Raw genomic sequence first — 72089 nt, 5'->3', positions numbered from 1 at the left:
ACCAAATACCCTTGATTTTTTCCCTACTTCTTTGATTTCTCATACTCAGACCTTTCTACAGTCTCCTTTTCAATGTGTTCTTCTTTTACTTATCTTCTAAAGTTGATGTTCATGGAGAATCTGTTCCAAACCTGGATGTTCTCATGCCATGGTACACATGCCCCTCAGGTGATCCACTACCTCCATGTTTCAATGCTGATGACTTCACCTGGCCAGTTCTAGTGCATCCTTTAGGTCTTGGCTTAAATGGAACCTACTCCCGGAAGTCTTACTGAACCATGGTCTCCAGATTAGTTCAGATACCCTATTCAATGTGTTTTCCCTCTTAGAGGCCATATCACACATGATGGTAAAGGCTAATTTCATTAGTTCCCTTCCCTGCCAGCCAGTCAGATCCTGAAGAGACTATACCTGTCTTTCTTGCTATTGTCTTCTACCAGCATATATTAGACAGGTTTTAAATATTTTCTAGTAAGTGAATTGCAGGCCTGTAACAATTTTTTAATCAAAAATGAAACAACTTTTCTAATACTTTAAGGTACAAGTTCAACATGGAGGCAAATCACTGGTCCCTGGGTGTGGATCTATCTTACCCAGACCTGGTCATCGATGTCGGAGAAGTGACTCTTGGAGAAGAAAACAGAAACAGGTTGCAGAAAACTCAGAGAAACCAAGAGAAGGCAAGAGTTACACAGGCTGCGTGTGCTTTATTAAACTCAGGAGGAGGAGTGATTCGGATGGAAATAGCCAACGAGGATGAGCGTCCCACAGAGATGGGACAGGATTTAGAAGAATCCTTGAGAAATCTTATTCAGTATCAATATTTGCAGGCTTTCTTTGAGACTAAGCAACAAGGAAGGCGTTTTTACATTTTTGTTAAATCTTGGAGCGCTGACCCTTTCCCTAAAGATGGTTCTTTCAGTTTCCGCATTTGCAGCCTTAGTACTTCATTATACTATAGATCTGGCACCTCTGCGCTTCCCATGAATTCAAGACAGGCATTCGATTTACTGAAGACCAAAGAAAGAAAGTCCAAATATAATCTGATTAATGAAGGGTCTCCACCTACTAAAATTATGCAAACTGTATACCAGAACATATCTGACTCAAATCCTGCGTATAAAGTTTTCCAAACCGACACTATTGAATATGGTGAAATCCTATCTTTTCCTGAGTCTCTATCCATCGAGTTTAAACAGTTCTCTACAGACCACATCCAACAATATGTAGAAGATACAATTCTAGAGTACATCCCTGCATTTGCAAACACTGAGGGAGGTTATCTTTTCATTGGAGTGGAAGATAAGAGTAGGAAAGTCCTGGGATGTGCCAAAAACAACGTTGACCCTAACTCTTTGAAAAATGTAATTGCAAGAGCAATTTCTAAGTTGCCCGTTGTCCATTTTTGCTCTTCCAAACCTCCGGTAGAGTGCAACACCAAAATCATAGACGTGTTTCGCGGGAAAGAGTTGTATGGTTATCTCTGTGTGATTAAAGTGAAGGCATTCTGTTGTGTGGTGTTCTCGAAAGCTCCCAGGTCATGGATGGTGAAGGAGAAGTATGTCTGTCCCCTGACAACTGAGGAATGGGTAGAGAAAATGATGGACACAGATCCAGGTAAGAGGGAAGCAGATTCTCCCTCCCTAACCTTTCTACCTCTTCCCCAATATCACTTCCTTCTTTATTCTCTAAGCTTGACCTTCTCACACCCACTGAAATTTACTTTCTCTAAATCTCCATGCTTTTCATAGATGGTAAGTTTTATTGCGTGAGAAAAAACCAAAATGAGATATTTTGTGAATGGTGATTTCCCACAAAGGAAGAAGTAAAGGAAAACCCTGGAAATTGGTTCCTATAATAAAATCATTGAATTGGAATTTGCTGGAGCCTCATAATAATGATTAGCTCATACCTCAATTTAGCATAAAGTCAACTCTGGGAGACAAGGGCTAGTGTTGGTTGAGGTTTGTTTAAGTGGGATTAGTGGAGGTGCGTGCACAGGGATATAAAAACCTGATGATTAGAACTTAAAGAGAGTGTTTTTTTTTTTCACTGCAATTCAAGCAAAGAACTATTCAAACATGGAAGAGGGAGCATTATATTGCATGGGGAAACATCACTCAAAGTTCAAAAAAGGGCTTTTAATGATGAGTCTTTGGGAACCTGGACATAGAGTCAAGAAAGAGTAAAGCGCCAGGCACGGTGGCTCAAGCCTGTAATCCCAGCACTTTGGGAGGCCGAGACGGGTGGATCATGAGGTCAGGAGATCGAGACCATTCTGGCTAACACGGTGAAACCCCGTCTCTACTAAAAAATACAAAAAACTAGCCGGGCGAGGTAGCGGGGGCCTGTAGTCCCAGCTGCTCCGGAGGCTGAGGCAGGAGAATGGCATGAACCCGGGAGGCGGAGCTTGCAGTGAGCTGAGATCCGGCCACTGCACTCCAGCCTGGGCGACAGAGCGAGAAAAAAAAAAAAAAAAAAGAAAGAGTAAAGCATCTGACTTTGTGGCCTGACTTGTACCATGTTAGATGCAATTTAGACACAGCCTTGAACAGACTATTGCAGTAGTGAGACATGAAATCAAGTAGTGTAAATTAAAATGTTCTTTCTTTCAGAGTTTCCTCCAGACTTTCCTGAGGCCTTTGAGTCTCAGTTGAGTCTATCTGACAGTCCTTCACTTTGCAGACCCGTGTATTCTAAGAAAGGTCTGGAACACAAAGCAGATCTACAACGACATTTATTTCCAGGTACTAACTGCCAGTTTTTACATCAGGACAGAGGGAAGTCATTTAATACATTTCGTGGAAAACAAATCCATGAAAGATTGTGTCCTGCAGATCCAGGTGTATACAGTGACAATGTCACAAGCCTCTTGGGGATGAGTTTCAGGTACCTTTAGAAATCATCAGGCCCATTGGTTACCACATCTGGCTGATTATTAGAAATGCCATAGGAGGTAGTTAAACATGCAGATGTCCAGGCCCACACCAAGAACTTATAAATGCTTAATTTCCAGAGATAAGGCCTGGCCATGTGCATTTGTGCAAGCTTCCCAAATTATTCTGATGCCCTGCTGGGTTTGGAAACCAGTGATCTAGTACAACTACAGGGGCACAATGGAATAATCAGCCACTTCTGGTCTACTTTTCTAGGATGGAGGAATTATGTCTGTAAAAGGAATAAAAATGTTCACCTGGTAGAATATAAGAATACAGAAAAACCACAAATAATTTTCCTTTGGAAGAGGCTAGAGGAAACAGCTCACTAATGCTTCAGAGGTAGCACCAAATAATAATTCAAGTCCATAGACAATGTTAGGTAACCCCTCTCCCTGCTGCCCAAACATTGTTTTAGCAAGGTTTTTTTTCTCAGAGTTCCTACTTACAAAATGAAACTTAAATTTCTCAAGGAGGGAAATGGCTTAACTTCACATATTGAATATATTAAGGATAAGATTTGACAGAAGAATATGATACACAAATATCCTATGTATGTCCAAACATTTATCAAGGGCAAGGTAATTCATATATTAGACCTGCCTTAGGTCTATTTACCACCAAATAGTTTCTTTACTTACCTGAGATCTTTATAGTCATTAGCTTATCAGAAAGGTTTTTAAACATTCCACATAAGAATCCAAGATGCAAGAGTAATTGAATATACGGCTTTCACTTTCTCAGGCTCAGTAAATTGCATTTCAGTTGACATGCTCCACTGTCCATGAGATACATAGAAGGGTGACATCATTCGTTTTACCAGATTTGTAGGGTGTGGGTTAAAGAGAGATGCACCAGGCCGGGCGCGGTGGCTCACACCTGTAATCCCAGCACTTCGGGAGGCGGAGGTGGGCGGATCATGAGGTCAGGAGATCGAGATCATCCTGGCCAACATGGCGAAACCCTGTCTCTACTGAAAATACAAATAACAGCTGGGCGTGGTGGCGGGCGCCTGTAGTCCTAGCTACTCAGGAGGCTGAGGCAGGAGAATGGCGTGAACCCAGGAGGCGGAGCTTGCAGTGAGCCGAGATCGCGCCACTGTACTCCTTCCTGGGTGACAGAGCAAGACAACATCAAAAAAAAAAAAAAAAAAAAAAAAAAGAGATGCACCAGAAGGAATTTCTGTTAAAGTGTACGATTCTTTGGGGGGCTTTCCTCTCCCTTTTAAACATAACATGTGATTCATACAAAATCACACAAACACAGTGAAAACATCTTTCTATTTTCTTCATGTCTAGTCCCACCAGGACATTTGCGATATACTCCAGAGTCCCTCTGGAAGGAACTGTCCTCACAGCATGAAGGACTAGAGGAGTTAATAAACAAGCAAGTGCAACCTTTCTCCCAGGGAATTGTGATCCTCTCTAGAAGCTGGGCTGTGGACCTGAACTTGCAGGAGAAGCCAGGAGTCATCTGTGATGCTCTGCTGATAGCACAGAACAGCACCCCCATTCTCTACACTGTTCTCAGGGAGCAGGATGCAGAGGGCCAGGACTACTGCACTCGCACCGCCTTTACTTTGAAGCAGAACCTGGTGAACGTCGGGGGCTACACCGGGAAGGTGTGTGTCAGGGCCAAGGTCCTCTGCCTGAGTCCTGAGAGCAGCACAGAGGCCTTGGAGGCTGCAGTGTCTCCGATGGATTACCCCGCGTCCTATAGCCTTGCAGGCACCCAGCACATGGAAGCCCTGCTGCAGTCCCTCGTGATTGTCTTGCTCGGCTTCAGGTCTCTCTTGAGTGACCAGCTCGGCTGTGAGGTTTTAAATCTGCTCACAGCCCAGCAGTATGAGATATTCTCTAAAAACCTCCGCAAGAACAGAGAATTGTTTGTCCACGGCTTACCTGGCTCAGGGAAGACCATCATGGCCATGAAGATCGTGGAGAAGATCAGGAATGTGTTTCACTGTGAGGCAGAGAGAATTCTCTATGTTTGCGAAAACCAGCCTCTGAGGAACTTTATCAGGTAAGCAGCTGGATCTTCCGTCTTTAAGTATTGTTTAATCTGGATTTAATATTCTCTGCTAAGTCACCTTCTTCTTTGATAATTGAGTGGTTAAATGATCTGTGATAACATACTGTGCTCAGAGGAACATGATACAATCATTTTCTCCCCTTGTTTTTTAGAGAAAACCTGAGTGTGTTCTTTTAATTTTTACAGTGATTAAAAAATCTGCCAAGCAGAGACCCGGAAAACTTTCATGAGAGAATACTTTGATCACATTCAACACATCATCATTGACGAAGCTCAGAATTTCCGTACTGAAGATGGGGACTGGTATGAGAAGGCAAAAACCATCACTCAGAGAGAAAAGGATTGTCCAGGAGTTCTCTGGATCTTTCTGGACTACTTTCAGACCAGCCACTTAGGTCATAGTGGCCTTCCCCTTCTCTCAGCACAGTATCCAAGGGAAGAGCTCACCAGAGTAGTCCGCAATGCAGATGAAATAGCCGAGTACATACAACAAGAAATGCAACTAATCATAGAAAATACTCCAGTTAATATCCCCCATGGGTATCTGGCAATTCTCAGTGAAGCTAAATGGGCTCCAGGTGTTTCAGGCAACAAAAAGATTATTAAAAACTGGACTATGGAGCAAATAGTGACCTTTGTGGCAGACACCTGCAGGCTCTTCTTTGAAAGGGGCTATTCTCCAAAGGATGTTGCTGTGCTTGTCAGCACCAGGAGAGAAGTGGAGCACTATTGGCGTGAGCTCTCGAAAGCACTGAGGAAGAAAAGGGTTGTGGGTCTCAGTGATGCGTCTGATATGTCGGGTGATCGCATTGTTTTGGACAGTGTCCGGCGATTCTCCGGCCTGGAAAGGAACATAGTGTTTGGGATCCATCCAAGGACAACTGATCCAGCTATCTTACCCAATATTCTGATCTGTCTGGCTTCCAGGGCAAAACAACACCTATATATTTTTCTGTGAAGTGACCATTAGGAAGAACTCCAAACCAAAATGCTATGTAAATGTCTATGGGTGACAGTCTGCTGATGGTAGAAACCTTTCTTTTTAGTTCACAAGTCGGTTAGAGATTTGGACAGAGCTGACACAAAGAGTTTGGAGCTCCCCCATTTCTGGCTGTCCTTTCAGGGATTCCTCCCCCAGCTCTTTTCACCAGCGGTGGTTGCCCCCATTCTGACCCCTGACTCTTCCAGCCAGAAAGATGGTGGTTTTCTAAAGGAACTTTAGCTGCCCTGCACAATGCAGATCTGTGTCTTGCACTCTGGGTAAAAGCCATAAAAATAAGAAACTCAGCCTGTGACCTTTCCTCCAAGGCTGGAGTTCTTTTTTTATGTGACTTCATGTAGTTTGTTGCTTTTAAAAATTTGTCCAGAATCGTTTTCTGCAGAAGCATGGTCTGTTAGTAGCTTACAGGCCTAGCAGAAGCAATTGTTTCCTGAATTCTTGACATTTATCTTTGCTGTATTCATTTAGGGCTTGGGGGAGTCCCAAGATAATTCAGTCACTGTCAGATTAATAATTTTGTCAGAACAAAGAATATCGTTATGATTACTTAATCCTTAAAATTGTGATCTCCAGAGCTTGTTCTCAGAATGGCCCAGACCAAGGCTTAATTGTAATAGTGAACATTAATGGTACCTTTACAGAGAAATTATAGGCCAAGAGAAAATCCTGGCTTTTAGTAGAAGTTAATATTAGAGACCAAAATCTGGTTCTGAAGGTGTATATCAGCCCTAAGGTGAACGAACTTGGGAAAGCTTGTCTTTAAAAATCAATGAATGTTAGCCGGGCACGGTGGCTCACACCTGTAATCCCAACACTTTGGGTGGCTGAGGCAGGTGGATCACCAGAGGTTAGGAATTCAAGACCAGCCTGGCCAACATGGAGAAACCCCGTCTCTACTAAAAATACAAAAAGTATCTGGGCATGGTGGTGCATACCTGTATCCCAGCTACTCGGGAGGCTGAAGCATGAGAATCACTTGAATCTTGGAGGCAGAGGTTGCAATGAGCTGAGATCATGACACTGCACTCCAGCCGGGGCAACAGAGTGAGACTCTGTCTCAAAAAGAAGAAGAAGAAAAAAAGCAGTGAGTTTATGTTGTTAAATTGTAACATCTCAGCTTAGCTCTATGCATTAATCTATAGCATACCTACCTAAGTTTTATGTCATTCTTGAACTGTGATTTTTTTTTTTCTATCTGCTTTCATAGTTTGGTGGGCCACTGTTATGGACTGAATGTGTCCCACTGTCACCCCTAAATTCCCATGTTGAAGCCCCAACCTTCAGTGTGTAGCTGGGGCTGCTAAGGAAGTAATTAAGGTTATACATAGTCACAGTGGAGAATCTGATCTGCCAAGATTGGTGTCCTTATAGGGAGAGACCCCAGAGAACTTGTTCCCTTCCTCCCTGCGCACACAGACAAGAGGGCATGGGAGCACACAGAGAGATGGCAGCCACCTACAAGCTAGGAGGGGAAGCCTCATAATGAACCACCCCCTGCTGGCACCTCTGTCTTGGACTTCCAGCCTCCAGACTGTGAGAAATAAATTTCTGTTGGTTCAGCCGCCCAGTCTGTAGTGTTTTGTTATTGCAGCCTGAGAACACAGCTGTGTGATCATTCATCAAACTAAAAACACTGATACTTAACAATGCTAATGCAATTACTTATTTGCTTTTCAGTCTCTACAAAACATTCTAAACACTAATCTAAATACTAACAATAAAATATTTGCATAACTAATGAAAATTAAGAAACTACATGCCCAGTATTCCATTTATGAGTAATCCTATTTGACTGATTTCCCTCCATATTATAAGTGTTGAACTCTTCTGCCGGTCTTCCTCTTATTTGTGTTAACTCATGGAATTCTGGTTATCTAGCCTTGAAATTGTAGGCTCTTCTAACTTGAGCAAAAACTGACAGATCAGCAAAATAAGGAGAAAAATATTTCTTTCTTCTGGCTGCATTAAATGAGATACAGCCCAGCACCAAAACTCTATCTTTGTAAATGTTCTTAGTAAACTCCCTGGTCTTTGGAGTTATTTCAGCCTTTGAGAGTAATTCTTTAAAAGTCTAATTCTGACTGGTTGAGTCTATATGATTTATTGGCCTAGTAATATTTGAAACAGTATCATATTTTAAAATGTATAAACACTTTTGAATTTTTGTTTAGACCAAAGAGGATTACTGATGCTTTCTTTTTTCATATTAATGAGGAAATGTTTAGCTTATATGTTTATTGCATTTCTGTTTTAAATAAAAAATTGAGAGTTTGTGTCTCATTAAACTGAAAAAACAGGTTCTGTAAAATAAATGATTAAATGGAGGAAAAGGAGAAGACTGAGGCCAGCAACTCCATGACACAGCCAAAACTGAACCAGTAAAAGGTTAAGCAAGATTAACTTTAAATTTTTTTTAAAGAGAAAAGGTCTCACTATGTTGCCCAGGCTGGAGGGTAGTGGTGTGATCATAGTTCACTATAGCCCTGAACTCCTGGGTTCAAGTGATCCTCTTGCCTCAGCCTCCCATTGCTGGGATTATAGGCATGAGCCACTGTGTCAGGCTTAATTGGGTTTTGATGGGTGCCTGCCTATCTCTGTAATCTGGCTCTAATCATATAGGACCTGCTTCATTAAAGATCTGAAAATCTACCCAGCCATTGTAAAATGAAACAAAATGCTTTTAAAATTTAAATTAGCGTTTTATTTTAGAAGAACAGAAAAGTTGCAAGCATAGTACAGAAAGTTCCTGTATACCCTCACTTAGCTCCCTCCTTTTTAAAACAAACAAACAAACAAACAAACCAACAAACCTAGATTATTTCCATTAAGATTTCTGAGAATTCCAGGAATGCTTCCATGTTTCACAGATCTGTCCTTGTAGTCTCCGGCCACTTCTTGCTATGGAGTGCTATACCAAGACCTCTGCTAGTTTCTAGTTGGCTTGACTTAATGACTTTACTAAACTACTTCTGCTCCTCTGAATCTCAAGCGTGGAAAGAGGTCACATCTTTTGTTTCACAAATTAACAGTCAACACCTGGGCCTATTTTCAACAAAGCTTAGTAAAGCCTTGAGAATAGTGAAAGACAAATATTTAAGTTATAAATTAGTAGGAGACTGAGGTGGGAGGATCATATGAGGCCAGCCTGGGCAGCATAGCGTGACTGCCCTCCCCCCCCTACTCCGGAAGACAACAACAAAAAATTATCTGGGTGTGGTGGTGTGCTCCTGCAGTCCTAGCTATTCCAGAGGCTGAGGCGAGAGGATCGCTTGATTCCTGGAGTTCAAGGTTGTAGTGAGTGATAATCATGTCACTGCATCCTAGCCTGGGCATTAGAGTAAGACCCCATCTCTAACAAAATAATGATAAAACAATCAAAAATTTAAAATTAGTTATTAGATGCCAGTGTGCCCAGAGGCCTTTGACCACAGATGATCTTGACGCGGCCTTCTCTCGCCTTGTCCCTGTGCCTCCTTCTACCATTTTTCTTCCTGAGATATTTGAAAGTAAGTAGCGGACAGGGCTCCCATTGACCTCAAAATACTTCAGTGGGTATTTCCTAGAAGGATATTTATAGTACCATCATCAAAATCAGTAAATTAATACTATTATCTAATCTATAGACCTTATTGAATTATATCAGTTGTGCCACAAGTGTCTTTATGGCACAAGAGAAAAAATTCTGGTCCGGGATTTGATCTAAGATGATGCGTTGTATTGAGCTTTTATTTCTTTTAAGTCTCATTTAATCTGGAGATGTTAATCAGTCTTTGTCATATCCTTGACACTATTGAAGAGGATTGGCCTATTATTTTGCAGAGTATCTGATTTTGGGTCATTCCATGTGTTCTCATGATTAGATTCAGGTTATGCATTTTTGGTACGAATACCATAGAAGGGCTGTTATGGTTCTCAGTCCATGGTATTAGAAGGTATTCGATAGTGATTAGTTCCATTCCTGATGATGTTAACTCTGATCATTTGGATAAAGTGGCATCTGCCAGGTTTCCCTACTGTGCAGTTACAATTTGCTTTTTGTAATTAATAACTTGTGTGTGTGTGCATGTGTGTGTGTGTATGTGTGTGTGTGTGTATGTGTGTGTGTGTATGTGTGTGGGGTGTTTTTGCTTTTGAATGCATAAAATTTGAGATTTTTTTCTAATTAAAGAGTAATTATTCAAAGAGTTCAAAGAACTGATACCGGTCACATTCTTTGACCCCCACATGCAAATACATTAGAAACTAGTAATAAAACAGTAACTAGAAAAATGTTCATATCTTTTGGAATTAAAAAAGTGTTTAACTCATGGATCAAAGCAGAAATTCTGTAACCATTGTCACAGCGAGTTCTAACTAGCAAGTTTAAGGAGGAGAGAATTTCAGTCTCACTCAAATGCTTTCCTAGAAAGAGGAAACAGTTCCTAACTAATTTCATGAGGCTGGCATAATCTTGATAACAAGTCTGGTAGGTAAAGTAAGAAAGGAAAATTGCAGGTCATTGTCACTCAAATATCTACATGAAAAATTCTAAACAAAGTTTTAGTAAAGGAAATCCAACAATATGTAAAAGTGATAATACATCATGACCAAGGTGGTTTAAGTCAGGAATTCAACGTTGATTTTGGCATTAAAAAATCAATCATCAGGCCCAGAGAGGTGGCTCACTCCTGTAATCCCAGACTTTCTGGAGGCTGAAGGAGGAAAGATCCTTCAGGCCAGGAGTTTGAGTCTGAAGAGAGCTATGACTGCATCACCGCACTCCAGCCTGGGTGCCAGATTGACACCCTGTCTCAAAGAAAAAAAAAATTAATCGGTGTTATTCACCACAGATTAAGAGTTCAAAAGAGAAAAATCACATGATCATCTGAATAGATGAAAAAGCTTTTGATAAAGTTCAGCATCCATTCATGATAAAGACTCTTAGCAAATTAGAAGTATAAAACACTTTTGGAAATCAACAAAGGGAATTTACGGCATAAACAAACAGCAGGCCAGCATGGTGGCTCACACCTGTAATCTCAGCACTTCCAGAGGCCAAGCAGGAGAATCACCTGAGCCCAGGGGTTAGAGACAAACCTTGGCAACATAGCAAGATCCTGGCTCTACAAAATAAAATAAAATTTAAAAATTAGCTGGGTTTGGTGGTGTGTGCCTGTAGTCCCAGCAATTGGGAGGCTGAGGTGAGAGGATCACTGGAACCCAGGGGGCTAAGGCTGCAGTGGGTTAAAAAAACCCAACTCCTCCACCCCGCCAAAAAATAACTATAAAGAATAGCAACACAATGTTCAATGTAAACTTTGATATGGTGTTTTACCTCTGAGGAGAGGCTTATTGTTGATATTCTTTAGCCACGTAAGGGGTTGACAGATGTTCATGCTTTTGTTCTTTATACCTTATATGTATTCTATAAATATTATCTTGTTTCTACTCAATAGTTAATAAAAACATAATTTAAAAGTTCTGTGAATGGTTTTACTCTTCTCACTTCTGAGGGGTCTTTTGGGATATGCATTTTCCATTCCAAGTTGATCTGATATGTCATGCCTGCCACACACATTCTCATGGGAACAACTTCTTAATCTTTTTTGTTTCTGCCTTGGAAGCCATCCTGGTATTCTGGGAAAATCCCTGCACTAGCATTTTCTTTTTTATTTTCTCTCTCTCTCTCTATCTCTTTTTTTTTTGAGATAGAATCCCTTGCTCTGGGATGGAGTACAGCCTTGTGATCTTGGCTTATTGCAACCTCTGCCTCCTGGGGTCCAAGTGATTCTCATGCCTCAGCGCTCCCACCCGCTCCTCAATCCACCACAGTAGTTGGGACTACCGGACGCGCACCACTATGCCCTCTCACCATATTTTCCAGGCTAGTCTCAAACTCCTGAGCTCGGGCAATCCACCCACTTCGGCCTCCCAAAGTGCTGGGATTATAGACGTGAGCCACCGCACCTGGCCTGCTCTAGCTTTTTCTTTTTTCTTTCTTTCTTTTTTTCTTTTTTCTTTTTTTCCCCCCAGACAGAATTTTGCTCTTGTTGCCCAGGCTGGAGTGTGGTGGTGTGATCTTGGCTCACTGCAACCTTCGCCTCTCGGGTTCAAGTGATTATCCTGCCTCAGCCTCCCGTGTAGCTGGCATTACAGGGGTCCACCACCACGCCCGGCTACTTTTCTTGTATTTTTAGTAGAAACGGGGTTTCACCATGTTGGCCGGGCTGGTCTCGAACTCTTGACTTCAGGTGATCCACCCACCTCGGCCTCCCAAAGTCCTGGAATTATAGCCATGAGCCACTGCCCCCAGCCTACACTAGCATTTTCTAAGCCAATGACTGAAGAATAGTTTTTTCTCTTCGGTAAGACTGTATCCGTAGAGCTGGTGTCTGGATCAGATGAGATGAAGAAAAGCACAGCTATGTGCTTTCAATGTTTACGTTATTTAATGTGAATAGGTACTCTTCCTAGGTACCTTAAGATTTTAGAATAGGCAGTAGGGAGTTAATGCAGTCCAGAGTGGGGTAGGTGGAGCCTGCGGACAAGGAGCAACTCAGCCTTGCAAATTCCCCTGTGATGAGTCATTTTGGCCTGTGTACATTTCAAAAGCTATGTATTGAGACACCAATTCTTAGACAAGTGAGCAGGAAAAACATGTATTACCATAATTACCATAATAAGGGGACTAAAGGAAAGCAAAGTGGCAGGAGGTCTGTATCCAGCGAGACCAACCTTTGGAGCATCCCAACTAAAGGAATCTCCCAAATGACCTCAAGATGCTCCCTACACTGCCAGGGTTAGGTATTTGAATCTGTCTCTCCTGGAGCAATCCGCTCCTCGCACCTTTGTCTTCTTCTGTTCATCCACAGCTGGTCTGACTTGGTTCCCGGTGGCCACCGTGCTTTTTAAAAAGCAAGAGGGCGTCAGGGCTGCTCTGGGAATGCGAGGAAAGCTGGAAAGGTTGAGTCACCCCTTTAAGGGCATGGTAAGAAAGCCTGGTATTTCTTCAATTTTGATGAACCAAAATAGTGACAATTGCGCAAAGGTGGAGAGTCGATAATAAAGAATGTGGACACTTCCGGAGCGCCAACTGCCCAATAGAAATGCAGGCCACTCTGGGAAATGGGCAGCCGGAGGGCGGGACGAGGAGGGCTGGAAAACAGAAAAGGATTCACATTCTTTTTTTTTTTTTTTGAGACGGAGTCTCGCTGTGTCACCCAGGCTGGAGTGCAGTGGCCGGATCTCAGCTCACTGCAAGCTCCGCCTCCCGGGTTTTTACGCCATTCTCCTGCCTCAGCCTCCCAAGTAGCCGGGACTACAGGCGCCTGCCACCTCGCCCGGCTAGTTTTTCGTATTTTTTTTTTTTAGTAGAGACGGGGTTTCACCGTGTTAGTCAGGATGGTCTACGAACTCCTGACCTCGTGATCCGCCCGTCTCGGCCTCCCAAAGTGCTGGGATTACAGGCTTGAGCCACCGCGCCCGGCCAGGATTCACATTCTTTACACTCTGTGGAGAGTGAGCCGACGGACTGTAGCCTGCGCCTTGACAAGTTCCTTTGTTCTTTGTTTTCTTTAAATTACCTTTTTTCCTTTTTGTCTTAGAAAATACTCATCGAAGAAAATGAAACGAGAGCGCCCTAGAGATCACTCAGAGCTGTTCTCGTAGGTTTTTAACTTCCCGTTGCTCAAGGGCCCACGCTGGCATCTGGGGTGTGCTTGCACCTGCAAAGAATCCAGCTTCTAGGGAGCAGCGCGAGCTGGTAAGTTGATCCTGCTCCATCGCTAAACCTTCCAGCCTTAGTTTTTCATTTCTGGGGCGTCTGCTGGCTCTGGAGGAGGTGGGGCACCGGTAACACAACCCCACCACTCCAGGGAAGACCCCCCAGCCCTATCCCGGGCTGCTTTCTCTCCCTTCTAGGGCAGGAGAATAAGGGTCTGGAGGAAAACCCCAACTTTCCACACTCAAGTAACAAAAGGACCAGAGGCTACTTCCTTTGCGACCCCTCCCTTCCTAAGTGACAGATGAAAAACTGAAAATACCTCTGATTGGTCCCCTCCCACAACCAATCAGGCTAGTCTCCAGGGCCAAGTCTTCATTTGCATAGGAGTGTAACTTTGTAACTTCGCTTTCTGCAGCCAATCAGATGTTTGCACAGGGCATAACTTTGTAACTTCACTTCAACTTGCGATTGATCGCTTTCTGCAACCATTCAGACTGATCTCGGGCTCCTACTTCATTTACATTGTGTGCACACCAAGTAACCAGTGGGAAACCTTTAGAGGGTATTTAAACTCCGGGAAATTCTGAAACCCGGCTCTTGAGAGCCCCTATCCTCCGGCCTGCTCCCACCCTGTGGAATGCACTTTCGTTTTCAATAAATCTCTGCTTTTGTTGCTTCATTCTTTCCTTGCTTTGTTTGTGTTTGTCCAATTCTTTGTTCAACACGCCAAGAACCTGGACGCTCTTCACTGGTAACATATTTTGGCAAGCCAGCCAGGAGGTAAGCCCGAAGTCTGGGATTTATTTTTGTTCTTTACCTTTTCCTTTCTGCTCCATACAGGGGAATCTCTCTCTTTTTCTTTTCCTTTCCAACTTGGGATCCTTGGTGGGCAGCGCCTAGACACGCAGGTGACTGCAGGTTTCTGGCCAGGGGCTACTCTCCAGTGCTGCCTTGAAGGCCAAGGCGTGAATGGGGATGGTTGCCCTGCCCGGAAGCGGGAAGGACTTTTTTTTTTTTTTTTTTTTTTTTATTTTTATTTTAATTTTTGGGGTACATGTGCACCACATGCAGGTTTGTTACATATGTATACATGTGCCATGTTGGTGTGCTGCATTTATATTGGGTATATCTCCTAATGCCATCCCTCTCCACCCCGCCTCCCCACTATAGGCCCCGGTGTGTGATGTTCCCCTTCCTGTGTCCAAGTGATCTCATTGTTCAATTCCCACCTATGAGTGAGAACATGTGGTGTTTGATTTTCTGTTCTTGCGATAGTTTGCTGAGAATGATGGTTTCCAGCTGCACCCATGTCCCTGCAAAGGACTCGAACTCATCCTGTTTTATGGCTGCATAGTATTTCATGGTGTATATGTGCCACATTTTCTTAATCCAGTCTGTCATTGATGGACATTTGGGTTGATTCCAAGTCTTTGCAATTGTGAATAGTGCTGCAATAAACATATGTGTGCATGTATCTTTTCCGTCTTTTCTGGTTGTGGTCCCTGATCCCTATGTGTGACACAGCTTCTCCAGGGCGAACTCACACGTGTTTCAGGTGACTTAAACCTTTTTTCCTTGTGTTAAATTTTTCCCTTCCCCTACTCTACTGGCTAAGGACAAAAGAAGCCCACCTAGCCTCCATTTCCTCTCATTAAAGTTCATGGCTATCACTCTAGTGGAATGGGAACCATGGGAAAGCCTGGGCTTATCAAATTATAAGGATGCTAGAAGTCAAGGCCTTCATCCAGAGACAAAAGGAAATCTCACAGTAGGCCATTGCCTCTGGAGGGAAAGCATGTAAAGTGGCACTGGTGCTCACCTAAGGTCAGAGACGTCTGATGCTCTAAGATTGGACCCTAAAGGGGGATGCTCTGGGGGATCCTCTGGACCTCAGCCTCTCCAAGGGGGATTCCTTTGGTAGAGGTTCTTAGGCCTAGTACTAAGCCCTCCTTAGAATTTTCTCTTGCAGTTGTAATACTGTTTGGCCCCAATATTGTTTGGAATCTGGAGTTTGCAGTTGAATAGGAAAGTGGGAGGGGTTTGCATGTGTGCAGGCTCTTGTGCTGCTGTTCTTAAGCAGGGGCTCTGGTTGGCGCTGTTTGGCCCCAGTGCTCTTTGAAGTCTGAGGAAGTTTGACCTTTAAAAATCAAGCTACCATGGAAACTGTTGACTTATAAATTGCAAAAGTAGTTTATAACCAATGTTTGGTTTTTCAAATTCATATTCCTGGGAAGACAATCAAAGCTTCAGGTACATTTGGCTACCCGATGGGCCATTTAAGCATTTACAAAGGGATTTTATTCAATGCCATTTTCAATGCATGTTTTCTTGTTGTATAAAAACTTTTCCCATGATTATGCTACAGTGTACTTTCACCAGGTAAAGAAGGTTTTTTATGGTTCACTGAGAACAATTAACCCCTTCACAATGTAAAACCCATAGGTTAGATGTTCTCAGAACATCTACTGTTAAGGCCATAGTTACACAACAGACTTTAAATTCTTTTGAGAAAGTTATGATAGAATTGACCGAACAGAGAAATATCTGTGCAACTGCTGGCACTTGGAGTCTATGGAGAAATACATTAAATGAAGATTAAGAGATTCAGTTGTAGGGGATTAATGAAGAGATTGTTTACTTAAGTTAGTAGATTCTTTATTTAGTTCATTATTTGATCTATTTAATTTTAGATGGTTTGGTTTATGGGGACCCTGGGCAAGGAGCATCCTCCAGACTCTCAGTATTATCCTCCCAATAGTCATCATAATAATAGGCTCCCTGGTGCGCTGTATTCTCTCAAAGGTTTTCAATGTTTGCATGCAGCCATCTCTAGAATGTCAAATGGTCTCTCTTCAACTGGAATGGTAAGAAGTGAAATAAATATGCGATCATGAGGACACCGTAACCTATGAATGATATGCTGAGACTGGAAACCCAAAATGATGGTAACTGAGAGCAGCTCTAAGGCCTTACATTTTGGTTACATGCTCACCTAAGTGAGAACCTGAACAAAAAGGGGGAATTTTTAAAAACAAAATTATGAGAGGCCAGTGTTTTGGACTGAGCTCATGTGCTAGGCCCCAACGGATCAAACCAAACCAAAATGGAGTTGCTCATTCTAAGACTTTAAGGAAACACACAGATCCTAGAACAGATCAAGTTTTTGTTTTTCTCCTGCAAACAGAATGTTTCAGTGACCAGCACAACCTCCATCGGTAAAACTTTCCTGTCTCTGTAGCAACTTCTGTCAAAACTGCAGGCTGTTGAGGACTTAGGAATGGTGGACTTGGAAGCTATAGGTTGGGTGGAACTTTTGCTCCTGCATGGGCTGGGGAGCACCTGAAGGAGCTGTGGGACCAGTGAGCCAGGGATCTGCAGTGTTCGAGCAGAGCTAGAGAGGCAGGGAGGGCAGAGTGCTCTATGGTCAGGCTGGGCTTGGTGGGTGTCCAGAGCTCCCAGGGTTGCCAATCCTCCTGGAGTCCTGAACATGCGGGGAGTTGGGAAATAGGTTCTTTAGATGAAACGTGACCAGGAACTGATGAACTTCATTGCTAGATCCTAAAAGAAAAACCAAGCACCCTCACACTCTGCTGGTTTATCATCTAGAAGGTGGGAAGGATGAGAGCAGTGCTGTCCTGAACTAAATGCAAAGTGACATCCTAGGAAGGCAAAGAGTGTTGCATGATTTTTGTTTCCCAGGAGGTAGCTCTTACAACTTCTGTCCCACCCTGTGTGCAGTTCCTACTAATCTGCTGTTCTGACATAACTCTAAGGAGATCTGAATGCCGTCTCCTTTCCCATTAAAGAGAGTCAGCAACATAGCCTAAATAGTGAGTGCAGATCTGATAGAATTTCCCCTATAGTCAAAAGTATAAAGGATTTCAGTGGAAACATCTAACCTGTAAACCTAGACCCAAAGTTTAAGGGAGGCCAGTAAGTTTTAGGCCCTAGGGATTTGGTAAGCTCAATCCCCAGCTAAATTTTTAAGGAGTGTGTTCCAGATGTATGCTTGAAGGCAGTGATTTTGAACTATGGAAAGTTTTACACAGCTGCAGGTGTTGGACTGGGGTGGCCAGGATCCCAGGCTAGTCCACAAGCACTGGGTCCTCTATAAGGTGGCTCAACTGCAGCTCCCATGGGTTCCAAGTTTCCCAGTGGTATGGGCACCCTCCTTAATCAATCTGAGGGTGAGATGTGATTTCTGTCCCCTTCTGTGTCTGGTGGGTTAGCCAAAAAAGTTCACACAGAGCTGGGCCTGATGTAGACAGTGCAAAAACGTGGGTTGGGAGGAAAGGGGACAGGACTCTAGTTACAGAGGCTGCAAAAAGTATCGGGGAGCAGAGCAGAGGCTGCTTGGTGAGGCATTACCAGAAAATTGTAGGACTGGGACTGTGTGCCTGGCTAGAAGCGGAACTGATTCTCCTGCAGCCTTTATGGGTAGAGATGGAGAATCTCTTCTGTCTGATCAACAGGGAAGGGACTTGCCTTTGGGGCAGCCTTATGTGTAAGAAATGTGAAGAAATTGGGTCTAAAGAACACAAATTGTGCTATAATACTATGGAGAAAGCTCAGCATGGCAGAGATATACATCTTCCTCTGCTTTCTTGTGTAATTATGCCATATTGAGACTATTATTGAGTTTTAAATTTAAACTTCAATGATTGTGCTTACCTGGCTTCACTGTTGTTCAACTACCAGGAGTCAAGTCCTCCTTCCTTAGATTCTCTTTTTTTGGAATCTCTCTGGGTCATGTTCAAATGCTTTCTTCTACGGACCCAGGCCCAGGGAGCCTATTTGAATGAATGCTAGGTCCAATATCTCTTAGAAGGCAGCCCTCTCTTGGTTCCCTCTGAGTTTTCAGGAAACACTGAGGGAAAGATGCTGCTTTCTAATAGCTTTTATACCACATCCTCTTCCCCTCAAAAGGTACAGGGCAAAGTGCTGTAATCACCACTAAGATAAATTTGCTAGAGAAAAATCTGATACAATTATTTGGGAAACTATTTGATAATATATATCAAAATCTTTAAACTTTTTGTCACTTAATACAGTAATTTAACTTTTACAAACTTCTGTCTCTCTCTGTGTGTATATATACACTCTATATACTTACCTAATTTCAGCTTAATTATGTACCTAAGGCACAAGTTCAAGTATAACCTTATGTTTCACCATGAACCTTTATTTCCACAGATTCAGACTCTTTCTTCTCTTACATAATTTTTCCCCTTCAAGGTTCTATTTCTTATATCCTGAAATCTGACTTCTTTTCTGTCTGCCTCTTCTGGCCTCCAATACTCGATTTAACCATCTTTATATATATCTGAACCGTATCTGTATATATAATTGAAGTGCTTTGCCAGGGCACTCTTAGACTCAATGAAAATTAGACTATGTGATTAGCATACCCAAGCATTGAAATAACAGAGTCAAGATTCTAGTACAATTATATTGAATGATTGAAAGCAACTTCAATGTTCAGTTGTAGGGTAGTAGTTAAATAATGGTACATTAATACCATGTATGAAATTATGCAGTTAATAAGGTTTTTAAATAATAGCTAATTATTATTTTGCAAAATTGATTGTATATACTATATTGATACATGGAAAAGCAAGGTTCAAATTGTATATTTTAGTTTTGGGCAGTATGGCCGACCGTGACCAACTCTCTCACTGCAAAAAGGTGCTCATACTGGGTAAAACGTGAAATAATAGAAACGCAGCTTGCATCCCCAACTCATTTTATGAAGCTACTTGATTTGCATTACCTGTCAACAAGAATAGGAGAAAGGGACATCGTGGGTGCAAAATCTTAAAAATATTATCGAATTGCATTTAATATAAAGAAATGGTGACAGGAATGATGCCAGAAAAATAGTGGATTAGGAAGCTTCAACTCTGTTTCTCCATGGAAACATCAAAAGCAACCCAAAACTGACTGAACTAACAACAAAGATCTGTTGCAACTAAATGAATGCCCAAGCAAGAAAAAGCAACATTCAAAGTTGTAGGCAATTTCATGATGTTTTTATTCACCCTTGCCCAACCTTTTGCCCTGCACGGCAAGGTCTTAGTCTTGAGGAGGCAGCATCACTGCTCCTAGTTTCCTCCCTGGAACTGATGGGGCATAGTAAAACTTATTTTCAATGTTGTAACCTGTCTGGGGACTGCCTGAGGGATTCATTTCTGTATCCCCTAACTCAGATCTCAAGTGAGGAGAAGTGACAGCCACTGCTCAGGAAAGCTGCAAGGAGACTATGGACCCCCAGATGCCTTAGGCAAGAGATTATAGCTAGAGACATAGAATAACCATCTAAAGCTCACAAGAGGAGGTGGGGTGAGATTCTTTGGGAAATTAAGACATTCAAAAGCAGCCATGTATGTAGAGGAATCAAGAAAGCCCCACTCAATCCAGGCAGGATAAATGCTCAGAAAAGACCTGAGAAGACCTTAAACTTTTTCCTCAAGCTGATCTCTAAGATCAGAGTATACTTAGCCAATCATTGAAGGTTTGCCTTGCCATAGCATTTGTCTGCAAAGACTGTGAGAGATCGCTGTTTTTTCAAATGCCCAGTTTCCAACAAAAATTCATAAAGCATACACACAACAGAAAAATACGATCTATCCAAAAGAAGAAAGTAAATTGGCAGAACACTTCTCTGAGGAAGGGCAGATACCACACATATTAGACAAAGATTTTAAAACAATGTTCTTGATATCCACATGCAGAAAATGAAATTAGACCCTCATCTCACACTAAATACAAAAATCAACTGAAAATCGATTAAAGACTTAGATGTAAGAGTTGAAACTATAAAACTACTAGAAGAAAATATATGAAAAAGATCCAAGACATTGGCCTGGGCAGTGATGTTTTGGATGTCATCCCAATGGCGCACAGGCAATGAAAGCAAATGTAGACAAATGGGATTACATCACACTAAAAAGCTTCTGCATAGCAAAGCAAAAAATCAACAGAGTAAAATAATAAGCTACAGAATGAAAGAAAATATTTGTAAACCATAGATCTGATAAGAAGTTAATATCCAAAATATATAAGAAATGCAAACAACTGAATAGTAAGAAAAAAAAAACCAGATTAAAAAATGAGCAAAGGATCTGAATAGACTTTTCTCAAGAGAAGACATTCTAATGGACAACAGATATACGAAGTAATGCTCAACATTACTAATCATCAGGAAAATGCAAATTAAAACTACAATGAGAAATCACCTCACACATGTTAAAATGGCTATTACAAAAAAGACAAGAGATAAAAAGAGATGGTGAAGATGTAGAGAAAAGAGAACCCTTACACACTATTGGTAGGAATTTAAACTAGCATAGCCATTATGGAAAATAGTATGGAGGTTTCTGAAGAAAAAAAAAGAAAGAAAGAAAAAGAAGGAAAATAACCACCATATGATTCAGCAACCTCACTCCTGGATAAATATCCAGAGGGAATGAAATCAATCTATCAAAGATATATCTGTACTCTCATGTCTATTGCAGCATTATTCACAATAGGCAAAACATGTAAGCAACCTAAGTGTTCACCAACAGATGAATGGATAAAAAAAAAAAAGTGGTACATAGAGATAATAAAATACTAGTTAGCCTTAAGAAAAAGAAGGAAATCCTGTCATTTTTGATAACATGGATGAATCTGGAGGACATTATATTAAGTGAAATAAGCCAAGCAGAGAAAGACAAATACTGCATGATTTCACTTATTTGTAGAATCTATCAAAGTTAAACTCATAGAAATATAGAGTAGAATAGTGGTTACTGGGGAAAGATGGGGTTTAGGGAAATATTGGTTAAAGGATACAAAATGTTAGTTAGGAGGGATAAGTTCAAGAGCTCTATTATACAATATGATGACTATAGTTAACAATATATTGTATTCTTTATTATTTATTTATTTATTTATTTATTTATTTATTTATTTGGAGATAGGGTCTTTCTCTGTTGCCCAAGCTAGAGTGCAGTGCCATGATCATAGCTTACTGCAGCCTTGAACTCCTGGATTCAAGTGATCCTCCCACCTCAGCCTTTTAAGTAGCTGGGACCATAGGCACAAACCACTGTGCCCAGCCAATTCTTACTTTATTTTATTTTACTTTTCTGTAGAGATGTGGTCTTGTTTTGTTATCCAGGCTGGTCTTGAACTCTTGGCTTCAAGCGATCCTCCCACCTCAGTCTCCCAAAGTGCTTGGATTATAGGCATGAGCCACCGTGGTGGGCCTGTATTCTTGAAAGTTGCTAAAACAGTAGCAATGTTCACCAGAAAAATGATAAGTCTGTGAAGTAGTGCATACGGTAGTTAGCTCAATGTAGCCATTCCACAGTATATACATGTTTCAAAAAAACACATTGTAAATGATCAATATATAAGATTTTATTTATAAATTAATAAAATAAAAATCAAACGCTGTCTTAAATATCTTCAAAGAGCTAAGAGAAAACATGGACAAAGAACTAAAGGATTCAACCCCAACTGTCCAAATAGTTTGGGGCTCCAATGTTAACGTTGTTTACATGTGATCAGGAATTTATATGGACACAGGTGGTATCCACAACCTTAGCTGAGTATCTGCATGATATTGGTCTAGCAGTGGACAGGAATATTCTGATCCCCTTTACATTCCTTTTCTAGTATAGTAATTACAACCTATGATGGACTTTATTCTCAATTGTCTCTATGCCACTTGGAAAACCTACACTTCTTAAGTTAAACTTCTTAACTTAAAAGTTACACTTAAGTTATACTTTAAAAAAGTTAAACTTAAGTTATACTTCTTAACTTAACTTAAAAGTTACACTTAAGTTACACTTAAAAAAAGTTATAAAAAAGTTACACTTTGGCCGGGCACAGTGGCTCACGCCTGTAATCCCAGCACTTTGGGAGGCTGAGGCGGGCGGATCATGAGGTCAGATCAAGACCATCCTGGCTAACACGGTGAAACCCTGTCTCTACTAAAAATACCAAAAAATTAGCTGGGCATGGTGGCAGGCGCCTGTAGTCCCAGCTACTTGGGAGACGGAGGCAGGAGAATGGAGTGAACACGGAAGGCAGAGCTTGCAGTGAGCCGAGATCGCGCCACTGCACTCCAGCCTGGGCAACACAGCCAGACTCCTCTCAAAAAAACCAAAAACAAACAAACAAACAAAAAACAAAAAAACTTCTTAACCTAAAAGTTACACGTAAGTTACACTTAAAAAGAGTTGAACTTAAGTTATACTTCTTAACCTAAAACTTTCCATTTAGCGCAACGCAGTGATCCCAATAGATTTTAAGGGAACAGAGCTAATGGATTAGGGATACACAGACTAAAGCACACTGTCTTAATTTGTTTAGGCTGCCATAACAAAATACCACAAACTGGGTGGCTTACAAGTAACAGAAATTTATGACTCAGTTCTGGAGATTGAGAAGTTCAAGATTAAGATGCCAGCACTGTTGGGTTCTGGTGAGGGCCCTTTTCCCGTCGCAGACTGCCTACTTTCTTGCTGTGTTCTCACATAGTGGAAGGGATGAGCTAGTGTTCTGGGGTCCTTTTTAGGAGAGCACTAATCTCATTCATGAGGGCTTCACCCTCATAACTTGATCACCTCCCAAAAACCTCATCATCTTGGGAGTTAGAATTTCAACATACGAATTTTGGGGGAACACAAACATTCAAACCATAGCACAGGTGTTTTGTATATAAGAATTTTCCTTATTGAAAATATGCAAATATTAGATTTTAAAAAGGCACAATGACTTAGCCCACTTTGCTTAAGATCAATGGCCAAAATTTGTAAATCTAATTCATTCTTACAAGAAGGAAAAATAATTAACATGACATATTGCTGGATGTCATTAGACCTTAACTGGAAATCTTCCAAAAGATTTATCACCATAAGTGGAGATAATTAAGGTAAAAACTGAAATTGTTAAAATAAAAAGAAAAGTAGAAATAATATGTATAACTAAAGCCTGGTTCACTGAGAAGATAAAAACATAAACTCACTCCAGGTGTTGTTTAAGAAAAGGAGAGAGAAAACAGGTTGTACAATATTAGGGACTAGAAAGGAGAAAAAGGGCAGATAAAGAGATTACATAATTAGAATACATTATATAAAACTATAGTAACAAATTTGAAAATTCAGTAGGAGTACAAATTATTGTAGTCTTAGCTCAAAATTTGTCAGTTTTCAGTTCTTCATACCTATATACTTACCAGTCTAGTGGAATATATACTGCACAGGATTTTTTTTTGCATTTGCCTCATAATACAGAATTTGCTATCTTTCTAGTTCAGGTCCTGTTCTAATGGCTCTGTCTATTTTACAGAAAAGAATTTCTGCTTGGACACTGCATAGCTGCTGGGAAAATGAACGTCAGTACTGATTTGGAAACCAATTATGCTGAATTGGTTCTAGATGTGGGAAGAGTCACTCTTGGAGAGAACAACAGGAAGAAAATGAAGGACAGTAAACTGAGAAAAAAGCAGAATGAAAGTGTCTCACGAGCTGTGTGTGCTCTGCTGAATTCTGGAGGGGGAGTGATCAAGGCTGAAATTGAGAATGAAGACTATAGTTATACAAAAGATGGAATAGGACTAGATTTGGAACATTCTTTTAGTAACATGCTGTTATTTGTTCCTGAGTACTTAGACTTCATGCAGAATGGTAATTACTTTCTGATTTTTGTGAAGTCATGGAGCGTGAACACCTCTGGTCTGCGGATTACCACCTTGAGCTCCAATTTGTACAAAAGAGATATAACGTCTACAAAAGTAATGAATGCTGCTGCTGCACTGCAGTTCCTCAAAGACACGAAAAAGACTAGACGGAGATTGTACTTAAGACCGGAAATGGTGGTAAGGAGGCCCCGTGTTGATATACAAGAAGAAAGTAACATGAAGGCCTTGGCTCAGGGCTTTTTTGACAGAAAAGAACTTGATCGGGAAGAAAAATTGACCTTTACTGAATCCACACATGTTGAAATTAAAAACTTCTCGACAGAAAAGTTGTTACAACGAATTAAAGAGATTCTCCCTCAGTATGTTTCTGCATTTGCAAATACTGATGGAGGATATTTGTTCATTGGTTTAAATGAAGATAAAGAAATAATTGGCTTTAAAGCAGAGATGAGTGACCTCGATAAGTTAGAAAGAGAAATTGAAAAGTCCATTAAGAAGATGCCTGTGCATCACTTCTGTATGGAGAGGAAGAACATAAATTATTCATGCAAATTCCTTGAAGTATATGATAAAGGAAGTCTTTGTGGATATGTCTGTGCACTCAGAGTGGAGCGCTTCTGCTGTGCAGTGTTTGCTAAAGAGCCTGATTCCTGGCATGTGAAAGATAACCGTGTGATGCAGTTGACCAGGAAGGAATGGATCCAGTTCATGGTGGAGGCTGAACCAAGTTGAGAGCGGGGGATTCGCAACAGAAATGCATTTGGCTTGGGTGGCAGGGAGGTTTTCTCTTTGGGATTTGGGGCAAGATCAATAGTCCTCAAATTTCAGCACCTAATCTATTAATCTCTGGTGGATACAATCAATAGTTCCCTGCCTCGGCCGGATGCAGTGGCTCACGCCTGTAATCCCAGCACTTTGGGAAGCCGAGGCGGGCGGATGACCGGGTCAGGAGACACAGACCATCCTGGCTAACATGGTGAAATCCTGTCTCTACTAAAAATACAAAAAATTAGCCGGGTGTGATGGCACGTGCCTGTAGTCCCAGCTACTCAGGAGGCTGAGGCAGGAAAATCGCTTGAAGCCAGGTGGCGGAGGTTGCAGTCGGCCGAGATTGCGCCACTGCACTCCAGCCTGGGCAACAGAGGAGACTCTGTCTCAAAAAAAAAAAAAAAAAAAAAAAAGTTCCCTACCTCTTATTTTCTTCTACACCCTTAGAAGAAGATAGATATTTCATAAAATAAGCACATGATCTACTTTTAGTAGCCCTACCTTGTGCAAAGATCCAGTTAAACCCGGAAGTTTCTTCCCTACCACGTCTTTACTAGCCTTGAAGGAAAACCCGTTTAATCCTTTTCCTTTTTGTTTCTGAGCTCTATTTCAGTAAGTAACCATTGCTTTCTTTCAGGAACACTTGCCTCTTTTACTTACTTGCTCCTTCGTGTTTCTTGTTCCCTTTCGGTTTCTTTCCTATAAAATTGCTTCCTTTTTCTTCTCACATTTGAGAGCCAAATGGTAGCCCTAATTTGTACCAATAAGAAACGAATAATGCTGGTATTTTTATCTGGTTTTGGAAAAAGAAACCCTCAAATGAAATTGTACCAGTACTAGCAACTTATAAAATGTCTCAAAATGTAAGCTTCTTCCTCAGAATCTGCACAAAAGTCCGCTTTCCTTCACTAGCCATCACGTCTCATTTTAACTGCTTTAAAAATAAACCCAATTACATGGTAATATATTAAATACTATTAATGCATTTTTACCGTTAATTTTCATTCGAAATATAGAGTGTATCAGTGGCAACAAAAGTTAATTTTGCAATTTGTATCTGACCTAAGAATCTAACCACAATATCTAACATTAATATTTTGGTTTTTTTCCAAAAACAAAATCAGTTACAAATAGACTTTTAATATATAATACTATGCATTAGTTAGTTGCCAACTTAAGCATGTGATTTTTTTTTTTTCTAAGAATTTTCCAGGTCATATGAAGAGCTGATCTCTCAAATAAATATGTCATCACCTACTCCCCACAGTTGGCCTTATTTGGAAGGGCAACGGCAGAGACATCACCATCCAGGTAGTTTCGTTCTGGCTTCTTTGGATTTGCTGGTGTGGCTGTATTCAAACCTCTTTCTCTTCAAAGCAGCTCAGTGTTGAAATTTGTTCTGAAAGCACATTCTTGTGTTTATGGGAATTCTTTGTTGTTTTAAGTCATTGAATCTGTCCAATTCTATTTCTTCATATTTGGGTTAGAATTTTCGTGGTGCAATACAAACTCATGTACTTGAAAGTAAGAGCAACCCAAGTCAGTTTAGTTTAAGCAAACAAAAAAAGGAAGCATATATATAATGTCACTGAGCAGTCTAGATTGAGGCCCACCTTCAGGCATGGCTATGTTCAGTTACTGAAGAAATGCCATCAGTACTCAGGATCTCTGACTGATCTTTTTTTGTTGTTGTTGATGGTGGGCAATTGAGCTATTTCCTGCTTTCTGCTACATGAACACTGTTACCTTGAACATTCTTAGTCTTCTAGCGCATATGTGCAAGATTTTCTCTTGGGTGCCTAAGTAGGAGTAGAATTGCTGGCTCAGGAGGTGTGTGAATATTCGAGTAATAAGATAATGCCAAATTGTTTTGAAAGTAGATAGGTCATGTTACTGCCATCAGCAATATATTAGAAATGCCACATCTTCTCCAATTGTCAAATTTTTCTTATTTACGCTTCTCCTTCTCTTAACCTCCTTCTTCTCAATCAAATGTGTATAAAATGGTATCTCTTTGTAATGTGTGTTTCCCTGTTATTGATTAGGTTGAGCATCTCTCCATATACTTACTGGCCATATATATTTCATCTTTGTGCAGTGTCTATTTTGTCTTTGCCCATTTTTCTAATAAGCTTTGTCTTTTTCTTATTGATTTATAGGAGTAATTTAGAGATTCTAGAATGAAATCCTCTTTTAGTTATAGGTATTAACGATTACCAATGTCTTCTCCAAGCTGGTGGCTTGCATTTTCTCTTTTCTTAAGGTATACTCTCATAAGTAGTCATTTTAAATTTTAATGTAGGCAAAACTATCGTTTAAAATGTTGTGGTTTACTGCTCTTTGCGCCTTGCTTAAGAGGTCCTTCGATACCCTAGGATTATAAAGATATTTCTTTTAATTTTCTCCTAAAAATTTTAAAGTTTTGCACTCAACATGTAATATGTAAATACACAATCCAGAGGTGGGTGGATAACTTGAGGCCAAGAGACCAGCCTGGCCAAGATGGTGAAGCTGTGTCTCTACTAAAATACAAACATTAGCCAGGGGTGGTGATGTACACCTGTAGACCCAGCTACTCAGGAGACTGAGGCATAAGAATCGCTTGAATCCAGGAGGCGGAGGTTGTAGTGGGCTGAGATCACACCACTGCACTCCAATCTGGGCAACAGTGTGAGACCTTGTCTAAAATAAATAAATAAATAAATAAATAAATAAATAAATAAATAAATAAGTAAATACACAATTCATCTCAATAGACAGTAATGTAGCATGCTATTTCATTTTATTCCATGTGGATAACCACTTTCCCAGCTGCAATACTGAAAAGTCTCACTTTCACCATGATCTGCCATGCCACCCTCAGCATACTACTAAGTACAATTCACCTTTGAACAAACCTGCATGCAGTCGAAAGTCTGTGTATAGCTTTTGACTTTCCAAAAAGTTAACTACTAATAGCCTACTTTTGACCCAAAGCCTTACCAATAATGTAGTCAATTAACACGTATTTTGTGTATGTATCATACACTATATTCTTACAAAGTAAGCTAGAGAAAAGAAAATGTTATTAAGAAAGTCATAAGGAAGAGGAAATATATTTTCTATCCATTAGGTGTAAGAGGATCATTTAAAGGTCTTCATACTCAATGTCTTCACGTTGTGTAGGCTGAGGAAGATAAGGGTTGGTCTTGCTATCTCAGGGTGGCAGAGGTGGAAGAAGATCCCGGTGTAAGTGGACCCATGCAGTTCAAACCCATGTTGTTCAAGGATCAACTGTATATCTATAGATAACCCTCTTTCTAGAATCTTTATTATGTTTCCTTGATCAAGTCGTCTGTCCCTGCCATTGTAATGTTAAGTATTGATATCTGGTAGGGTAAGCCCTTTAGGTTTTCTTTGAGCATGTCTTGGCAATTTTTAGTCATTTAATCTTCTATACACATTTTAGAATCTGCTCAAGTGCCAAAAAACTTCTTTTGGGATTTTGATTTGCATTTACAGTGCATCTCTAGATAGATTTGGGAAGAAATGGCATATTTATATCAGTAAGTTGTATCCTTGAGCATAGGAAATCTTTCTGCTTATTTATATCTTCTTTATTGCCTTTATAGTTTCATTAATTTCTGTGTACACGTTTTGTACATCTTTTATTACACTCACGTCTAGGTTCCTTAATTTTTGTTGTAAAGATATTGTTCTTTAAAAGTTACATTTTCTTGTTTATTGCTGATGTGTAGAAATGCAGTAGATTTTTACATAATGAGTTGATATAAGGCCACATTGTTAGGTTTCCTTATTATTTTAAATAATTTGTCCATAGATTATTTACATTTTGTATAAACAAATATGCAGATCATAAAATGTTTTGTCTTTTCCTTTCCAACCTTTATGCCTTTAATGTCTTTTTTTTCTTGTCCTAATGAAGTGATGAAGACTTTTAGACAATTCTTAATGCAAATAGTCTTAGTTCAGATTTTAAAGAGAGTATGTCTATGGCTTTCCCATTTAAAGTGAGGTTTGCCCAACATGGAACATGTGTACCTATGTAACAAACCTGCACATTGTGCGCATGTACCCCAGAACTTAAAGTATAATAAAAAATAAAAATAAATTGAGGTTTGCCTTAAGTACTTTGAATATACTATTATCAGCCTAAGGAAGTTTAATGATATTTCTAGTTTACTAAATGTTTTTTCTTTTTTTACATGGATGAATACTAAATTTTATCAAACGCATTTTCTACTTCTGTTGACATGATTATATGTTTTTCCCTTTAATATGTTGATTGGCAAATGATGTTTAATATTTTCTATTAAGCCATTTTTGCATTCCGGGAACCAACTCAGTTGAGTCTTGCAGTATTATCTTTTTTACTCATTTTTATTTAGCTGCTAATTCTTTTTTTTTTTTTTTTTTTTTTTTTTTTGAGACGGAGTCTCGCTCTGTCGCCCAGGCTGGAGTGCAGTGGCCGGATCTCAGCTCACTGCAAGCTCCGCCTCCCGGGTTCACGCCATTCTCCGGCCTCAGCCTCCCGAGTAGCTGGGACTACAGGTGCCCGCCACCTCGCCCGGCTAATTTTTTGTATTTCTTAGTAGAGACGGGGTTTCACCGTGTTAGCCAGGATGGTCTCGATCTCCTGACCTCGTGATCCACCCATCTCGGCCTCCCAAAGTGCTGGGATTACATAGCTGCTAATTCTTAATTTAGAATTTCTGCATCTAAATCCATGAGTGACAAGGCCTAAGGGTAGTTTTCTCTCTTTGTCTAGTATTTGTATTAAAATTGTGCTGAACTCAGAATGAGTTGGGGATTATTTCCTCTTTTTCAATCCTTTGAAAAAATTTATATGAGATTAGAATGATATGCTTGATATTGTGGTGGAATTTGCCTGTACAATAGTTTGTCTTCCCTTTGTGGGAAGACTCCTAGTTCTTTTTTGAATCAGGAACTGGCTCTGTCACCCAGGCTGAAGTGTAGTGGTGTGATCATGGCTCACTGTAGCTTCAAGTTCTTGGGCTCAAGTGATCCACCTGCCTCAGCCTATCAAGGCGCTAGGATTACAGGCTTGAGCCACTGTGCCTGACATATTTCTGGTTTTTTAATAAAAGGATTGCCTACTCTTTCTGTTTCCTTCGGTGTTAATTTTGGTAAGATATTTTTAAGGAATCCTAAATTCAATAGCTGGCATCTCAATATTAGTCTGACTTATATTTCAGATACTTATTTCAGGCTATTTTTATTTTCTTGTGAGAACAAAGCAGATTGGTTTCAAAAATTTATTTATTTTGTGTAGTGAGTGCTTTTCCTAGGTATCTTATATGTTAATTTTTAAAATATTTATTTCACTAGTTTTTGGGGAATAGGTGGTTTATGGTTACATGAATAAGTTCTTTAGTGGTGACTTTTGAGATTTTGGTGCAGCTATCACCCGAGCAATGTACACTGTACCCAATGTGTAGTCTTTTGTCCCTCATTCCCCTCCCACTCTTCCCCTTGAGTCCCCAAAGTCTGTTGTATCATTCTTAGTCTTTGTGTCCTCACGACCTAGCTCCCACTTATAAGTAAGAATATACGATATTTGGTTTTCCATTCCTGAGTTACTTCACTTAGAATAATGGTCTCCAATCCCATTCAGGTTGCTGCGAATGCCATTATTTCATTCCTTTATATAACTGATAGTATTCCATGGTGTATATATACCACATTTTCTTTATCCGCTTGATGGTTGATGGGCATTTAGGCCTGTTCCATATTTTTGGAATTGGAAATTGTGCTGCTATAAATGTGTGTATAAAAGTCTTTTTCATATAATGACTTATCTTCCTCTGGGTAGGTACCCAGCAGTGGGACTGCTGGAGCAAATGGTAGTTTTACTTTTAATTCCTTAATGAACTTCCATACTTTTTTCCATAGTGGTTGTAATAGCTTACATTCACACTAGCAGTATAAAAGAATTCCCTTTTCAGTGCACACATGCCAACATCTATTATTTTTTGACTTTTAATTACGGCCATTCTTGCAGGTGTAAGATAGTCTCATTGTGGTCTTAATTTTTATTTCCCTGATCATTAGTGATGTTGAGCATATTTTCATGTTTGTTGGCCATTTGTATATCTTCTTTTGAGAATTGTCTATTCATATCCTTTGCCCACTTTTTGATGGGATTCTTTGTCTTTTTCTTGTCGATTTTTTTGAGTTCCTCATAGATTCTGGATATCAGTCATTTGTCAGATGCATAGGTTGCAAATATTTTCTCCCATTCTGTGGATTGTCTTTTTACCCTGCTATTTCTTTTGCTGTGCAGAAGACTTTTAGTTTAATTATGTCTCATCTATTTATTTTTGTTTTTGTTATATTTGCTTTTGGGTTCTCGGTTATGAACTCTTTGCCTATGACTAGAATTGTTTTTCTGATGTTATTTTCTAGAATTTTTATGGTTTCAGGTCTTAGATTTAAGTATTTGATTCATGTTGAGTTGGTTTTTGTGTAAGGTGAGAGATGAGGATCTGGTTTCATTCTTCTACATGTGGCTTGCCAATTATCCCAGCACCATTTTTTGCATGGGAAGTCATTTCGCCACTTTGTTTTTGCTTGCTTTGTTGAAGATCCAATTGAACTGCAAGCATTAGGCTTTCTTTCAGAGTTCTCTATTCTATTCCATTGGTCTACATGTCTATTTTTATACCAGAACCATGCTGTTATGGTAACTATAACTTTGTAGTATAGTTTGAAATCAGGTAATGTGATGCCTCCAGATTTGTTCTTTTTGCTTAGTCTTGCTTTTGCTATGTGCACTCTTTTTTGGTGCCATATAAATTTTAGGATTGTTTTTTCTAGTTCTGTGAATGATTATGGTATTTTGATGGGAATTGCATTGATGTAGATTGCTTTTGTCAGTATGGTCATTTTTCACAATATTGATTCTACCTATCCATGAGCATGGGATGTGTTTCCATTTGTTTGTTTCATCTATGATTTCTTTTAGCACTGTTTTGTAGTTTTCCTTTTAGAGATCTTTCACCTCCTTGGCTAGGTATATTGCTAAGTATTTTATTTTATTTTGCAGCTGTTGTAGTAGGGATTGAGTTTTTGATTTGATTCTCAGCTTGATCACTGTTGCTGTATAGCAGTGCTAATTTGTGTACATTGATTTTGTATCTTGAAACTTAATTGAATTCATTTATCAGATCTAGGAGCTTTTTGGATGAGTCTTTAGGGTTTTCTAGGTATACAATCATTTTTCTGTCAAAAATGTCACAGGAATTTTGATAGGGTTTTCATTGAATCTGTAGCTTACTTTGGGTAGTTTGGGCATTTTAAAAATATGATTTTTTCAATCCATGAACACAAGTTATCTTTCCATTTATTTGTGTCTTTTCCAATTTCCTTCATCAGCATTTTATAGATATCAGCATAGAGATCTTTCGTCTCCTTGATAACATTTATTATCAAGTATTTTTTGTAGCTATTATAAATGGGAGTATTTTCTTGATTTCTTTTTAGGATAATTTTTTGTTAGGGTATGGAAATGCTACTGATTTTTGTATTCTGAAAATTTACTGAATTCTTTTATTTGTTCTGATTATTTTTTTGGTGGCATCTTTAAGGTTTTCTATATATAAGTTCACATTGTGGACAAACTGTGACAATTTAATTTCTTATTTTCCAATTTGGATCCTTTTTATTTCTTTTTCTTCCCTAATTGCCCTGGCTAGGACTTCCATATTGAATAGAAGTGGTGAAATGGGCATCCTTGTTTTGTTCCTGATCTTAGATGAAAAGCTTTCAACATTTCACCACTGGGTATGAAGGTATCTGTAGGTTTTTTATATATGGTCTTTGCTGTGTTGAGGTGCATTCCTTCTACATCTAATTGGTTGAGAGGTTTTTTAAAATTACAGAATGCTGAATTTTGTCAAATGCTTTTTCTGTATCCATTAATATGAACATACAGTTTTTGCCCTTCATTTTATTAATGTGGTATATCACATTTATTGATTTTCACATGTTATACCATGCTTGCATCCCAAGGATAAATCCCACTTATTATGGTGAATGATCTTTTCCTTTTCTTTTCTTTTTCTTTTTCTTTCTTTCTTTTTTTTTTTGAGACATGGTTTTGCTCTTGTTACCCAGGTTGCAGTGCAATGGCACTATCTTGGTACCCTGCAACCTCCACCTCCTGGGTTCAAGAGATTCTCTTACTTCAGTCTCCTGAGTAGCTGGGATTACAGGTGCCTGCCACCATCTCTGGCTAATTTTATGTATTTTTAGTAGAGACAGGGTTTCACCATGTTGGCCAGGCTAGTCTTGAACCCCTGACGTCAGGTGATCCACCCACCTCGGCCTCCCAAAGTACTGGGATTACAGGTGTGAGCCACTGCACCCAGCTGAATGATCCTTTATTTTTTATTTATTTTTAAATTATACTTTAAGTTCTAGGGTACATGTGCACAATGTGCAGGTTTGTTACATATGTACACATGTGCCATGTTGGTGTGCTGCACCCATCAACTCGTCAGCACCCATCAACTCGTCATTTATATCAGTTATAACTCCCAGTGCCATCCCTCCAGCCTCCCCTCTCCCCATAATAGGCACCAGTGTGTGATGTTCCCCTTCCCATGTCCAAGTGATCTCATTGTTCAATTCCTACCTATAAGTGAGAACATGCGGTACTTGGTTTTCTGTTCTTGCCAAAGTTTGCTGAGAATGATGGTTTCCAGTTGCACCCATGTCCCTACAAAGGACACGAACTCATCCTTTTTTATGGCTGCATAGTATTCCATGGTGTATATGTGCCACATTTTCTTAATCCAGTCTGTCACTGATGTACATTTGGGTTGATTCCAAGTCTTTGCTGTTGTGAATATTGCCGCAATAAACATACGTGTGCATGTGTCTTTATAGCAGCATGATTTATAATCCTTTGAGTAAATACCCAGTAATGCGATGGCTGGGTCATATGGTATTTCTAGTTCTAGATCCTTGAGGAATTGCCATACTGTTTTCCACAATGACTGAACTAGTTTACAATCCCACCAACAGTGTAAAAGTGTTCCTATTTCTCCACATCCTCTCCAGCACCTGTTGTTTCCTGACTTTTTAATGATTGCCATTCTAACTGGTGTGAGATGGTATCTCATTGTGGTTTTGATTTGCATTTCTCTGATGGCCAGTGATGACAAGCATTTTTTCATGTTGGCTGTATGAATGTCTTCTTTTGAGAAATGTCTGTTCATATCCTTTGCCCACTTTTTGATGGGGTTGTTTGTTTTTTTCTTGTAAATTTGTTTGAGTTCTTTGTAGGTTCTGGATATTAGCCCTTTGTCAGATGAGTAGATTGCAAAAATTTTCTCCCATTCTGTAGGTTGCCTGTTCACTCTGATGGTAGTTTCTTTTGCTGTGCAGAAGCTTTTTAGTTTAATTAGATCCCATTTGTCAATTTTGGCTTTTGTTGCCATTGCTTTTGGTGTTTTAGACATGAAGTCCTTGCCCATGCCTATGTCCTGAATGGTATTACCTAGGTTTTCTTCTAAAGTTTTTGATGGTATTAGGTCTAACATTTAAGTCTCTAATCCATCTTGAATTAATTTTCATATAAGGAGTAAGGAAAGTATCCAGATTCAGCTTTCTGCTTATGGCTAGCCAATTTTCCCAGCACCATTTATTAAATAGGGAATCCTCTCCCCATTTCTTGTTTTTGTCAGGTTTGTCAAAGATCAGATGGCTATAGATGTGTGGTATTATTTCTGAGGGCTCTGTTGTGTTCCATTGGTCTATATCTCTGTTTTGGTACCAGACCATGTGGTTTTGGTTACTGTAGCCTTGTAATATAGTTTGAAGTCAGGTAGCGTGATGTGTCCAGCTTTGTTCTTTTGACTTAGGATTATCTTGGCAATGCGGGCTCTTTTTTGGTTCCATATGAACTTTAAAGCAGTTTTTTTCCAATTCTGTGAAGAAAGTCATTGGTAGCTTAATGGGGATGGCATTGAATCTATAAATTACCTTGGGCAGTATGGCCTTTTTCACGATATTGATTCTTCCTATCCATGAGCATGGTATGTTCTTCCATTTGTTTGTGACCTCTTTTATTTCACTGAGCAGTGGTTTGTAGTTTTCCTTGAAGAGGTCCTTTACATCCCTTGTAAGTTGGATTCCTAGGTATTTTATTCTCTTTGAAGTAATTGTGAATGGAAGTTCATTCATGATTTGGCTCTCTGTTTGTCTGTTACTGGTGTATAAGAATGCTTGTGATTTTTGCACATGAATTTTGTATCCTGAGACTTTGCTGAAGTTGCTTATCAGCTTAAGGAGATTTGGGACTGAGATGATGGGTTTTTCTAAATATACAATCATGTCATCTGTGAACAGGGACAATTTGACTTCTTCTTTTCCTCACTGAATACCCTTGATTTCTTTCTCTTGCCTGATTGCCCTGGCCAGAACATTCAACACTATGTTGAATAGGAGTGGTGAGAGAGGGCATCCCTGTCTTGTGCCAGTTTTCAAAGGGAATGCTTCCAGTTTTTGCCCATTCAGTATGATATTGGCTGTGGGTTTGTCATAAATAGCTCTTATTATTTTGAGATACGTTCCATCAATACCGAATTTATTGAGAGTTTTTAGCTTGAAGAGCTGTTGCATTTTGTCAAAGGCCTTTTCTGCATCTATAGAGATAATCATGTGGTTTTTGTTTTTGGTTCTGTTTATAGGCTGGATTACATTTATTGATTTGTGTATGTTGAACCAGCCTTGCATCCCAGGGATGAAGCCCACTTGATCATGGTAGATAAGCTTTTTGATGTGCTGCTGGATTCAGTTTGCCAGTATTTTATTGAGGATTTTTGCATCGATGTTCATCAGGCATATTGGTCTAAAATTCTCTTTTTTTGTTTTGTCTCTGCCAGACTTTGGTATCAGGATGATGTTGGTCTCATAAAATGAGTTAGATTCCCTCTTTTTCTATTGATTGGAATAGTTTCAGAAGGAATGATACTAGCTCCTCCTTGTACTTCTGGTAGAATTCGGCTGTGAATCCGTCTGGTCTTGGACTTTTTTTGGTTTGTAGGCTATTAATTATTGCCTCAGTTTCAGAGCCTGCTATTGGTCTATTCAGGGATTCAACTTCTTCCTGGTTTAGTCTTGGGAGAGTGTAAGTGTTCAGGAAATTATCCATTTCTTCTAGGTTTTCTAGTTTATTTGCATAGAGGTGTTTATAGTATTCTCTGATGGTAGTTTGTATTTCTGTGGGGTTGGTGGTGATATCCCCTTTATCATTTTTTATTGCATCTATTTGATTCTTCTCTCTTTTCTTCTTTATTAGTCTTGCTAACAGTCTATCAATTTTGTTGATCTTTTCAAAATACCAACTCCTCGATTCATTGATTTTTTGGAGGGTTTTTTGTGTCTCTATGTCCTTCAGTTCTGCTCTGATCTTAGTTATTTCTTGCCCTCTGCTAACTTTTGAATGTGTTTGTCTTGCTTCTCTAGTTCTTTTAATTGTGATGTTAGGGTGTCAATTTTAGATCTTTCCAGCTTTCTCTCGTGTGCATTTAGTGCTATAAATTTCCCTCTACACACCGTTTTAAATGTGTCCCAGAGATTCTGGTATGTTGTATCTTTGTTCTCATTGGTTTCAAAGAACATCTTTATCTCTGCCTTCATTTCGTTATGTACCCAGTAGTCATTCAGGAGCAGGTTGTTCAGTTTCCATGTAGTTGAGAGGTTTTTATTGAGTTTCTTAGTCCTGAGTTCTAGTTTGATTGCACTGTGGTCTTAGAGACAGTTCGTTATAATTTCTCTTCTTTTACATTTGCTGAGGAGTGCTTTACTTCCAACCATGTGGTCAATTTGGAATAAGTGTGATGTGGTGCTGAGAAGAATGTATACTCTGTTGATTTAGGGTGGAGAGTTCTGTAGATGTCAATTAGGTCTGCTTGGTGCAGAGTTGAGTTCAATTCCTGGATATCCTTGTTAACTTTCTGTCTCGTTGATCTGTCTAATGTTGACAGTGGGGTGTTGAAGTCTTCCATTATTATTGTGTGGGAGTCTAAGTCTCTTTGTAGGTCTCTAAGGACTTGCTTTATGAATCTGGGTGCTCCTGTATTGGGTGAATATATATTTAGGATAGTTAGCTCTTCCTGTTGAATTGATCCCTTTACCATTATGTAATGGCCTTCTTTCTCTCTTTTGATCTTTGATGGTTTAAAGTCTGTTTTATCAGAGACTAGAATTGCAACCCCTGCTTTTTTTTGTTCTCCATTTGCTTGGTAGATCTTCCTCCATTCCTTAATTTTGAACCTATGTGTGTCTGTGCACGTGAGATGGGTCTCCTGAATACAGCACACTGATGGGTCGTGACTCTTTATCCAATTTGCCAGTCTGTGTCTTTTAATTGGACCATTTAGTCCATTTACATTTAAGGTTAATGTTGTTATGTGTGAACTTGATCCTGTCATTGTGATATTAGCTGGTTATTTTTCTCGTTAGTTGATGCAGTTTTTTCCTAGCATCGATGGTCTTTACATTTTGGCATGTTTTTGCAATGGCTGGTACTGGTTGTTCCTTTCCATGTTTAGTGCTTCCTTCAGGGTCTCTTGTAGGGCAGGCCTGGTGGTGACAAAATCTCTAAGCAGTTGCTTGTCTGTAAGAATTTTATTTCTCCTTCACTTATGAAACTTAGTTTGGCTGGATATGAAATTCTGGGTTGAAAATTCTTTTCTTTAAGAATGTTGAATATTGGCCCCTACTCTCTTCTGGCTTGGAGAGTTTCTGCTGAGAGATCTGTTGTTAGTCTGATGGGCTTCCCTTTGTGGGTAACCCGACCTTTCTCTCTGGCTGCCCTTAACATTTTTTCCTTCATTTCAACTTTGGTGAATCTGACAATTATGTGTCTTGGAGTTGCTGTTCTCGAGGAGTATCTTTGTGGTGTTCTCTGTATTTCCTGAATTTGAATGTTGGCCTGCCTTACTAGGTTGGGGAAGTTCTCTTGGATGAAAACCTGAAGAGTGTTTTGCAACTTGGTTCCATTTTCCCCCTCACTTTCAGGCACCCCAATTGGACACAGATTTGGTCTTTTCACACATCCCATATTTCTTGTAGGCTTTGTTCTTTTCTTTTTCCTCTTTTTTCTCTAGACTTCTCTTCTCACTTCATTTCATTCTTTTGATCTTCAATAATTGATACTGTTTCTTCCAGTTGATCGAGTCGGTTACTGAAGCTTGTGCATTTGTCACGTATTTCTCGTGTCATGGTTTTTTATCTTTGTCAGTTTGTTTATGGCCTTCTCTGCATTGACTATTCTAGTTATCCATTCTTCCATTCTTTTTTCAAGATATTTAGTTTCTTTGCACTGGTTACATAGTTCCTCCTTTAGCTCTGAGAAGTTTGATTGATTGAAGCCTTCTTCTCTCAGCTCGTCAAAGCCATTCTCCATCCAGCTTTGATCCATTGCTGGTGATGAGCTGCATTCCTTTGGAGGGGGAGATGCGCTCTGATTTTTTGAATTTCCAGCTTTTCTGCACTGCTTTTCTCCCATCTTTGTGGTTTTATCTACTTTTAGTCTTTGATGACAGTGATGAACTGATGGGGTTTTGGTGTGGGTGTCCTTTCTGTTTGTTAGTTTTCCTTCTAACAGTCAGGACCCTCAGCTGTAGGTCTGTTGGAGATTGCTTGAGGTCAACTCCAGACTCTGTTTGTCTGGTTATCAGCAGCGGAGGCTGCAGAAGATAGAATATTGCTGAACAGCTAGTGTTGCTCTCTGATTCTTGCTCTGGAAGGTTTGTCTCAGGGATGTACCACGCCATGTGAGGTGTGAGGTGTCTGTCTGCACTTAGTGGGGGATGTCTCCCAGTTAGGCTACTCAGGGGTCAGGGACCCACTTGGGCAGGCAGTCTGTCGGTTCTCAGATCTCATCCTCCATGCTGGAAGATCCACTGCTCTTCTCAAAGCTGTCAGACAGGGTCATTTACCTCTGCTGAGGTTTCTGCTGCTGTTTGTTTAACTATGCCCTGTCCCCAGAGATGGAGTCTACAGAGACAGGCAGGCCCCCTTGAGCTGCGGTGGGCTCCACCCAGTTTGAGCTTCCTGGCAGCTTTGTTTACCTACTTAAGCCTCAGCAATGGTGGGCACCCCTCCCCCAGCCTTGCTGCTGCCTTGCAGTTAGATCTCAGGCTGCTGTGCTAGCAACAAGGGAGGCTCTGTGGGCATGGGACCAGCCCATACAGGTGTGGGATGTAATCTCCTGGTGTGCCGTTTGCTAAGACCCTTGGTAAAGCGCAGTTTCAGGGTGGGAGTTACCTGATTTTCCAGGTGTTGTGTGTCTCGGTTTCCCTTGGCTAGATAAAGGGATTCCCTTCCCCCTTGCACTTCCCAGGTGAGGCGATGGCTCGCCCTACTTCAGCTCTCACTGGTCGAGCTGCACCAGCTGACTACTACCCATTGTCCGGCACTCCCCAGTGAGATGAACCTGGTACCTCCGTTGAAAATGCAGAAATCACCTGTCCTCTGTGTCACTCGCGCTGGGGGCTGGAGGCTGGAGCTGCCCCTATTTGGCCACCTTGCTCCGGGATCCTGAGTGATCCTTTTAATGTGCTGTTGTATTTGGTTTGCTAGTATTTTGTTGAGAATTTTTGCATCTAGTTTCATCAGTGATATTGGCCTGTAATTTTCTTTTTTATGTGGTGTCCTTGCCTGACTTCATGATCAGGGTAACGTTAACCTCATAAAATGAGTTTGGAAGTATTTCCTCCTCTTCAATTTTTTGGAAGAGTTTGAGAAGGATTGGTATACTCTTGTATTTGTGAGTGATATCTTTAATCAACTTTGAAAAAACTGTAATTGTTTATCTCTTCAAATATTGCTTATCTTAGTTTTCTCTCCTTTCTCTTTGTGGGACTCATAAATTTACTGGAATTTTGACAGTTTCTGACATGTCTCTTATCTTCTGTTTTTACCTTTTTTTTTTTTTTTCATTGAGTTTGAGTTCGGACTTTTGCTACCATCCTGTCTTCCTATTGATTAGTCCTGTTTTCTGCTATGCTCTGTCTGCTGTTAAACATTATCAAACAAGTTCTTAATACCACATACTGTGTTTTTCAGTTAAGGAATGTCCACACAATTTTTATCCATCAATTTTAGTTTTTCTAAGCCTGTAAGAGAATAAGGACATCTTCATCTTTTCATCTTTTTATTATTTTTTTGTTTTTAAATATATTACAGTTATTTTAAAGTCTCTTTTTGATAATGACAATATCTGAAGCACTTCTCAGTCTTTTTCTCTGATCTGGTTTTTCTCCTGTTTTCTAGTAATTCATTCTGATTTTTATTGTCTCTCAATTTTTCATTGTATCATGGATTACAAATTGTAGAGACTTTGATAGATATTACATTTCTCCAAAAATGGCTATATTTACTTCTGGCAGGTCGATAGAGTACCACCCATTGCTTTTATTCCTTTGAAGATTTTTTAAATGCTTTTCTAGGTATAATAGTTTTTAATTTCGCCCTTACTACCAGATCATGGCTTTTCTAGTGCCGTAATGTCTCTGGTGTTTACCAAGATCCCTCCATTCTTTTGGGACTGGAATTTTTGTCTGTGGTTCCTGAGCATCATGAGGCTGAAGAAACTTACATTCAGCTCTTTAGTCTCCCAGTTGATATTTTCTTCTGTGTTTCCAGCATCTCACCTGTATTAGCCAATGAGTTCAGGGAAATTAGTGCATAGACTTTGGCTTCTCTGCAGTTTCATTTTCTCTGAGATTTTACTTCTCATATTCCAGCTTTTCTTACTTCTTTTCCTCAGAAATAATAAGACTGATTATTTCCCCTTGGACTTTATTTACACATGCCATGATATGGAAAATCTACTTAGGGAAAAAGCAGGAGTGAATGTGAAGCTACTTCCGGTGTTTCACATCTATTAAAGACTGTGGCACTTCAAATCCTGCTTTTATTTGCGCTTTCTAGTTCTTTAAATTATTGTTTGATATATTTTATACAACGTTTACAGTGTTTTTGATGGTCTTTTACAAGCTACTTTGCCATGGCTTAAACAGGAAGTTCCTACTGTTTTATAATTTATTATCATTATTTCCTTATCTAGGGCTATCAGGAAGGATAACATACACTCCAGAAAACCTTTGCAGAAAACTGTTCTTACAACATGAAGGACTTCAGCAATTAATATGTGAAGAAATGGGCTCTGTCAGTAAGGGCTCACTAATTTTCTCTAGGAGTTGGTCTTTGGATCTGGGCTTGCAAGAGAACAACAAAGTCCTCTGTGATGCTCTTCTGATTTCTCAGGACAATCCTCCAGTCCTATACACCTTCCACATGGTACAGGATGAGGAGTTTAAAGGCTATTCTACACAAACTGCCCTAACCTTAAAGCAGAAGCTGGGACAAATTGGTGGTTACACAAAAAAAGTGTGTGTCATGACAAAGATCTTCTACTTGAGCCCTGAAGGCAAGACAAGCTGCCAGTATGATTTAAGGTTGCAAGTAATTTACCCTGAATCCTACTATTTTACAAGCACTCAAACAAGGAAAGACTTGCTGAAAGCCCTTTTTAAAGCCTTAAAGAGACTTGAGTCTGTGAGAGACCAGTTTGCCTTTGCCAGTGTCTCCCAGATCATCAGTATAGATTGCTTTCAGAAGAATGATAAAAAGATGTTTAAATATTGTCGAATGCTCACCTGATGGAAGATGGACTGGGCTACTGAGATATTTTTCATTATATATTTGATAACATTCTCTAATTCTGTGAAAATAGTCTTTGAAAACTTTGCAAGTTAAGCAACTTGATGTGATGTTGGAAAATTGGGTTTAGCCTATCTTCACTTCTCAGATATTGTTTGAGGGATATTAGGAAAATTAATTTGTTAACTAGTCTGTGCACAGTATTACTCTGTCTGTAGTTCCTGAATAAATTTTCTTCCATGCTTGAAGTGGGAAAAATTGCAACACTTTTATTCTTAATGATGACAGTGAAAATCTCCTAGCATATGTCTAGAAAACAATGATAACTTACAAAAGATTATCCTTGATGAAACTCAGAATTTCCACAGTGGGAATGAATAAGAAGGCAAAACTCATTTCCTCAAAACAAAAACTCCAGGAATTCTCTGGATCTTCTTGAGCTACCTTCACACTATTTTCTTGGAAGGATTGCGGATTTTCTAATTGGTCAGCTAGCACCTTTAAAGAACTCACAAGAATGGTTACTTGATTTTTCTACAAGCAGTTCTGAATAAAGAAGGTAAGTTGACAAAATGTGGAAAATCCTCTCTAACTAAGATTTGAAGGAAAGCAGCCAAAGTATAAGTAGAAACTCTTTTAGACAATGAGAGTTTACATCAACAAGAGGAAGGAGCACCAGGGTTTGGCATTTCCCACTCATCTAAGATGAGCTAAGGGACCGAGACGAAGCTCAGTGGAGTGGGATACACCCTTGACTGGGTGTTCTGAATTCATGCCTAAGATGTTCAGTGGGATCTTGGAACAGAGACGTTCAGTGGGATCTTGGAACAGAGAATAGAGCCTAAATTACCCATCAGGGCCTCTGCCTTCTCCACCACTGTGCCCAATGCCAGACAAAGTGGATCAATGCATTCAGCATTCTGAGAAAAGTTTTACTAACACATATTTTGCTAAACTGAGATGATGTTTGACTATAAAGGAAACAGGCAGACATTCTTATCAAAGAATATAGGGAACATAGTTCTCTTCTACCTTCTTAAAAACTATGTTGCAATGAAATCCAGCCAATGAAGAGAATCAAAACAAAGAACTTAAAACGAGAGCATACTTGCACTCCTGGAGTCTCTCTCCAGCCCTGAACTGTGACCAGCACAGTGTGTCAGTCTGTACCAGCTGCTGGTATGGGTGACCTGGGCACAGGCAAGACCATCATCATCACACACTGCGTGCACCAGAACTCCCCCTGGCATCTCCAAGCCAGTTCACCATTGTGTGAATTGTGCACTGAAGGAGCTCCACTGGGACTCAGAGGCCTTGGTGCACCTGCAGCTGTGGAACATTGCAATGAGGAAAGATTGGGGAAATGACAAGAACCTGTTGTCTGGAATTTATAGGTGCATTGATTGTCTTCAGTATCACCAGGCCAACCCCATTTGAAGCACAGCCAAAGTGGAAAAATGATTTGGATTAAATGTTAACTCATGGCAGATCAGTTTCTGTGGTTCTGTTGGCCAAGAAATGTGACCGTGGGAGGGTGAATGCAGAAACAGTAGCCTCAAGATAGGCCAGATCTACATGGAACATAGTTTTGTAGGATGACTTGAAACATCAGCAAAGGAAAATGTAAACTTGATGAAGCCTCCAGGTGCCTGGATGCCAAATAGACAAATACAGAATCTAAGAAAACACAGTTAAGAGCCATTGGCCCTGTTCCTATTTGGCATCATTGAAGAAACCTAGGGTAGTGATAGTGGATGTATTTAGAGAGTGAAGCATAAGCTGACCTAAACAGCCTAGAAAATGTTTTACTATGAGAGTAAGAAGGAAGAACACAAGTGGATACATGAGGAGTCCTTGCAGGCTGGCCCATCAGTAAGTTTTTCATTTGTATGTCATTAGTCAAGAAAGTAGATCTGAAATTTTGGGGGGGTCTTTAGTATAATCTTGGGGGAGTTGTAAAGTGCGTTAAAAGTCTGAATTATATATACATCAAGGCGGCAGGTCTGGCAGTCATATCGTTGAAGGGTATGGCTAATACATTAATAATGTGTGTGTAGATTAGCATATGTGTGTATAACCAAGGGCAAGGGGTGGTCATGGCCAGAGACATAAAACAAGAGGTCGCGGGGGGAAGCTTGAGGGAGCGGTAGGGGAGGGCACTGGGGAGTGAGTGGGTCAAGGAGTTGACTAATAGGAAACAACTACCTCCAGGAGAAGGCAATAATCTCCATTAATTATTATTATTATTATTATTATTATTATTTTCAGGGACAATGTCTTGCTCTGTCGACTGGGCTGGATTGCAGTGGTGTGATCATAGCTTACTGCAGCACTGAACTCCTGGGCTCAAAAGATTCTCTCACCTAAGCCTCCTGAGTAGCTAGGACTACAGACACATACCAACTCACCTGACTAATTTTTAAAATTTTTGTAGAGATAGGGTCTCACTATGTTGCTCAGGCCAGTCTCAACTTCTGGGATTAAGCAATCTTCCTGTCTTGGCCTCCCAGAGGGCTCGAATAGGCAAAATTGAGCCATTAAATGGAGAAGCAGTAAGGATAATTATCCCTTTTCATAATGAGGTTCTATATAACAAGTCTTAATCCTTGAAGGGCCTATTCTAACTTAAATTGTGCCATATTAACTATTTTAAAGAGGGATTTATAGGGTCCCATTTTATCAAGCCATTTTTTAAGTGCCAAAATTTTAACTTTAATTTATTATTTGTTGTGTCAGAATCTGTGTCCAATATGAGATACTTTAAAGCAATGGGTACAAAACTATGGGAAATTCAACCAAGGCAGTAAAGTGAGGGATATTCATTTTTTTTTTTTTTTTTTTTTTTTTTTACTTAGTTACCTTTTTAAGATTAGAGGGGATACAATATTTAAATTTAGTGAGAACCCCAAGTATAATATATATATTTTTTGAGGAGTTTCGCTTTTGTTGCGCGGGCTGGAGTGCAATGGTGCTATCTCAGCTCACAACAACCTCTGCTTCCCGGGTTCAAGCGACTCTCCTGCCTCAGCCTCCCTAGTAGCTGGGATTACAGGCACCTGCCACCATGCCTGGCTAATTTTTGTATTTTTAGTAGAGACAGGGTTTCACCATGTTGGCCAGGCTGGTTTTGAACTCCTCACCTCAGGTGATCCACTCGCCTTGGCCTCCCAAAGTACTGGGCCCCAAGTATAATTTGAGCCCCAGTATTGATTGAGTCTATGAAGTATGTCAGTTTGTATATTTTAGCAAATGCTAAAGTTAATTTAGACCTTATGTTGTAGAGACAAAAAACCCAATCAGTGTCCTATTTATCTTTTTGTAATATAAATTCTTTGGTATATACATTCTGGATTTATAATTGGGCCAAATTATGGACCTTTGTTTTAATTTAGTTATATATGTTATATCCGTATCTATATGTACATATACGATCTATTCCTTATGTCTATATTAAAATATTATATTGATGGCCTGACCAAAGTGTCCGCCATGGAGTCGCAGAAAGAGACGCGAACACTCCAGGAACCCGTCGCTCGGCCGGCTGGGGCCTCAAGGTCTCAGACGCCAAACGACTAGGAGCTGCGGGAGGGCGGCGCAGTGCTGGCGACTGCTGCCCTGGGCACAGAGGCGGACGACGCTGGTGCGGACTGGCTATGGGAGCTGCAGGTGCAGCCGGCCGAGCGGAGGCCCGAGTACAGCCGCTGCAGCTGGCCTCAGAAAGTGTGTTTGTGTCCATTTCTCCCAGCGCACCCTTTGCATATCTCTACCCACTTGTACATAATTCAGCATCCAGCAGAGGAAAACAAAATGTTGTAGACAGTTCCTCTACTAGCAGCATGCCTCCCTCAGGACAAGTGCAAAGTAAAGATTGGTCGTCGCTTCAGTGAAGAAAAAGATCCTGAACTTTCAACTGTTTGCCGGAAATTTGGTACATTAATATTATATCCAGGGGCTGAAGCTGCTAATTTGGAAGAATTTATGTTAGATTCTCCTGTTTATCCTTCACAATCATCATCATTGATGGTACATGGAGCCAGGCTAAGGACATTTTCTGTAAGAATTCCTTGTTCTGACACCCCAAACAGGTGCAGTTAAAAACTAGCATTTCGGCTGGCATGGTGGCTCACGCCTGTAATCCCAGCACTTTGGGAGGCCGAGGCGGGCGGATCACGAGGTCAGGAGATCGAGACCATCCTGGCTAACACGGTGAAACCCCGTCTGTATCAAAAATACAAAAAATTAGCCGGGCGTGGTGGCGGGCGCCTGTAGTCCCAGCTATTAGGGAGGCTGAGGCAGGAGAATGGTGTGAACCTGGGAGGCGGAGCTTGCAGTGAGCCTAGATCGGGCCACTGCATTCCAGCCTGGGCGACAGAGTGAGACTCCGTCTCAAACAACCACCACCACCACCACCACCACCTAGCATTTCTAGTCAATATGTAATTCGGATGCAGCCAACTAATAGAGGTCTTTCTACACTGGAATGTGCAGCTGTTGCTCTTTCCATCTTGGAGAAAAATAACTACATACAAGAGACTTTGTTTCGCCCTCTTGAAGCTTTATGCTCTTTCCAACGTTAGCATGGTGCCCAAATTCGCCTCAGGAAGGAACACCTTCTGAAAAATGGATTATATCCAAAACCAATGCCAAAGAACAAACACAAACTCAGGAAAATGTAACTGTTAAAGAATAGCGTTAAAATTTAGTACAGTTGTTCTTTTGGTGCTAGCTTACCTGTCTTCATCTAACAATACCAAGTTAAGTTTTCATATAGTTTAGGTCTGTAGGTTTTTGACTTGCTAAAGTAGAATGAGAATTGCATACTAATCTTGCCCAGAAGAAGGAAGTAAACCCAATATCCATAGAAACAAATAAACAAACGAAAATTCACTGACTCACTGAAAAGCAAGATTTCATACTGTACTTGTTTTTAAAAATGTGCCTCTAATAATACATGTTTTCAAACTCAAATTTAAAATGTGATTTGTTGTTGAGCTGGGTTAGAAGTTCTTGCTTGTAAAATAGAAGGAAATCGTTGTGGTAGATTGAAACAGTATTGTTTTCATTAATGTTTATAAATAAGTAGGTGTAGACCAATAATATAAGATACCTACATCGATTTGCAGTCCTAACTTTATAGTTTGAGATAAGTAGCAAAAGAAAATTATGATAATCAAGTAATTCATTATTTTGTAAAATAGTATAAAGGGATAAGAAAACTTTATTGTTAAGGGGTAAATTTGAATTCAGCTAATATGATTTAAGTATTCTATTAATTGTCCTGCTTTTTAAAGAGGTACATGTAATTTTGAAACAGCACACATTTTCTTTTTTTTTTTTTTTTTTTTTGAGATGGAGTCTTGCTCTGTCGCCCAGGCTGGAGTGCAGTGGCGCAATCTCGGCTCACTGCAAGCTCCGCCTCCCGGGTTCACGCCATTCTCCTGCCTCAGCCTCCCGAGTAGCTGGGACTACAGGCGCCCGCCACTGCGCCCGGCTAATTTTTTCTATTTTTAATAGAGACGGGGTTTCACCATGGTCTCGATCTCCTGACCTTGTGATCCGCCCGCCTCGGCCTCCCAAAGTGCTGGGATTACAGGCGTGAGCCACCGCGCCCGGCCCAAAACAGCACACATTTTCATTTGCAATTGCTCTGGATAAATTTTTATTTTTCAGTGTTGATTGAACAGGCTTATTGACTATGGTAAACTTATTTTATTGAAGTTTTCAAATGGAAAATAGTAAGTGGAATATGATACAACTGTTATTTTCAGAACATATTTCTTTAGGGCTATTTAAAATAGCCTTTTTAATGGGCAAAAACTTTCAACTTGAGAGAACAAATTCCTCTCCTCTGTGGGAAAATATTTGCTGAGATTTTGTATAGAATAAGAGACATGTAGGTAACATATATTTATATTCAACATAAGTCTACTGCAATCATGAACACCTCTTGGCAAGAAGAGGGGGTTTTGTTTTCAGTCTTTGTTTATGACTTCTAGAGTTTCCTGCATCATACGTGTTAAGTTGTAAGGAAAAACTAAACATGCAATTTAAAGGTAAACTTGATAACTATTTATGGAACATAAGCATACACTGATGGTTATTTCTCACAGTTTTCATGCTCATTTGTTTATTACTTACTTGGATTAGACTCATTAAAAACCGTAATGGTGGTCACAATTAGAATGCTAATATTTGGGGAAACTATGCAGAAAATATTTTAAAATATTAAAAGTTAGAGTGCTATCTTCTGTTGTTGATTTATTTTTGGATTTAAAAACAAATTAGGGCTGGGCCCAATAGCTCACACCTGTAATCCCAGCACTTTGGGAGGCTGAGATGTGAGAATTGCTTGAGTCCAAGAGTTTGAGACCAGCCTGGGCAACATGGTGAGACCTCATCGCCACACAATTTTTTTTTTTTTTTAAATAATTATCCAGACATGGTGGTGTGCACCTGTGGTCCCAGTTGCTTGGGAGGCTGAGGCAGAAGGATTGCTTGGGCCCAAGAGGTCAAGGCTGCAAGAAACTGTGTTCATTCCACTGCACTCCAGCCTGGGTTACAGAGTGAGACCTGTCTCCAAAAATAAATAAATAAATAAGCTCATTTACAATGTAAAACACCTAATATCAGATGATTATTTGGTGTACTAGAAAAGAAATAGCATATAATAATATATAATAGTTTCTTAACAAGTGGGGCTAAAATCATTTTATAGTAATTTTTCACATTGATGTTAAACTTCATGAGTTTCTTTTAGTCACTAGTATTTTTTAAAAAGAAAACTCCTCCTATCCCTAATATACCATTTTGTATCTCAAAATTTTACTTTGTTGATTGTTAAAGAGTAATTTCTACTTTTATCTTTTAAATAAAACATTTTTGAGTATTTTTGAAGACTTAAAAAGCTTAACATTTAGTATTTTTGGAAATGTATAACATTTTCTTGAAGTATGTAGTTTTCCAAATTATTTTACTGACCTGTTAACTCACTTTACTTGTTTTTTACCTATATTTTCCTGACCTCTTTACAAGGCAAGTCCATTTAATCATCTGTGGTACAAAGTGCTTCTCTAGTCACCTGTTCTCATTAAACAGTTTTAAGTAAGTTTTAAAGCCATTATTTTAATTACTAAAAGTTCTCAAAGTGTGTAGTATTATGTGAGTATTTTAACTGAAAATTTAATCAGGGTTTTAAAAAGTACTGTTTTATTGTATTAGTTGGCTTTTAAATTCAGATTCTTTATATTTGCTTGATTTTCCTGGAAGTTCCAGGCTTTATGAATTTGTAGCTGATAGTAGGTTTTGCTTGTGTACCCCAGCTGCACTTTGATGTGGTGTAGATGGTTTTGTGAGTTATTTGAACCATGTAACTCAGAGAATAGTATTTCCTTATACATAAAGTGACTTCAGTTTTAATCAGCCCATTATAGTATGTTGAAATCACTGTGTGTAATGAGAGATATTGAGAGTTTCTAGCATAAAGGGTTGAGAACTATATTATACAAAGTAAGTCACAGTGCATGGCAACTTTCTACAGGTTGGATTACAAGACTTCTTATGTGGAGTAGGATAATTATATTGGGAAAAATTATTTTCGCTAACTTTAAGACTCCAGAGACACTTTTCTCAGCCATGACCAGTAATGTTTTTAAAAGATTTTGGAAGGAATAAACTCCTCACTATACCACCAGTTCGTGATTTTAAGGGAGGAGACCACCCTTCATATTGTCTTATGCCCAATTTCTGCCTCCAAAGAAAGAAGAAGTAAAAACTAAAAGGCAGAAATGAAATCCACAAGCAGACAGCCAGGCGCCACACCCTGGGCCTGGCAGTTAAAGATCGACCCCTGACCTTTAACATAACATCAGTTATGTTATCTATAGATTACAGACATTGTATAGAAAAGTACTGTGAAAATCCCTGTCCTGTTCTGTTCTGTTCTAATTACCGGTGTATGCAGCTCCCAGTCACGTACCCCCTGCTTGATCACGACCCTCTCATGAGGAGCCCCTTAGAGCTGTGAGCCCTTAAAGGGACAGGAGTTGCTCACTCGGGGAGCTCAGTTGTTGGAGATGTGAGTCTTGCCGAAGCTCCCGGCTGAATAAAGCCCTTTCTTCTTTAACTTAGTGTCCGAGGGGTTTTGTCTGCGGCTTGTCCTGCTACAATTTATTTATTTTAAAGAGACAGGGTCTCCTTCTGTCACCCAGTTTGGAGTGCAGTGGTATAATCATGGCTCACTGCGGCCTCGAACTTCTGGGCTCGAGTGTTCCTCCCGCCTCAGTCTCCCAAGTAACTAGAACCTCAGCCCCATGCCACCACACTCAGCTACTTTAAAATTTTTGTGGAGCTGGGGGTCTGACTATGTTGTTTAGATGGGTTCTGAACTCCTGACCTCAAGAGATCCTTCTGCCTTGGCCTCTCAGTTAGTAAATTATATAGAACACTTCTGTATAATTTATTCAGCTTATTCATCACATATTTCCAACTGTTGCCCAAATAGGTTTAAAAATGTGATCATGTTATTAGAAAATCCTCTCCACTGAATTTCAGGGATGCTGAATTTTAGGGAGCTAAATCATTGACCCTTGTATGTAATTGCTATTGGTACAGAAGTAAATTTTATTGATGCTACAAGTAAAAAAATTAGATCTGACTTAGTAAACTCAGAAGTTTTACATAACTATATTTTACTATGTAGATGTATTTCTTTAACATAGCTACAGATGGACATTTTTATGAATAAATAATATTGCATTATAGATGGAAAAATTGTATCTACATATAATTTAGTTGGTTATTATTTTCTCCCTGTGCTACAATTTTAATGTTTGTCTCCTCCAAACTTCATGTTGAAATTTAATCCTCGGCCGGGCGCGGTGGCTCAACCCTGTAATCCCAGCACTTTGGGAGGCCGAGGCGGGTGGATCACGAGGTCAGGAGATCGAGACCATCCTGGCTAACATGGTGAAACCCCGTCTCTACTAAAAAAATACAAAAAACTAGCCGGGCGTGGTGGCGGGCGCCTGTAGTCCGAGCTACTCGGAGGCTGAGGCAGGAGAATGGCGTAAACCCGGGAGGCGGAGCTTGCAGTGAGCCGAGATCGCGCCACTGCACTCCAGCCTGGGTGACACAGCGAGACTCCGTCTCAAAAAAAAAAAAAAAAAAAAAAAAGAAATTTAATCCTCAATATCGGTGGTGGGGCCTAATGGGAGGTGTTTGGATCAAGGAGGAGGATCCCTCATGAACAGATTAATGGCTTTCCTTAGGTGGGAGTGAGTTCTGACTTTATCAGTTCCCATGAGAGCTGGTTGTCAAAAAGAGCCTGGCACCACCCCCACTTTGCACGCATTTGCTCCTTTTTGTCTCTCTTCAGGAAGCGGCCTGAGGCTGCAACCAGATGTAGGTGCTCAATCTTGAACTTTTCTAGACAACAGAATAGTGTGCCAAATAAACCTTTTTTTCTATGTAAATTATTTAGCCTCAGGTATTGGTATACAGCAACACAAAATGGACTAACACACTAGAATTCAGGGTTTCTTTTTCCTCTTCCTCCCCCTGCCTCATCACAAGAAAAACCTGGGACTGTAATGCCCCTCGAAACTGGGCCCCCAAACTGGGAAGGAGCTGAGAAACGAAAGAATGGCACAGACAAGTAAAGCCTGGTGAGTAGATGAGTTTACTAGGACTTACATACAGGGGGCTCCTGTGTGGCAGCAGGACAGCTCCAGAGATCTGTCCAGCTACCCGTCTTTAAGATGCTTTTAGTTAATTTTCTGGCTTGTTGACTACTGCATGTAATGAGACTGTTTTCCTTAATATGTTCCCAGATATATTCCAGGATATTTGGGTTCTCAGGGACACCTGCTCCTTGGCTGGGCACCATGGTCTTGGCTTACTGCTTGGCCTTCGGGGTTCAAGCAGTGGATATACACTGGAGGAGGATGGATCACACCACCCCCTCCCTGCCATTTTAGGCTGTTTTGGTTTTTGTCTCTGGATGACAAGAAGAAAAGGCTGTAGAAGAAAGGGGCCCGGTTTCTCTAGGCAGTGCCTTTCCGTGGACAATCCCCTCCAGTCCCCTTTCTCCCTTTTTTTTTTCTTTATTAAACAAAATCTTTTAGAATGGCTGGTATCTCTAGGGTAAAATTTTCCTTCTCTCTCACACCCTTTTTGTCTCCTCTTTCCCAACCATTTTTTTTTTTCCTTTTTCTCATTTGAATATTTATCCGGTACCTCAGGTATCAGATCCAAGAAGCTGATGAAATCCCAATTAGGATAAACCCAACAAAATTTGTGCCAAGACACATTGTAATTGAATTTCTAAAACTAAATTTAAATGCCAAAAATCTTTAATGCTACCAGTGAAAAATAACACCTTCTTCATAGGGAACAACAATTCGAATAACAGTGGAACCATGGAGACCAAAAGGAAGTGGTACAATATTTTTCAAATGCTGAAAGATAAGGACTCTCAACCTGGAATCCTATGCACAGAGAATATATTCTTCAGAAATGAAAGGGAAATCAAGACATTCTCATATGAAGGAAAAACAAGAGAATTCATCACCAGAGGACCTACCCTAACAGAACAGCTAAAAGCAGTTAGCTAAAGAGAAAAAAAAATGCAAAAAGAAGGAGTCACGGAACATCAGGAAGGAAAAAGAACACAGTAACTACAAAAAAAAAAGTACGCTTTTCTTCTCTGCTTAAGTCTTCTAAATTATGTTTGACAGTTGAAACAAAAATTACAATACTGTCTGATGTGATTCTACATGTTTATAGAGGAAATAGTTAATACAATATTATAAACAAGTGAAAATGATTAAAGAGACGTAACTGGAGGTAAGATTTCTATCTCCTACTAGGACTGGTAAAATGATGACACCAGTACACTGTGAAAAATTATGTATATATATAATGCAATATCCAGAGCAACCGCTATAAAAACTATACAAACAGATACACTAAAAACATAATAGAGACATCATAATGGAATTCTAAATAATATTCACATAACCCACAGGAAGACAGGAAAAAGTAAAGAAAAACAGAAAGAAGAAATATAAATCAAAAAATAAAAGGGGATACTTAAGCCCAAACATATAAATAATTACAGAAAGTGTAAATGGTCTAAATACACTAATTAAAAAACATTGGTAGAGTATATTTAAAAACATAACCCAACTACATGCAGTCTAAAGAAACTCACTTCAAATGTATGGAAATTGAAAGTAAATGGAAAAAGAATTATGCAAGCAAAGGAAAGCAGGAGTGGCTATACTAACATCAGATAAAGCTATATCTGATATTACTTTAAGTAAGATTTTACTTTCAGTAAAATTGCCAGAGACAGAGAGGGACATTATATAATGATGAACATCAATCCATCAAGCAGATATAGTGATTATATGTGTATGTGTTTCAAACAACAGAGCTGCAAAATATGTGACACAAAGAGTGTTAGAACTGAAATGAGAAACAGACTCTATGATTATAGTTGGAGACTTTAACAACCTTCTATCAATATCTGCTAGAAAAAGTAGACAAAAAATATGCAAAGGGAGCCTGGGCAATATAGCAAGACCCCATCTCTACAACAACAACAAAATTAGCTGGGGAAGACGGTGTGTACCTGCAGTCCTGGCTACTTGGAAGGCTGAAGCAGGAGGATCACTTGAGCCCAAGAGGACGAGGTTGCAGTGAACTCTGATTATGTCACTGCTCTCCAGCCTGTGTGACAGAGTGAGAACCTGTCTCTAAAAAGAAAAAGACGGCCGGGCGTGGGGGCTCAAGCCTGTAATCCCTGCACTTTGGGAGGCCGAGACGGGCGGATCACGAGGTCAGGAGATCGAGACCATCCTGGTTAACACGGTGAAACCCCGTCTCTACTAAAAAATACAAAAAATTAGCCGGGCGAGGTGGCGGGCGCCTGTAGTCCCGGCTACTCGGGAGGCTGAGGCAGGAGAATGGCGTAAACCCGGGAGGCGGAGCTTGCAGTGAGCTGAGATCCGGCCACTGCACTCCAGCCTGGACGACAGAGCCAGACTCCGTCTCAAAAAAAAGAAAAAAAAAGAAAAAAAAAAAAAAAGAGAAAAAAAAGAAAAATATACAAGGATATAGAAGAACGTAACACCACCAGTCAACAAAAGTCAACATGATCTAATCGACATACACAGAACACTCTACCTAACAGCAACAGAATATACATTCTTTTCAAATGCTATGGAACGTATACCAAGATGGACCATAATCTGAGCCATAAAAGAAACCTAAACAAATTGTAAAGATGAAAATTTTAAAGATTAAAATTAAGCTCAAAGGGTGTTCTATGGCCTAAATGGAATCAAACTACAAATCAATAACAGAAAGATAACAGGAAACTCTCCAAACACTTAGAAACTAAAAACACACTTCTAAATAATCCATAGATCAAAGAGGAAGTCGCATGGGAAAATTTAAAAATGCACTTAAGTGAGTGAAAATGGAAATACAGTACATCAAAATTTGTGAGACATAGGTAGTGACAGTAAGGAGATTCAGTGATGAGAGTGAAATTTAAGCACAAAATGCACAGATTAGTGTGCTAGGCTGAATTATAGCCCCCCCAACGATGTAAATCTACCAGTCTCCAGTACCTGTGAATGTGTTGCCTTAACACAGTAAAAGGGACTTTGTAGATGTGACTAAATTAACACTTTTGTGATGAGATTATCTTGGATTATCTAGGTGGATCCAGTATTATCACAAGGGTCCTTATAAGAGGGAGTCAGGAGAATCAGCCACAGAAAGAGGAAATATATAAGGATGGAAGCACAGGACAGAGCCAAGAGGAAGTGCTATGCACTTCTTTTTTTTTTTTTTTTTTTGAGACGGAGTCTCGTTCTGTCGCCCAGGCTGGAGTGCAGTGGCCGGATCTCAGCTCACTGCAAGCTCCGCCTCCTGGGTTTACGCCATTCTCCTGCCTCAGCCTCCCGAGTAGCTGGGACTACAGGCGCCCGCCACCTCGCCCGGCTAGTTTTTTGTATTTTTTTAGTAGAGACAGGGTTTCACCGGGTTAGCCAGGATGGTCTCGATCTCCTGACCTCGTGATCCGCCCGTCTCGGCCTCCCAAAGTGCTGGGATTACAGGCTTGAGCCACCGCGCCCAGCCAGTGCTATGCACTTCTGGCTTTGAAGATAAAGGGAGGGGCTACAAACCAAGGCATGTAGTCAGCCTCTAGAAGCTGGAAAAAGCAAGGAAATGGATTTTCCCCTAGAGCTCCAGAAGGAATACAAGCCAGCCGATACCTTGATTTCAGCTCAGTGAAACTGATTTTGGACTTCTGATTTCCAGAACTGTACTATAAATGCAAGTTGTTTTAAGCAGCTAAATGTGTGGTAATTTCTTACAGCAGCAATAGGAAACTAATACAATTAGAAAGCAAGAGGCCGGGTGTGGTGGCTCACACCTGTAATCCCAGCATTCTGGGAGGCTGAGGCAGGCAGATCACTTGAGGTCGGGAGTTTGAGACCAGCCTGACCAACATGGTGAAATCCTGTCTCTACTAAAAATACAAAAAAATTAGCCAGGCATGGTGGCACATGCCTGTAGTCCCAGCTAGTCGGGAGGCTGAGGCAGGAGAATGACTTGAACCCGGGAGACGGAGGTTGCAGTGAGTCGAGATCACACCACTGCACTCCAGCCGGATAACAGAGCGAGACTTTGTCAAAACAAAAAAAAAAAAAAAAAAAAAGGAAAGAAAAGAAAAAAATAGTTGCTATGCTGCCCCTTTAAGATCATAGAAAAAGTAGAGCAGAAGAAACCCAAAGCAAGCAGAAAAGAAGGAAATAAACAGCAAAAATCAATAAAACCGGAAACAGAAAAATAGGAAAATCAATAAACAAACAGCCAGTTATTTGAAAAAAGACCCGTAAGACTGGCAAATCTCTTGGGAGAGTTACAACGAAGGAAAATAGCATATAAACTACCAATATCAGGAATGAAGTGGGGAATATCAACAGCACCATTTTGTAAGTCCCCCTCCATTTTGCAGACCTTGGTGAAAGTGAAACATTTCATGGGGGTTGGAGCCATGAGACACAGCCTGCCTCATATTCTGCTGGGAGCAAGTGCAAGGAACACCATATTCTGCTGGACAAGGGCCTGAACCACTTCATCCTGGGAACACATTATCAATGTTCTCCACGGCAGCAAGTCATACTGCCCAGACCCCTTCCACCCATACCTATAAGTAACCCAACCTGTAAGCAGCAGTGGCCACTGACATTACGCTGGTTCCCCACTTCTGTAGGTCTTATGCTGGACACAAAGCCTGCATTTGCTGTAGAGCCGCCACTTTCTCTGTGTCTTTCTTTAACCCTTGCCTTCCCTTCAAAACCTAACACAGACCATGTAGACATCCAAAGGATAATGAGGGAATGTACAAACAACTCTGCATTCACAAGTAAGACAACATGAAATGAACTACTTCCTCAAATTGAATTTGTCTTTTACAAGCTCCCAAAAAAGAAGTATCTGTGCCTGAGTTATTTCACTGGAGAAGTCTGCCAGACACTTAAAATAAGTTAACATCAACTATACATATTCTTTTCCAAAAGACAGAAGAGAGACCACTTCTCAATTCATTTTGTGAATTCATTTATGGTATTACCTAATATCAAAATCAGACAAAGACAGTACAAGAAAAGGAAACCACAGACCAATAGCCCTTATAAATACGAATGTAACAACTCTTTTTTTGTTGTTTTTTTGAGGCAGGGTCTCACTCTGTCACCCAGGATGGAATGCAGTGACACAATCACGGCTCACTGTAGCCTCAATCTCCCAGCCTCAAGCCATCCTCCCACCTCAGCCTCCTGAGGAACATGGGTCACCATCCCTGGTTTTTTCTTTCTTTCTTTCTTTCTTTCTTTCTTTCTTTTTTTTTGTAGAGACAAGATCTCACTATGTCGCCCAGGCTGGTCTCAAACTCCTGGGCTCAAGTGAGCTTCCCACCATAGCCTCCCAAAGTGCTGGGAATTCAGACATGAGACACCATGCCTGGCCAAAAACTCTTAATAAAATACTAACAAATAGTATCAGCAATATATAAAATGAATTATATACCAGGATTTATTTCAGGAATGCAAGGCTGGCTCTATTATTTGAAAATTGATCAGGCCGGGCGCGGTGGCTCAAGCCTGTAATCCCAGCACTTTGGGAGGCCGAGACGGGCGGATCACGAGGTCAGGAGATCGAGACCATCCTGGTTAATACGGTGAAACCCCGTCTCTACTAAAAAGTACAAAAAACTAGCCGGGCGAGGTGGCGGGCGCCTGTAGTCCCAGCTACTTGGGAGGCTGAGGCAGGAGAATGGCGTGAACCCGGGAGGCGGAGCTTGCAGTGAGCTGAGATCTGGCCACTGCACTCCAGCCTGGGCGACAGAGCGAGACTCCGTCTCAAAAAAAAAAAAAAAAAAAAAAAGAAAATTGATCAATGTAATCCACCATACATTACCAGGCTAAAGAAGAAAAATCTACATGACCTTGCATTTGGTGATTGCTGTTCAGATGCAACACCAAAAGCATAATTCGTGAAAAAAAAAAAACAGGCCATTGGGTTTCATTAAAATTAAAATTTTCTGCCCACAGAAAGACACTATTAAGAACGAAAAGACAAACCACAGATTGGGAGAAAGTATTTGGTAAACACACATCTACTAAAGACTTGTATCCCAAATATACAAAGAGCTCTAAAAACTCAATAACAAGAAAACAATCCAACTGAAATGGGCAAAAGATCTGAATAAACACCTCATCAAAGTGATCTATGGATGGCAATTAAGCATAGGAATAAATGGCCAACATTGTGTGTCGGTAAGTTTAAAAATTTATTTATTTATTTATTTTTTGAGATGGAGTCCCACTGTTGTCAGCCCAGACTGGAGTGCAATAGTGTGGTCTCAGCTCACGGCAACCTCTGTCTCCTGGGTTCCAGCAATTCTCCTGCTTCAGTCTCCGGGGTAGCTGAGATTACAGGTGCCTACCACTACGCCCGGCTAGTTTTTGTATGTTTTAGTAGAGACGGGGTTTCACCATGTTGGCCAGGCTGGTCTCGAACTTCTGACCTCAGGTCATCCACCCGCCTCGGCCTCCCAAAGTGTTGGGATTACAGGCGTGAGCCAACACACCCGGCTGGTAATTTTAAATTAAAACAATGAGTTACCACTATACAACTATATGGCTAAAATCCAAAAAATAAATGAACAAAACCTGACAAAAAACCTGACAATACCAAATGCTGGTGAGGATGTAGAGCAACAGAAACTCTCACTCACTGCTGGTTAGCGGCTTCTTACAAAAATAAACACAGTCTTACCATATGATTCAGCAATCACACTCCTGGGTACTTACATAAAGAGTTGAAAACATATGTCCACATGCAAACCTGCACGTGGATGTTTATAGCTGCCTTATTCATAATTGCCAAGAACTAGAAGCAATCAAGATGTCCCTCAATAGCTGAATGAATAAACAAACTGTGGTATATCCAATGGAATATTATTTCTGAGATGATGAGATAGCAGCTGCCACCTGTCAGCCTGGACCCTGTCAGGACCCTGTCAGGACCCTGCCAGGACTCTGCCAGGTGCGGGGTTTTCAGGACCAACACTGCTGGGCCTAGAGGAAGCCCCGTGTGCCACCTGGATGCGGCGCCTCTGGGTGGCAGCGGGTATGGTGGGCGGAAATATCGTGGCCGTTAGAAGGTCGCAGAGGCCATTTATAGGGTGTGAAGGGTCTGAGAAGGCAGGTATACGGACGCAGGCTCGGCAGCCTGTTTAGGTCATGGAGCCACACAGATCCGGGTCCTGGGTGACCACCCTGTCCCAGTTGGGCTAGACCTACCTAGTCCTGATGACACTGGACAAAGGCCTTAACCACAGGAAGGTGAGTGGAGTCCTCCAAGCACAATGGGTGGAATGGTTGGCACCCATTGGTGAGGGTTGGTCTTGGTTCTACCTACCAGATGTTAATGTTGGAAGAATGGTAGAATAACATGGTAGAATAACATGCCACATTTGACCCACTGAAAGGCCTACCACACTTTGGGAAGATTTACTGGCCATTTATAGAAGGCCTGTGTATTTAATATGAAAAAGCTGTTCTCAACTTTCCTCCCAACCTTTTATAAGAAAACATTTGCTAAATCTAGCCCTTCCAGATGTAAAAAGGTTCCCAAGGTATGACAGAGTTAGAAATCACACATCTTGCATATTCCCATTTGTTTAAAAAGAAATCATAGAAAATAAATGTCTTTTGTAGATGACTTTTTGAAATGGAGTTGTCAGACCACCTCTAGAAGTGACACTAAGAGTGACAAGTCCACATTTATTCAGGGGCTTAGAGGACATGGAGCAGAAGACCTGAGAAGGAAGAGAAGAAGGTTCTATGCCTGACTGGTTATATTTAGAAGACATTTTCATATTCTAACCATTGTAATGTGTGTGTGTTTTATTCACCACTACTGTATACATAGCTGACAATGCTAAGAACTTTTTTTGAAATATGAATATCTAGTCTTTCTAGATGTTCTGAAGTGCCTGACATTTGTTAAAATTAGAGGTAGTAAAATAACACATTTTGGTAAACGTCTCTGGTGTTAAAATTCATGTGAAATGTTGTTTTTGACAGGAATGGCCAAACCACATCTTGTGTAATACACATTGTGTTTGTGTACTACTTTGGTGGGGAAGGGAGAAGGAGGAAGTGTATGAGCTCTATGCCAGGGTGCTTATAGTGAGGCAAGATTAATCATTGTTTCTTATGTCTGTGCATTTTGTTTTATTTATCTGTGTATGTAAAAGACAAATGACTCCTAATTTACAACATGTAGTCTTTCTTGAGAGTTGAAGACGTTGCCAGGGTATGAAAAACATAGATTTAGTAAACTAATATATTTAATTTACATTTACATTTTATAATTTACATTTTATAATTTACATTTGCATTTTGTTTTAAAATTCCTAGGAAAGATTGTCTTCTGAAGAGTTGAGCATGATTGCTCACTGGGTTGATGGAGATGGGAAGGGTTTTAAGTCCAAATGTTCATGTTTGGAAGGTTCTATCAAATTGTAAAGGGAACTGCCCTTTATAAAACCCTACAAGGCACTCTCCTTTATAAAACCTCTACAACCACCCCCCACTGGGGCTATCAAGCCAGTAGCAGCTTGGCAGCTCTCTGGGACAGAGCTCCAAGTGGGAGGGGTAGGTTGCTGTCTTGCAGCCCTCGTCCTTGCTGTCTCCAGGATCTGGAGACTCCTTGGTGGTCAGGGGCCGGTCTAGACCCCCAGCACAGAGCACCAACCTCATGGAAAAGTGGCCGTATTATTCTCCATGCAGGTCCTGGTCCTCACTTCTTCTTAGTGGGCAGGGCCACCTGACCTGGGACTTCAGCACAACCACACTGCCCCTGCCTGGTCACTTCAATCAGAGGCATCTCAACAGTTTTTTGAGGAGGAAATCCCAGAGTCAACCTGCAATTTCTCTGCCACTGCAGTTGCAGTGTTACCGACCTAGCAAGACCTCACACTGGAGAAAGAAAAAAGCACCTTGTCACTATGCTGGCACTTCCAGCACACTGCAGGCACCATATGCATAGAGGTCCAACCCCTATTCCCTGGGAGCCCCCATTCCCCACTCTTCGCCAGGCAGGTCCCCCAGCTTATTACTGCAGAACAGCCACTGTAACCACAACTAAGCATACCCACTGGTAGTAGCCCAGAGTTTCTCTGGGGAGAGACTTCCAGAGGCATCCAACAGCCCCTCTGCCACTGCCACAGCAGTGGTTCTATCACTGCTGCCCTCAATCTGGGGAAGAAACAGAGCCTGAGGGCTGCAACCAAGCGACAGCACGCCACAGTCACTATATGGAGAAGAGACCAGTCTCTCCTCCTGGTGAACCCTCAGCCCCCTGCTTCCCAACAAGCAGAACCCTGAGCTCATGCCAGCAGTGCAGCCACCTCACCCTACTGGCTGAACACTCCCAGTAACAGCAGCTCCATGTTACTTAGAGGTAGAACCCCCACGGGGAACTGAAAGCCCCTCTGCCACTGCCTCTGCAGTAGTACTATTCCTGCTGCCCTCAGACTAGTGAAGGAGCAAAGACCCCAAGTACATTCTCCACACCTCCAACAAGCAGCAGTTGACTAAGGAAGAGGAAGGCAGTACATCTCCCATGCTTCCCCACCCACTCAGCTGCTCATCACTAGGCAGGGATGTGGATCCAGCTCGGGCCCACAGCACAGACCCACCCCCATCATTCAGGGCTGATTGCACTGAGTGATTGCTGATCTGCATCTCTCTGGGGTGGAGCCTCCAGGAGACAAGCAAAAAACCCTTGGCCACAACCACTACAAATAAGTTCCCTTCATCTGTTGTCTCCAAGTTAAGAAGGGAACATAAACCCTGAAATCACCCCAGAGCTGTGGTGGGCAGCCCAGGAGTGCCAAGACAGTCTACAGCCAGAACTCAAGTGCGAAAGAAGCTCACACTTTCAGAGCATTGAGAGAGAGCACGGCTGTAACTGTGAGGAAACAGGAAAACCACATATGGAGCAAGAGTCTATTAACTGGCCAGTACACTAAGCACCACCAACTGGACCACACCCCAAAGCTTCAGCACCAAAATACCTTGCTAACATACAATCCTGTCAAACCAAAGATAAGTCAACCATACATAAAGACCCTGCACAAAACCTTGGCCTGTGAAAGCATGCAGAAAAGAAGTCTTCTGACTGTATTCAATCTACATCATAGTTAAAGGAACATCCACCTGCAAAGATGAGAATGAACCAACACAAACACTCTGGCAACTCAAATGGCCAGAGTATCTTATGTCCTCCAATCAACCACACTTAGTTCTCCAGCAAGGGTTTGTAACCAGGCTGAAATGGCAGAAATATACTTCAGAACATGATAGGAACAAAGATCACTGAGATTCAGACCAGCAAAACCCAATCTAAGGAAACCAAGAATCACAATAAAACAGGAGCTGACAGATGAAATAGCCAGTATAATAAAGAACTTAACCGATCTGATAGAGCTGAAAAAACACACTACAATAATTTCTCAATGCAGTGGCAAGTATTAACAGCAGAATAGACCAAGCTGAAGAAACAATCTTGGAACTTGAAGACTGACTCTTTGAAATAAAGCAGTCAGACAAAAATAAATAAAGAAGAATAAAACTAAATGAATAAACCTCCAAGAAATACGAGATTATGTAAAGAGGCCAAATTTATGGGTCACTGGCATCCCTGAAAGGGATGGGGAGAAAGCAAACAACTTGGAAAACATTTTTGAGAATATTGTCCAAGAAAACTTCCCTAACCTTGCTAGGGAGGCCAACAGTCAAATTCAGGAAATAGAGAACCTTTGCAAGATTCTACACAAGAAGATCATCCCCAAGACCCATAATCATCAGGTTCCCCAAGAGAGAACTGAAGGAAAATGTTAAAGGCTGCTAGAAGGAAAGCACAGGTCACCTTGAAAGGGAACCCCACCAGGCTAACAATGGACCTCTCAGAAGAAATCCTACAAGCCAAAAGAGATTGGGGGCCTATATTTAACATTCTTAAAGAAAAAAATCTTCAACCAAGAGTTTAATATCCAGCCAAACTAAGCTTCCTCAGCAAAGGAGAAATAAGATCCTTTTCAGATAAGCAAATGCTGAGAGAGTTCATTACCACCAGACCCACCTTGAAAGAGATCCTGAAAGGAGCACTAAATGTGGAAAGGAGAGGCCATTACCAGCACACAGAAAAACACATGGAAGTACTTAGACCAGTGACTCCATAAAGCAACCACACAAACAAGCCAGCATAATAACCAGCTAACAACACAATGACAGGATGGAATCTACACATATCAACTTGCTAACATACTAACCTTGAATGTAAATGGGCTAAATGCCTCACTTAAAAGGCACAAGATGTCAAGCTGGAGAAAAAAGCAAGACCCAATGGTATTCTGTCTCCAAGACAACAATTTCTAAAGCACCCATTGGCTTAAAAAAAAAAAAAAAGGGGGATGGAGGAAGATCTACCAAGGAAATAGAAATCAGAAAAAAGCAGGAGTTGCAGCCCTAAGATCAGACAAAACAGACTTCAAGCCAAAAAAGATAAAAAAGACAAAGAAGGGCATTACATAATGGTAAATGGTTCAATTTAACCAGAAGACCTAACCATCCTAATATATGTGCAACCAACATAGAAGCATCCAGATTCATAAAGCAAGTTCTTAGAGACATGCAAAGAGACTTAGACTCCCACACAATAATTTTGGGAGACTTCAACATTCCACTGACAGTGTTAGAAGATCATCAAGGCAGAAAATGAACACAAATGTTTAGGACCTGAACTCAATATTGGACCAAATGGATCTGATAGACCTCCACAGAACTCTCCACCCCAAAACAACAGATTATACACTTTTCGCATTGCTACATGACACACACTCTAAAACTGACCACACAATCAGACATAAAACAATCCTCAACAAATGCAAAAGAACCCAAATCATACCAAACACAATCTTAGACCACAGTGCAATACACATAGAAATCAAGACTTAAAAAAAATTACTCAAAACTATGCCATTTCATGGAAATTAAATGACCTGTTCCTGAATGACTTTTGTTAAATAAGAAATCAAAACAGAAATCCATCAGTTATTTGAAACTAATGAGAACAAAGAAGGTGGCTCATGCCTGTAATCCCAGCACTTTGAGAGGCCGAGCTGGCCAGATCAAGAGGTCAGGAGATCGAGACCATCCTGGCTAACACGGTGAAATCCCCTCTGTACTAAAAATACAAAACAAATTAGCCAGGTGTGGTGGCGTGTGCCAGCTGCTGGGGAGGCTGAGGCAGGAAAATGGCATGAGGCGGAGCTTGCAGTGAGTCGAGATCGTGCCACTGCACTTCAACCTGGGTGACAGAGCAAAGCAAGGCTCCATCTCAAAAAAAAAAGAGGGAAATTTATAGCACTAAAATCCCACATCCAAAAGTTTGAAAGGTGGCAAATTAACAACTTACTGTGAGAACTAAAAGAACTAGAGAAGCGAGAGCAAACCAACCCTAAAGCTAGCAGAAGACAAGAAATAACCCAAATCAGAGCTGAACTGAAGGAGATTCAAGACACGAAAAACCATTCAAAAGATCAATGAATCCAAGGGTTGTTTTTTGAAAAAAATTAAAAGATAGGCTGCTAGCTAGACTAATAAAGAAAGAAGTCGGGCGTGGTGGCTCATGCCTATAATCCCAGCACTTTGGGAGGCTAAGGCAGGCGGATTACCTGAGGTCGGGAGTTCGAAACCAGCCTGACCAACATGGAGAAACCCAGTCTGTACTAAAAATACAAAAATTAGCCGGGTGTGGTGGTGCTTACCTGTAATCCCAGCTACTTGGGAGGCCGAGGCAGGAGAATCAGTTGAACTGGGGAGGCAGAGGTTGTGGTGAGCTGAGATCACACTATTGCACTCAAGCCTGGGCAATAAGAGTGAAACTCCATCTAAAAAAAAAAAAAAAAAGCAAAAAACAAAAAACGAAAAAAAAAAACCTGAGAAGAAAAGATAGAAGACCCAAACAAACACAATCGGAAATTACAAAGGGGATGTTACCTTTGTAATTTATATCTGGGATGTAAGGTTTGGTTAACCTATGGAAATCAATATATGCGATTCATCACATAAACAGAACTGAAGACAAAAATTACATTATTATCTTAATAGAAGCAGAAAAGGCTTTTGATAAAAATCAACATCCTTCATGTTAAAAACTCTCAATAAACTAGGTATTGAAGGAATATACCTCAACACAATAAGAGCCATCTATGACAAACCCACAACCAATATCATAATATTGATATTGATATGAATGGGCAAAAGCTAGAAACATTCTTCTTGAAAACTAGCACAAGACAAGAAAGCCCTCTCTCACCACTCTTCTTCAAGATGGTATAGGAAGTTCTGGCCAGAGCAATCAGGCAAAGGAAAGAAATAAAGGCATCCCAATCACAAGAGAGGAAGTTAAACTATCCCTGTTTGCAGATGACATAATTCTATACCTATAAAACCCCATAGTCTTGGCCTAAAAGCTCTCTCAGCTGATAAACAACTTCGGCAAAGTTTCAGGATACAAAATCATGCACAAAAATGACTAGCATTTCAATACACCAACAACAGCTAAGATGAGAGGCACAATAGGAATGAAATCTCATTCACAATTGCCACAAAAAAATAAAATACCTAGGAATACACCTAACCAGGGAGGTGAAAGAGCTCTACAATGAGAATTCAAAAAAAACTGCTTGAAGAAATCAGAGATAACACAAATGGAAAAACATTCCATGCTCAAGAATTGAAAGAATCAGTATGATTAAAATGGCCATACTGCCCAAAGCAATTTACAGATTCAATGCAATTCCTCTCAAACTACCAATGACATTTTTTCACAGAACTAGAAAAAAACTATTTTGAAATTCATATCAAACCAAAAAAGAGCCCAGATACCCAAGGCAATCCTAAACAAAAAGAACAAAGCTGGAGGCATCACGTTACCCAACTTCAAACTGTACTACAGGGCTACAGTAACCAAAACAGCATGGGACTGGTACAAAAACAGACACACAGACCAATGGAACAGAATAGATCCCATAAATAATGCTATACACCTACAACCATCAGATATTTGACAAAGCTGATGAAAATAAGCAATTAAAGGACTCCCTATTCAATAAATGGTCCTGGGATAACTGGCTAGTCATATACAGAAGATTGAAACTGGACTCTTTCCTTACACCATATACAAAAATCAACTCAAGGAAGATTAAAGACTTAAATGTAAAACCAAAACTATATAAACCCTGGAATACAACCTAGGCAACACCATTCTGGACATAGGAACTGGCAAAGATTTCCTGACGAATATGCCAAAGGCAATCACAACAAAAGCAAAAATTGAAAAATGGAATCGAATTAAACCAAAGAGTTTCTGCACAGCAAAAGAAACTATCAACAGAGTGAACAGACAACATACAGAATGGGAGACAGTATTTGCAATCTATCCATCTGACAAAGGTCTCATATCTAGCATCTATAAAGAACTTAAACAAATTTACAAGAAAAAAAAACCCCATTAAAAAGTGGGCAGAGGATATGAACAGACACTTTTGAAAAGAAGACATACATTAAGCCAAGAAGCAGATGAAAAAAATTCAATACTATTTGTCATTACAGAAATGCAAATCAAAACCACAATGAGGGCCAGGCGCAGTGGCTCACACTGTAATCCCAGCTCTTTGGGAGACAGAGGTAGGTGGGTCACTTGAGGTCAGGAGTTTGAGACCAGCCTGGACAACATGGTGAAACCCCTTCTCTACCAAAAACACAAAAAATTAACTGCAGGTGGTGGTGCCTGCCTGTAGTCTTAGCTACTCTGGCGGCTGAGACAGGAGAATTACTTGAACCCAGGAGGAAGAGGTTACAGTGAGCCAAGATCGTGCCATTACATTCCAGCCTGGGTGATAGAGTGAGATTCCATCTCAAAAAAACAAAAACAAAAACAAAATGATACCATCTCACACCAGTCAGAATGGCTACTATTAAAAAATCAAAAAATAATGGATACTGGTGAGGTTATGGAGAAATGGAAACACTTATACACTTTTGGTGGGAGTGTAAATTAGTTCAGCCATTGTGGAAAGCAGTGTGACAATTCATCAAAAAGCTAAAAACAGAACTACCATTTGACCCTGCAATCTCATTACTGAGTATATACCCAAAGAAATATAAGTCTTTCTACCATAAAGACATAGATGTGCATGTTTCTTGAAGCACTCTTCACAATAGCAAAGACACGGAATCAACCTAAAAGCTCATCAATGGTAGACTCGACAAAGAAAATGTGATATATATACACCATGGAATACAATGCGGCCATAAAAAAGAATGAGATTATGTCCTTTGCAGGAACATGAATGAAACTGAAGACCATTATCCTTAGCAAATTAATGCAGGAGCAAAAAACCAAATATGGCATGTTTTCACCTGTAAGTGGGAGCTAAATGATAAGAACACATGGACACAAAGAGGGGAAGAACAGACACTGGGGCCTACTTGGGGCCTACTATAGCTGATGCTTTCTGGAAAGTGCTACCTCCTGGTAGAAGGCCAACCAGCACAAAAATAGAGCATTAAACCACCAAAGCTCAGAACCCTCATGGAGTCCATTGCACCCTCTGCCACCTCCACCAGAACAGGCACTGGTATCCACGGCTGAGAGACCCATAGATGGTTCACATCACAGGACTCTGTGCAGACAAACCACAGTACCAGCCCGGAGCTAGGTAGACTTGCTGGGTGGCTAGACCCAGAAGAGAGATAATAATCACTACAGCTCAGCTCTCAGGAAGCCACATCCATAGGAAAACGGGGAGAGTACTACATCATGGGAAAGCCGATGGGACAAAAGAATCTTATCAACAGCCTTCAGGCCTAGACCTTCCCTCTGACAGAGCCTACCCAAATGAGAAGGAACCAGAAAACCAACCCTGGTAATATGATGAAACAAAGCTCTTCAGTACTCCCCCAAAATCACACTAGTTCACCAGCAATGGGCCCAAACCAAGAAGAAATCCCTGATTTACCTGAAAAAAAAAATTCAGGAGGTTAGTTATTGAGCTAATCAGGGAGGGACCAGAGAAAAGGCAAAGCCCAATGCAAGGAAATCCAAAAAATGATAAAAGAAGTGAAGGGATAAATATTCAAGGAAATAGATAACTTAAAGAAAAAGGCAATCAAAAATTCAGGAAACTTCGGGCACACTTTTAGAAATACAGAATGCTCTAAAAAGTCTCAGCAGCAGAATTGACCAAGTAGATGAAAGAAATTGACAGCTCACAGACAAGGTCTTTGTATTAACCTAATCCAACAAAGACAAAGAAAAAAGAATAAGAAAATACGAACAAAGCCTCCAGGAAGTCTGGAATTATGTTAAATGACCAAACCTAAGAATAATCAGTGTTCCTGAGGAAGAAGAGAATTCTAAAAGCTTGGGAAACACATTTGGGGGAATAATTGAAGAAAACTTCCCCAGCCTTGCTAGATAACTAGATATCCAAACACAAGAAGCACAAAGAACACCTGGGAAATTTATTGAAAAAAGATCTTCACCTGGCACATTGTCACCAGGTTATCTAAAGTTAACATGAAGGAAAGAATTTTAAGAGCTGTGAGACAGAAGCACCAGGTAACCTATAAAGGAAAACCTATCAGATTAACAGCAGATTTCTCAGCAGAAACCCTACAAGCTAGACGGGGTTGAGGCCCTATCTTCAGCCTCCTGAAACAAACAATTATCAGACAAGAATTTTGTATCCAGCGAAACTAAGCATCATATACGAAGGAAAGATACAGTCATTTTCAGACAAACAAATGCTGAGAGAATTCGCCATTACCAAGCCACCACTACAAGAACTGCTAAAAGGAGCTCTAAATCTTGAAACAAATCCTGTAAACACATCAAAACAGAACTTCTTTAAAGCATAAATCACAGAGGACCTATAAAACAAAAATACAAGTTAAAAAGCAAAACCAAAAAACAAAGTTCACAGGCAACAAAGCACAATGAATGCAAAGGTACCTCACATTTTAATACTAACATTGAATGTAAATGGCCTAAATGCTCCACTTAAAAGATTCAGAACCACAGAATGGATATGAACTCACCAATCAACTATCTGCTGCCTTCAGGAGACTCACCTAACACATAAGGACTCACATAAACTTAAAGTAAAGGGGCAGAAAAAGACATTTCATGCAAATGGACACCAAAAGTGAGCAGGGGTAGCTATTCTTATGTTAAAACAAACTTCAAAGCAACAGCAGTTAACAGGGACAAAGAAAGATATTATATAATGGTAAAAGGCCTTGTCCAACAGGAAAATATCACAATCCTAAATATATATGCACCTAACACTGGAGCTCCCAAATTTATAAAACAATTACTAATAGACCTAAGAAATGAGATAGACAGCAACACAATAATAATGGGGGACTTCAATACTCCACTGACAGCGCTAGACAGGTCATCAAGACAGAAAGTCAACAAAGAAACAATGGATTTAAACTATATCCTGGAACAAATGGACTTAACAGATATATACAGAACATTTCATCTGACAACCACAGAATATACCTTCTATTCAACAGCACATGGAACTTTCTCCGAGATAGAACATATGATAGACCATAAAATGAGCCTCAATAAGTTTAAGAAAATTAAAATCATATCAAGCACTCTCTCAGACCACAGTGGAATAAAACTGGAAATCAACTCCAAAAGGAACCTTCAAAACCATGCAAATACATGGAAATTAAATAACCTGCTCCTGAATGAGCATTGATTCAAAAATGAAATCAAGACGGAAATTTAAAAATTCTTTGAACTGAATGACAATAATGACACAATTTATCAAAACCTCTGGGACACAGCAAGGGTGATGCTAAGAGGAAAGTCTGAAAGAGCACAGACAATTTAAGGTCACACCTCAACTGGAGAAACTAGAACAAACCTAACCCAAACCCAGCAGAAGAAAGGAAATAACCAAGATCAGAGGAGAACTAAATGAAATGGAAACAAAAAAATACAAATGATAAATAAAACAAAAAGCTGGTTCTTTGAAAAGATAAATAAAATTGATAGGCCACTGGCAAGATTAACCAAGAAAGGAAGAGAAAATCCAAACAATCTCATTAAGAAATGAAACAGGAGATGTTATAACTGACACTACCGAAATACAAATGATCATTCAAGGCTACTATTGTAGCAGGACAACTGCAGACAAAACCCCTCAGACACCGAGTTAAAGAAGGAAGGGCTTTATTTGGCCGGGAGCTTTGGCAAGACTCATGTCACCAACAACTGAGCTCCCCAAGTGAGCAATTCCTGTCCCTTTTAAGGGCTCACAACTCTAAGGGGGTCCACGTGAGAGGGTCATGATCAATTGAGCAAACACAGGGTATGTGACTGGGGGCTGCATGCACCAATAATTAGAACGGAATAGAACACGACAGGGATTTTCACAATGCTTTTCGATACAATGTCTGTAATCTATAGATAACATAAGCAATGAGGTCAGGGGTCGATCTTTAACTGCCACGTCCAGGGTGTGGTACTGGGCTGTCTGTTTGTGGATTTCATTTCTGCCTTTTAGTTTTTACTTCTTCTTTCTTTGGAGGCAGAAATTGGGCATAAGACAATATGAGGGGTGGTCTCCTCCTTTAGTCCCCCCTTTGAAAATCTCACTCAATAGTGGTAGTTCTCACTTTTATTCTCATTACCCATGTATTCTTGCAAGACAGATCAATAGTGATTCATATAGTACACTTTTGCTGAAGCATTTTGGTGAACCAAGGTAGTGATGAAGCTTTTTATAATTTGAAGAAGTACAAGTAGCAAACAAGGGAGCAGTAAGCATGTTCCTATTATTATAACTCCTATTATAAAAGTTTTAAATCTTTTTAGCACTGGGAACCATTTTCCAAACATGGCCCCAGGATCAAATCCATGCCACATTTGCATGGGCACATGTGCCAGTTTTGTCATATTTCTGTGTCTTCAACAACTTGCCCTTGATCATCTATGTGTAGGCAGCAATTACCAAGGTTAAATTTTCTACAGACCCCTCCTGCAGCCGCTAGAAAGTAGCTGAGAGCCAATCTATTTTGATAGATAGCATTTCTCATCTGAGTTTCTTGCCAAGCCAGAATAGTCAAGGCTCTGCCAGTCTTATTAGTGATTATTTCTAAGACAGCTTCTAACTGTATGATTTGGTTGAGCATGTAAATGGGGGTCGAGTATTCCCACAAGCTGTCTTATGCCTAAGTACCAGGCTTGTAATATTGTATGATTCTCTGAGGGGGCCTTTCATCATCTTTTTAGTTTTCTATAGCTATGCTTCTCCTTTTGCAGGAAGCACAGACAGGGAAGCCCAGGAGTTCACCTGTCTTTATGGGCAGTAGGAAGAAAGATGGTTTAATAGTGCCAATAACACAACTACCTGCCCACTGGTCAGGTAATACGGTGTAAACTCTATGCCCACATATCCAGTATAATCCAGTGGGGGCTGTCCAGTCCTGGTGGGACTCCAGGTAGGTTCACAGTTTGCAACTTTGGGAATTTACTAAATGGATTTTTCTTAGTGTAGTTTGAACTCCACTCGGTGGCTCTTTTTGTAGCGTTATTATACAGTTTTTGCCCAAGGCAGCTGAGTCCTCCCATGGAAGACTGAAATCCTTCCCCACCCTTGCTATACAGTATTGTCTAATGATTGAGGCTTTTAGGACCTATAAGTTACCAGGGCGATTCTTTTGAGTTGGGAATTCATCAGGAACTGGGTCTGTAGGTACTAATTCTTGGGCTTCCCATGGCCATTGATCTCCTACTACAGTTCCTCTACATACATAACATGAAGTGATATTGAGAGACTGGGCTACATACTTAGCTAATTGCAAAAACAAATTTCTTGTTTTTCCTGGAATTTCTGATATTGGCACATTCAGTTTATCATAGCAGGTTTGAAATACTTGTTCAGGAGAGCACTTATAAACTTCTCCTCAAGCCACAATATTTACTCCAGGATCCAGTCCAGCCCCATTGATTCCTAGGGTTACACGCTCCCCCCCCTTTTTTTTAGTGAGGATCAAGGGGGTTGGTTATTACTAGTTCTAAGGAGTTACACTGACCACTGGTCAGGAAGGGTCACTTTTCCCTTTCTGAAGGTGGACAGGATCCTTTTTATTTTTTATCCAAATAGCCTAAATGACACAAGACCAGTATCCACATTCATTTCCACATAGTCCTAATTCATGACAAATGTATTTATTATCTGCCACATAGCCTCTTTCCTAATTAAGAGAACCACATCCTATTTCTAAGTTATTACTATTAATGACAGCACAGGCATCAAACTTCAAGGTGACCTGTTTGGGCACCCCTTTTTCTTTGTTTTGGCTAACACTTTACTTTTATTTTTTATGAGCCCCCACCAGTCCTCAGTCCTTAATATTATTTCAAAAACTGTGGTCATGGAAGGCTCAGATGGGTCATAACACACATCAGGTTGGTCATTTCCTGGGCTACATACCTTGCATAGAATAGCATTATACAAACAAGTTTTTTTTAGAGTCCTGGTACACTTATAATAATCATAAAATAATAGGACTG

The 72089-nt window shown here is 40.3% G+C and overlaps 2 protein-coding genes and 1 pseudogene across 3 annotated transcripts in view; all 3 read left to right on the top strand.

Annotated features, from left to right (window-relative positions):
- The window catches only part of SLFN13 (schlafen family member 13), an 8704-nt gene extending 1175 nt beyond the window's left edge, over positions 1-7529 (top strand). Inside the window, 4 exon segments of the mRNA XM_025363742.1 lie at positions 539-1617; positions 2616-2747; positions 4235-4958; positions 5154-7529. Coding sequence (XP_025219527.1) covers positions 552-1617; positions 2616-2747; positions 4235-4958; positions 5154-5925 — 2694 coding nt within the window. The 5' untranslated portion in view covers positions 539-551 and the 3' untranslated portion in view covers positions 5926-7529.
- A 5893-nt stretch (positions 7530-13422) lies between these two features.
- Positions 13423-42079, top strand: SLFN12 (schlafen family member 12). Of its 2 annotated transcripts, none has more exons than XM_025363743.1 (4): positions 13423-13708; positions 24011-25089; positions 26334-26441; positions 41236-42079. In XM_025363743.1, the coding sequence occupies exons 2-4, from the start codon at positions 24051-24053 to the stop codon at positions 41829-41831; spliced, it is 1743 nt and encodes a 580-aa protein (XP_025219528.1). In that variant the 5' UTR covers positions 13423-13708; positions 24011-24050; the 3' UTR covers positions 41832-42079. The 2 variants fall into 2 exon arrangements, with proteins under 2 accessions (XP_025219528.1, XP_025219529.1); XM_025363744.1 differs by lacking the exon at positions 13423-13708 and adding an exon at positions 14113-14449.
- Positions 42080-45320: 3241 nt separating this feature from the next.
- LOC112609859 lies at positions 45321-46586 on the top strand (annotated as a pseudogene).
- Positions 46587-72089: the final 25503 nt, after the last annotated feature.

This window comes from Theropithecus gelada, chromosome 16 (assembly GCF_003255815.1).
Source record: "Theropithecus gelada isolate Dixy chromosome 16, Tgel_1.0, whole genome shotgun sequence".
Classification (NCBI taxonomy): Eukaryota; Metazoa; Chordata; class Mammalia; order Primates; family Cercopithecidae; genus Theropithecus; species Theropithecus gelada.
This window is presented reverse-complemented; position numbering and strand designations above follow the sequence as displayed.

Bases quoted from the DNA above. Each gene is read 5' to 3' on its own strand.
- SLFN12 (XM_025363743.1), top strand. From the start codon at position 24,051: ATGAACGTCAGTACTGATTTGGAAACCAATTATGCTGAATTGGTTCTA. The intron at 25,090-26,333 runs GTTGAGAGCGGG...TTTTTTTCTAAG, and splicing joins CATGGTGGAGGCTGAACCAA to AATTTTCCAGGTCATATGAA. The intron at 26,442-41,235 runs GTAGTTTCGTTC...TTCCTTATCTAG, and splicing joins GCAGAGACATCACCATCCAG to GGCTATCAGGAAGGATAACA.